This window comes from Phyllostomus discolor, chromosome 9, assembly GCF_004126475.2.
Source record: "Phyllostomus discolor isolate MPI-MPIP mPhyDis1 chromosome 9, mPhyDis1.pri.v3, whole genome shotgun sequence".
Lineage (NCBI taxonomy): Eukaryota > Metazoa > Chordata > Mammalia > Chiroptera > Phyllostomidae > Phyllostomus > Phyllostomus discolor.
In genome coordinates this window covers 34,197,192-34,269,280 of record NC_040911.2, presented here as the reverse complement: position 1 = coordinate 34,269,280, position 72,089 = coordinate 34,197,192, and the positions used below count along the sequence as shown (strand labels likewise).

Genomic DNA, 72,089 nt, shown 5'->3' with positions numbered 1-72,089 from the left:
AAGTGAGTCACGACAGGTAGTCGTTTCCTAGGCCAGTATGTTCCTTCAGAAAGGTCACTCATTGCCTGGACTGAGCCTGTCTATTGCTTTTTGAATCCATGATAACATACTTTTGGAATGTCACAGTAATCCCCCTTTTCCAGATCCCTCAGGGCACAATCTCTCACCAGAGCACAAGGTCACAGAACCCCCTCATTGCTACCTTGTTGCCCAAATACATCTCTCTGTGCTGTAAGTGTTGATTGTTAACTATCCTGTACCCACCGATGTATAAATGAAGTGTTTGCCTATCCGTTTTGCTTTCCATCCAATCTCAGAGACTTCCCCCTTTGCTTTCTCCTGCCTCCCATCTACCATGAAGGAATTTCATATAACCCTCCTTATGCCTCCTCCTTTGATCCTAATGTATAAAATAAGGTATAAAACTGCCATTCTCCTGAGTATTCTTCTCATTCCATTGAGATTTGGCTTCCCAGCAATTGTCGTCAGTTTGGCTCAAATAAACTCAGAAATATTCTTACAGTTTGGAACTTGCTACGTCAACACCATTGATTAATTGTTTTCTTTCCCATAAGTGGTTCTTCTAAGTTTATATCCCTGTGTCCTCAGATGATGTTATTTGCCTCCACTAATCGTGGGTCCAACACCATCCCAGGAGTGCGCACTTGACGAAGCTCGGGGGCAGGATCTTGGTGCCTTCGTAATTTGTGTAGCATTTTAATCCTGCTCCCTGCTTTAGTCTTTAGACTTTGTCTTTAGAGGCACATTTGTTGATATGCAATTGAATAATGACACTGAACAACTGCTATTGTAGAGAATATAGCCCATAACAGAATTTCTTAAATTCTCATTTTCAATGATTTGCTGTGGAGGCACACATATTCACTTTATTGGTCTATTAACTACCCCCTGCCATGCCTTCGGTACTCTAAAACCTGCTTAGCAAGAGAAATTACATCTGTACATTTAGACTCTCAGTGTACTGGGGAGTGTCCAAGTATAAAATGCATTTTTTTAAGTGTACCTTTTAAAGCAACTAAATTGTAGTGAAACAGTCTTCGAGATGCAATGACAGATGGACAGAAAACTTTACTAGCATGATGGATGGGTCCTGTATTTTTTCCTCTGTGAATGGCTGCTGATCATAATCACTTTTATAGCCTGACTGCAACAACAACAAAAAAGGATTATTTCTTTTGTCCTGGAACCTCAGGATGAGCATATTTGTGCAGAGAATGAAGGAGACCAAATTAGATTGAGCAACCGGGGCATAATAAATTCACAGCAATCACAAGCCAATGTTCTTTAATGTTTAAGACACTATCAGCTTTAAATATTCCGATCCTCTCATAGTTAGCTCCCTTATCCTTTTGTCCTTATTGAATTAACTGCCTTTTCTTTTTACATTGTCTCCTGAGGGAACCTCAATTTAAATCTTTTCAGTTTAATTTCATTAATTGGCATATTGTCTGGTCTTATGTTCTCCTCCTGGGTCTTGAACTTATGTTCCTTTCAGTTCTTAAACTGCTTAGCTGTATTTTGCAGCTTTGAATGACAGCTTGCTCCATCTGTAGACAAAGCATGTGCATTCTTATCTTTCACTTCCAGGCTACTGTTTAACAATGAATTCACAATCCTGGCAGTTTATCAGCCCATTAAGTAAACCCAAGAGCAGAGTTCCTGGATTTTAAAGCCATCACACTGAAATCCAGGGGTATTGGTTCAATAATTTGGGCATAATTTAAGAGGTAACAATTCTAAATGATAGAAAATGGATCAAAAGTAGATATAATTTTTCTTTTCAGGTCCCTCTCCTTAGAAATGAGGCAGATCTGGGGTCACAAAACATTGGATTTCTATCTTGTCTTCATCATTTTATTAGCTAGGTAACCTTGGGCAGATATTGCTCTAATCTTCAGTATTCTCGTCTATAAAATGGGAGTGAAAATAAGAATTCGTTTGAAAACATAGTGTAGTGATGAGGATTTAATGTGGTAATTCTTATAGAATGCACAAGGTACATAATCAATACTGTCGTTATCATTGTTACTATTAAAGTACCATTGTCCTTGTTTGTGGTGTATTTATATTTTACTGCAAAGTGCATCTAAAACCCACCTTATTTGAGACCTCATATTCCACCCAGAGAAAGTCATCTTGGGAGGTAGTCTTTGTACAACTTATTTGCCACTGTGTACGAAAAAGGGGCCACATGTTAAACCTAATGAGCTCAAGGGAGGCCTGCATGGAGGGCCTTACAGACTCAGAGATGGGAAGTAACCACGTCCTATGATCTGTACAACAATTTCTAACTAGAAGTGGGTCATGGTGGTAATCACATTATAGGCCTGTACTTTCCTCCACAAAGGTCAACCTTTACCTTAACTGAGCCTGTCTATTGTTTTTTAGCTGCTAAGATAACATACCCTTGGAATGTCAGCTGTAATCCTTTTTTTTGTTCAAACCCCTCAGGGTACAACCTCACCTCAGACCAGGAGATTTCAGAAACCCTCGTTGTTCTCATCCCTGAATCATCTCTGTGCTGCAAATGTTAATTGTTAACTACCCTACACTCACCAAAGTAAAAGAAATGTGAGTTCCTCCATTTTATTCTTAATTCAATAATCTCAGAGATTACCCGGCTTCGCTTTCTCCTGCCTCCTTAATCTACCACCAATGGATTTCACACAAGCCCTCATAGGTCTCCTCCTTTGATTCTAACATATAAAATAAATTGTAAAACTGTCATTCTCCAGAGTATTTTCTCAATCTGTTGAGATTTTGCTACCCAGCAATTGTTGGTTTGTCAAAAATAAACTCATACAAATTCTCTACAAGTTTAGATGTTTCTTACGTTACATCATTCATTCCATACCACCATTATACTCTACCCTGTCTTTTAATTAAACTGTGAATCCCTTACATTGAGAGGCTGATAGGGGCTTAAGACTTGGGAAAATTTAGCTTAAGGCAAATAGTCATAAATCTAGCAAGTAATGTGTATGTTATGTTAAGTTTTTGTTTCAGTAACTACAGATAAGGCCCATCCTGGCGCCTGAGAATAAGCAGTTGACCTCCTGGGGCACTGGCTGGAGATTACCTTGTCTGGAGACATCTGTACCTGGAAGAAGCAAGTGACTACCCTTGCCCCTTGGAGGCAACTCTTGAATTTCAAAGTCTTTCGCTGACACCTTGTTTGCCCTCCCCTAACCCCCTTATAAAAGATCTGGCTGGGAAAGAAAGAGTAAGATGGTTTGTTAGGGTAGGAACCCACCATCTTCTTGGATCGCTGGCCATCTGAATAAAGCACCTATAAAAGATTCATTTACTGTCATTGCTTATTGGATTTGGTAGTGACAGGCAGCCCGAACGCTGGTGTTTTCCGGTTACAAGACCACGTTGTATCTCTTTACAAACTCAGGCTCAGAACAATGTTTCCCTCCCCCAGAAAAGGTGATATAACCATTTATTATCACTAATAAGTATATGAGAAATCAGATTTTATATTCAACTTATTTTGAGGAAGAGGCCAAAATTAAAAGCAGATGGTAGGTTATTGCAAGGGTATGGAACTAATTAGAGGGGAGAAGCTTAGAGAAAGATGAAGAGAGATCAATCTATCTTTGGGCCAGTCTTGATCATCCGTACATGATAAAAATAAAAATCAAGTGATAAGCACAGATCATAATGCTCTTGCTCACAAAGTCCCACTTAATAATTAAATCATTTCATTGCATTCAATTTTCAAATATTTCAAAATGGATTTGGAACATGATGTTTCAGAAAACCACCCATGAAAGAGATTGACATCTGGCCTGTTGATACAAGTCAGGTGCTTCGCTGATAACTCATTAAAACAGGATGCCAAGCTGTGTCTCATCACTTGGACTGTAAAAATGACTGTGATGGATGGTGCCCTTAAAGGTTTTATGTCCTCGAGAGATCAAAATTCTCCAGAAGAACTCTAAGCTTACTCAGCTTCCTAGAGACGCCCTGGTGATGACAGGGAATAAAACTGGACTGCTAGAACTGTCCAAGAATCCGAGTGTTCTCCAAACGGAAAATTGAGGGGTTAACCTGAGATCAGTCTATCATGGGCTCAATCTTGTTTTACCTCCCTTTCTTCTCATTAACATATTTCTTTCCTTATACAAAAAATAACATCTGAAACTGAATTTAAAGATTTCATATCGTCTATAGGGAATAACATATTTTTGATGTTGCAAGTACAACTACTTAAATGTAACTGGATTCTGGCCAGTGACATCAGATTAGATAGTCAGTTTCTTACAACTTCAAATGGGAGGCAAAACAACTATCATATATATGGTGACTCTAGGAAAAATAAATGATAGTAATTATGCCTCAGGCCAGCCATTTTACAGACTCAAGTGACAGATTGAATGAAATGAGCAAGTAGGAGATAATCCTCAGGTAGGCAAGTCACCTTGATTTAATTCCAGGGCTGTGCTTAAATGCAGGGGGCTATTTATCCTATATGGATAATAAAGACAGACACTAACATTTACTGTTGTGATTTAGAAAGAAAAAAATAAAAACTTCACATAACAGGTATCTGAAATGCCAGATTAAAATTGTTACCTTTGAAGTGAAAGAAACAAACTAAGTAGAGGATTGGCAATAAAAAACAAATTCAATGAAGAAAATTATAAGAATTAAGATTCTATTTAACTCCATATAACAGAAAGCACAAATACCTTAACTAAATACAAGGGGGAGCCCCCCCGCAAAATGGAATTATCTTCTGGAGGATAGACCCCTTGTAGTACAGGTTTCTTCCTCTAGATGAGTCTTCCAGGAACCCATCTGCATCAGTGTACCAACTGGCGTTGTTGTGAGAGGATGTGCTCAGCTTCAGCAATTTTTTTGAAGATTCCTTCTATGTGTTTGCCCATTTCATGATGGGCGATTTACAAGCACACGTCCTCACACTGTGATGAATATTCATCAGGTTTTGACCAAAATAAAATAGCATGACCCCTGTGCCCAACCCTTCCTATTCACCCAATCTTTCCCCAAGAGACTTTCTTTTGTTCCTCTGGATGAAAAAAAGTCCTCGGAGGGAAATGTTTTGCTGATGTGCAAGAGGTGAAACAAAATAGCAAAAGTACTAAATGGCATCAAAATTGACCAGTTCAAAAACTGTTTTGAGCAGTGGAAAAAATGTCGCAATAAGTGTATTGCATCAAATGGAGAGTACTTTGAAGGTAACTGAAGTTTAAACATGTAAGAATAAAAACAGTTTTTAATAGATAATTTCTGGGTTTTTTCAGTTCCCTGCCCCCATAGATGTTTATTCTCATCACACATGACATAGCCAGAAGTAGGAGTCCATCCATGTTCCCTTTAATGTCATAGGAATCAAATTCCTTTCTTTCTGCTTCTCCACCACTAATGAACAGCTTCCATCTCCACGACTACAAGCTGTTTGCTCCATCTCCAGGCATCTGTCCCTCCAAATATGACAAAAGAGGAGAACAAAGACAAAGGAAAAAATGCAAAAAGATACGTGATGTTTGAATGTTCTTCCTTCCTTCTTGCATTTCCAGAACTTTTATTTTACTCTGGCTGGGCCTCTCTTCCCCTAGATATCTGTATAGTTTCTTCCCTCTTTACGCACACTTTTGTCCACTACCTCCATTTTCAAGGATGCTTTCCTTGATTACTTAACATTACTACTATTTGCCTTTATTGCATTTCCTTTACTCCTCTTTGGCACTATATCTTCTAAAGTTCTATGTGATGTTGTTACAAGACTGAAGGGGTCCATTTGCCTGCATGCATCAAAACCCAGTAAGACACACACAGGAGTTTGCAGCCAAGAAAGTAAGAATTGATTAAGGAATTGGTGCCATGCTTAGAGTCACAGGTGGCTCATGTCCAAAGAACTGGCTCTCCAATGGCTTCCAGGGGATGGACTATATAAGGAAAAAGTCATGAATCATGGTGACTAATACAGTTAGGGTCATGGTCTATACTGATTGGTTGGTGCTAAGGAAGGGATAATTGATCATTGCATTTGGTCCTGATGTCAGCCATGGACTTGATCTGTCCAATTTTTCAGATATTTGTTCAGTGGGATCATGCCGTGTTTCCAGGTATGAAGCTACAACACAACGGAGGCCAAGATGCTTTGTTTGGTTTGATTGAAAACTGTCAATAGTCAGTAGACACAGGTTCTTGTTTCTAAGATGCTGACCAGAACCTCATTGTCCTGAAGACCTGTGGTTAAGCAAGAGAGAGGGAGGTGAATGAGTTAGGGCAGTGGGTGAGGCCAGCTTGAGCCAAAGGAAAAAAGAAAATCATAATAAAAGGCCAGATTAAGGAAAATAAAGTTTTTGTGTTGTTACAGTTTTCATGCTGTTGTCTCCATATCTTCTCCCCCTTAGAAGTAAGCTGCACATAGATATAGTTTGTGTGTGTGTGTGTGTGCTTTGTTCACTGCAGTCTAAGTAGTACTGGGTGTGGAGTTAATGCTTAATAAATATTTTTGAATGGATAAAGAAATGAATGAATGGATTGCAGCAATTACTCATATGGTAATTACTTTAATTAGTAATGAGGTAATCTGAAACCTTGAGTACTCTTGGTTGGGAAACACAGCCTTAAATTTAAATGGTGGCTTTTTCCAGGGGATAGATGCTGTCAGTCATTGGATGCTAGGGGGTTGAATTCAGTTCAGTGATGTATTAAGTAAATACAAATCTTCATTTTTAAATGCTAGTTTAGAAATTATCTTGAAACACATTACTTTTTCGGATAATTTATATGTAGTAGCTGCCTCTGAGGAGGTTTGATAATTATAAAATCTCCAATAGCAACTGCATATTTGTTTAGAAAACTGATCTGAACATGACCTTGCAAAAAGGATATATTTTAGATCATTGAATAAGTAGCTCTGGTCAGTTGGCTCAGTTGGTTGGAGCATCATCCTGTCTCGGCCACCGACTGGCAGTGACCACGGAACGCTGAGGATGGTTTGTCGAAACATGAGAAAAACATACACAGAGACAACCAGGTCCTGTGGGGAAGTAGGAACAGAATGGCCACTCTCTCTAGTGGGGAGCACCATGGCCAGCCTCCCTAGGGGAGAGCGCCTCAAAGGGAGAGCACCCCTAAGGGAGAGTGCCTCGTTCTCCCGCCCTAGCAGGCTTTTTATTGGGTTCACTTGCATAAGAATTCAGGTAAAGCTTATTAATCATTGCCAGGAAGTAAGGATCAAACAACAGATAACAAGAAGTCTGAGGGCCTATTTTGAGTCAGGGTCAAAGAGCTGTAAAACTTTAAGGAACAAACTTACTTCTTTCTTGGACCCTTATCATTCAATTGAGAGTATTCTAAACAAAGCATGTTTCACAGAATTTTACATATTCTTTCTTAGGCCTGATCACCCAGGGAACACGCCCTTTCCAGCAGAGCTGCACCACCCTCTGTCATTGTTTCAGGCTTAGGTGGAGCAAGGGAAGTAGGGCAGCCTAGAGATTAGGAGATTTCCTCGCAGACAATAAGGACTCAGGCTATGTCAGAGCCGAGGGGCGAGGGTCCGTCACCCCCTTTTGCTGTAGCCCCCAAAATCCTTCCTTGGGGGCCTCCCACATGATCATGCCTGTCTTAGATCGTTCCCTCCTTGGGGAATCTTACCCATCATTGGCTAACCAACCAAGCATTGAAGGCCAGGCAGGGTGAAGTAAAAGGAGCAGAAGTGGTGCTCCTGCCAGGGAGATAAGCTTTTGTCTCCTTGGTGGCTTATGGTCCAAGCCTCCATTGCCTCAGCCTTAGTCTTGGCAGGGGTTACAGCTTCTGATACCAGGCAGGGCAGTTCCCAACATCATCCCATACATCAAAAAAAGTTTGCGGGTTCCATTCCCAGTCAGGGTATTACAGGGTGCAGCCAAGAGTGGGGGACCCCAAATGGGCATTTAAAATGGGGTCCAGAACTCAAGGTGTCTAGGAGATTTTAGGATGTCCTCACCGCCCTCCCCGCCCCCAGGGTGTGGGTTGGGGGAAGGGACAAATGGAGCAGGGCCTTTGGGAGCTGTTTCGCATAGCAACAGCTTTACAGCTAACCTCTGGTGTGGTCATTTAACATATCTATAGCCTTTGGCTGGTCGCTTAGATATGTTAAATAGCTGTGGCTACACTCTGAGCCAGGGGAATGGAAGTAACTACTCCACCAAGATGTAACTGGGGGGCAGGTCCCCCAAGTTACAGCGCCTGTGTGGGAGCTTGGAGAAGATTGGCTCCATGACATGGGGCCACACCTGCCCAGACTCATGATGGCAGTCCAGAAAGCTGGAAGGATATGAGTTCTGGCATGTGAAGCCGAGTGTAGGAGAAGTCGGAAATGGGGCTGCAGAGAAAGATTGGCATGGGGATTTAAACCCAGAGGCAGCAGCCATTGAGAGGGAGTACCATGCAGCTGTGGAAGTGCAGAGAGGATCACAGCCATTGGAGAGAGAACCACACAGCTTTAGCAGAGTGAAGACTCCTGCGGCCCTGAGAGGAGAACCACACGGTCTTGGCTGAATGGGGACTCCCGTGGCCCTGGGAGAGAGGACCACATGCCTTTGCCAGAGTGGGGACCCCTGCAGCTGTAGAAGGGGGAACCACCACCTGGTTTTAGCAGAGATCCCGGCGACTCAGCTGAGGCTGCCAGGAACCCAGGGAGGTCTCCCAGTCGAGATGGAGTACTAACTGGGAAGAACCAGAGGACTGCCTGGGCCGTGGACTTCTATTTCCTTTCCTGAGATACGGTACTCTGGACTGGGCAAAGAGGGAAGGAAGGAAGGACTATGTGGACTATGTCTGTTTGTGGGTGTTTTAAAGGGACTTTGGGATTTTGATAAAAGACATTAGGTCACTACTTTAAGTTTGTATAGCATTAAATAAACATTTCCTTTCCTTTTCACAAATCTCTGGCATTGAGAGACGTCTTTCCTCTGGCGGCGGACATGATGGACCTGGGGGCTTTTTTTTCAATAATAGTATATCGTCCCAGGCCCCCCTTGTTGTTCTGTAACAAGGGCACATACCTAGGTTGCAGGTATGATCCCCAGTTGGGGTGTGTGTGTGAGGCAACCAATAGATGTTTCTTACATCAGTGTTTTTTCTCTCTCTCTATCCCCTCTCTAAAATCAATAAACATCCTCATGTGAGGGTTAAAAAATAATACTAAAAAATAAATACATTTACTTGCATTTAAGCTTTTTCTCTACAAAAAAATCTTTAACAGGAAAAGTTTCTAAACATAAATCCATTGCCCCAGTGAGCTGGCTGCAGTTTTATGATCAACAGTAAAAGCCGTCATCTGGTCTGTCAATTATACACAAACTGGAAGGCCTTCAAGGAGGCCTTTTCACAGAGGACTCTAATGACTCACAAAAAGTCTACATTAGAATACGTGTCAAAGAACAGCTAATTAATAAGTGCCTGGTAAGGGAAGACTGACATTAATGTAAATCAATAACATTATGGAGTACAGTGACAATCTGCAATTGAAGATTTACATAATCAGTCATTATAGTTCCCCTGCTGCCTCTCAGGTCAATAATGTGCAGTTTTAAGACATGCTAATACATATTTACTCATTAAGCTGCAATGCTTTCATAAAGAAGTGTGGGTCTCTGGTTGAATTAATTTATATTTAAGTTGTAATAACATAACTGCTTCACAGATTGGAAGTAAAATACACAAATTCAAAGACATAGATTAAAAATAGATCATTTAGAAAAGTCTTTGTGTTTCTTATTTGTGTTGTAAAGACAGCTTATGATCTACTGAAACATCATAATTAAAGGCTCAATTGAGACACAGTCTTAGATCCATATTTGCCTTGGGTCACCTAAAGCATCTGTGAACAGGATCTTTGGCAAGCACGGAGGAGGCAGAGGGTGGGAAGGGATGGAGAAGAGATAAATTTGTTACCTTTTACTTGGTCATAAAAGCACAGAAGTCTCAAAGCAAAAGGCCAACAGTGATGAGAATAAATCATTCAAAGTTCTGGGTATTCCCTACGACCCTTAGAAGGAAAAAATCAGTAAGTGGTAATTACTTTTGACACTTTGCAATAATGAGTTTAATCTTTTAGTTTCAAAATTATCACAATCTATCACAAAAATGAATGCAAAATAAGGCTTGCCACTTTGATGGGGCCAATCATACTGACCTATTTGTTTATATAAATCCAATATTTACTAAAGAATATTCTGGCCAGAGGGACTTACCCTTACTTATTTTAAAAGCAGTTTTCCTGTGTGCTACAATATGTTTTCATAAACATTTAGAGGGTGTTCAGATGGCAGAGTCTTCACAGTCCAACCTGGGACATGAAAGATACGTGGTCAGCAGTGCCTTTGGTCATTGCCAAAGTCACCTATACATGGAAGCTATACACCGACTTATCTCACTGCTGGTGATAAAGACCAAACTCCTTCTTTTAAGATGCACAGAACATTGGGCATATCTTTTCATCAGAAACCAAACAAAATGTTTCAGATTCTCAAATGGCAGTATCTTGTTGGATGAATGATCTTCTCTGCTATAGTGTGCTCATATCGCCCACCATGGGGGAATTTATCACATCCTGATAAAAATGCTTTCTAAACAGGTTGCAAGGCAATGCTGTCATAGCATTGGGCTGCGGCAGCACTTCATTTAGAGATTCATAGAAATCCCTCATTTGCATGGGCACGGACTTGTCTCCTGAAACGACCTTAATAGGTATTATCAATCTACTGTTTCCTTGCTAGCACTACAGCTCTGCCAAGAGATAATGCTCTAGGAAAGAATCACGTGGGGACAGCCCATCCGTGTGTACAGTCGACATCACTCAACGACCCTGCCTGTCAGGATTTGATCCTTCATGAGGGGAACAAAGAAAACAGGAAAAAAAAAATTTAGCCAAATTAAGAAAAAGCTGATGCATTAAAGCATTATCTGACCTGACTATGATTGGGAGAGATGGTGTAATATTGTGTTTATATTGTTTGAGAACTTCAAAATCTAGTCAGAGAAGAATTTGGGGGAGGGGATAAAATGGGGTACAATATGTAATAATGAATAACTTCTAGAAAAAATGTGTGCACAGTCAATGGCATTAGATAGTTTTAATTAGTAAATATTGTAAATTTGAGGACTGTGGCGCAGATGAAATGGTCTCAGTCTATATAAACTAGCCACTTCAACTTGCAATGGAATGCATGTTTAGGACCATACTTAAGAGAGAACCAGAGAAGGAAGAGAACAATGTAGATTTTTGCCTAATCCCCACAGACAGTTTTTCCATGGGCACTGAAATACGTCACTGCAGATGAAACCTCACACGAAAGGCAGCTGGTTGTAGTTCTAGAGGGATCCTTCACAGAGACCAGCCTCTATGTTAGACAATCCTCTTTATCATTCGAGTTTGGGGCTATTTCACTTTTGTCACTCTTCCACAGGGTGTATCATGTCTTAAAGCCTCTTTTTTTTTTTTTTTTTATCAGACCAGTGCACACACTGGTGCACACTCTGGTCTGTTTATGACTAATTAAACAAGCTATACAAAATATAAAAGTCATCTTTTAAAAAGTGTCCAAGAAGAATTTCTCAAGCAAGGGGGAAGAGAGGATTTAAGATTCCATACAGAGCTGCAATCAGTAGGTAGTCTTGCCCAGGAGGCACCTGACATTTTTGAGTGTGGGACAGAAACTGAGTGTCTAAGGTCTGTCTGGGTAGGGAGCTATTGCTGGGGACACAGAAACTATGAGGGCTTTTCATGGGTTCATGGGGCTAGGGTGACGAAGTGGAGAGTTACTGGTCTCCAGCTGCTAGAAGGTTTTCTCCTAAAGTCACTTGCTGAATTCTGGAGGCATGCAGAGTGGGAAGGATAAGAGCTAAGCCACTGACCTGTTAGAAGCAGAGTAGAATTTTTTACTCTTGTGATATTGAGAAGACAAAGACTGGAGCTCAAAGCCTGTCAGGAAGAAAGATCTTGATAAAAAAAAAAAGGCACTAACTCCTATCTGAAAGTCCTGGAAGGCTATGACCTCGGAAAAGATGAACAAGAGGAAAATGGACCATCACCAAAGCTACAAACTGGTTGCACAAGGCAGGTCAGTGTTACCTGATTGGACTAAGGTGATTAGCTTCCTAACCCCGCTTGCTGAAAAAGGGAAACAGTTATTTCTTCTTGAAAAAGAAGCAATATGATTTATAGCCTCTGTACTTATTTTATATACAATGCCTATCATTCCATATTAAAAAATTACTAGAAGTGCCAAGAGAAAGGACTATATTACCAAGAGAAAGAAAGAATACTCATAAATATCTAGATATAAAAGTTAGTAGGCAATTTTTTTTTGTATAATAAGTATATTCAGGGAAATAGAGAAAATTATGGAAAAGAGATGAAAAAATAATTTTGTCAAATATTTGGAATCTAAAAATAATCAAGTAGAAATTTCAGGCCTAAAAATACAATATCTAAAATTAATTACATGAATTAACACAGCAAAAAATAAGATCAGTAAACTAGAAAATGATGTCAAAACTTCTACTTAACATTGTACTGCAGATCCTAATTAGTGCAATAAGGCAAGAAATTAGAATAAAAGGCATAACCATTGAAAAAGGAGACCAGGGTATTAACTGAAAGTGACGTAATAGTGTACATAGAAAATGCACAAAGAATCCACAGGCAACTACTAGAATAAGTGGATTTAGCATTATATTTTTATATATCAGCACCAAAACCAATAGAAAATGAAATTTTAACATTTGTACACAGCACCAGAAACAGCAAACATTTAGAAATAAATCAAATAAAAACAATATAACAACAGAAGTTATGGGGAAATTTTAAAGAACCAAGTAAATGGAGGGCTATATCATGTTCACGGATCAGATTAATTATTATTAAGACATATTCCAGGTTGGTTTATGGATTCAAAAAATCCTAATCAAACTCCCAGCAGTCTTGTGGTATGTGTGTGTGTGTACAAATTGACAAGCTGATTCTATAATACATGTGGAAATACAAAGGCATAAGAATGTGCAGCCAATATTGAAGAACACTATCAGATAGCAGATTGTCTATACAACTATAGCACTTAAAATAGTGTGGTACTGGTGCAAGGACAGACAAACAGATCGATAGAAACACATAGAGCAGAAAGCCCATATGTATACAGTTGCTTGATTTATTACAATTGCATTGCAGTGGGAAAAATACAGTCATTTTTGTTCTAAATGGTGCTGAGTCAGTCCAATATCCATATTTAAAAAAATTAATCTCTACTCTCAGCACAGTAAAAAATCAATTTCAGATTGATTGAAAGTCTAAATGTACAAATAATAAGGCTTTTTGAAAATAACATAAAAATTCCTCTGACCTTAGGCTCTGCGGTAATCTGGAAAGATTGATATTCTTAGCAGAGTCTGGGTAGGGCTCCAGAAAGGATAGGAAGTCACTGGAGAACAGCCTGCCTGGACTGTCGGGCACACGTAGACTAAGTGCTGGTGGGTCTGACAGGCAGGGAGAGCATCCAGATCCCAGATGTAAGGTAGGGGCTGGTGATATGAGGAATAAGGAATTTACCATAAAGCCCAGGAGCAGATGCATCTAGGCCCACATGGAGATTCAACATCCAAGATGCAAACCTGCACCTGCCCTCCCCACCCCAATGCCGCCAAGTCTCAGTCAGCTTGGTGCCATCACACACATATACACACACCTCACCACAGCTAGCATTTATTAAAGGACTCTCCATGGGTATTTCATGTTTTAATTCACTTGATCCTTACAAAAGCCTGTAATGGAGTCATTGCTATTACACCCACTTTACAGATGAGTATCTCAAGGCACAAACAATTAACATAACCTACTCAAAGTCTTAGAGTAATTACCGGTGGAATCAGGGTTGAAACCCAGGCAGTCTGACTCCCAGAAGAACATAGTTTTCATTGCTTCGGAAACATGCCTGGTGGATGGACTGAGGCTGCAATTTTACCACCTTGAGAGAACAGGAACTCAATAGACTTCAGTTCAATGTTGAGTATTTGAAAGATTAAAAAATCTACATTATGGTTCTACATACCTGGGTTTGTGCACTAAAGTCTGTACTCTCCATTCTATAAACAAAAGCAGAAAAAACACTCTGAAAATGCATACACTATATTCTAGACATTTTTGCATATGCATCTTAAAAGGGATGCAATTTCATTTTAATTTCATGAATGAAGAAGCTAGAGATTCATAGAGGTTTATATACACAGCAATATATGTTTATATACATATATCGCAGAGGTTTATATATGTATACATTTTATACATATATAAAATGGCAGAAGTGAGATTAATGACCAGTCACCACTCATTCTGAACACAAGCTCAATGAAAATATAATGCCATTAATTAGTAGATAACGAACATTTGACCTTTAAATCTGTATTGGTGCCTAGTTATAGATGATTAAGAGAAAAGCATCAGTGAATAATTACCTATTTTTTTTCTATTTTAGAGCTATAGGCAACTTACCCAAGGAAACACAATCATATACGATTTACTATGGTTTCTAACCCACCTTCTGGGTAGAATGATGGCACCTAGAGATTTTCTCTCACCCCAAATCCCAGTCCTTTGCAAGCTCCCTAAAGCTATCATCATTTTAATTCATGCTTTTCTAGAGGTGAATGAGGTTTCCACAGCAATAACCACCTGATGTTATTAAGAAAAAGAAGGAAAAAGAGAGGGGTGGATTCCACCACAGAAAAGAAAATGACTTCTGTGGCCTTAATCTGGTCCATTCCTGAGTCTCACATTCTTTGCCCCTCAATAGCACTTCAGGTCAATGTTGAGTATGTGAAAACAGACACATTTTCCCAGCCAGATCAGTGTTCTCCCTCCCAACACTTTAGTGTAGGTTTGGGCTTCACATTAAATCCAGAGCCTTCACGGATCATCTGGGATTATCTTTATGGGTAACCTTTATCTCATTCAATCTCTACAATAAACCACCAGGAAGGCTTCCTTCCTTCCCTAAATTGGGAAGGAGTCAGACGGTAGAGCGAAAGCTGGTTGAGATTGGATTTTCTGCCCCAAGGTCACAGCGTTAGTAAATGGTAGGGCTGACATCAGAACCTGAGTGTTCACTAGCTTCACCAGCCATGTTCCGGGCTCCTTTTGGAAAATCTCTTCTCTATTTTTACACGGTAACAAATAGGTATTTAATGTATTGATCTATTGGAAATTATTTAAAAGACTTAAAGAAATGTAAGCCTCAATTAACAATTTGAAACTGTTAACTTGATGAATGTTATTTAATGATAGAACATGAATTGTACGGCACCTGTTCACAATTTTCTGAATAATTGGACAGCTCATTCATTATCTTGGTCCTTCAGCACCTGTTAGGTATTCCAAAGGCACACTTTCTGGGACCAGCCATGCTCACAGGAACAGAATCCCAAGTCACCTAACAGGGCTCCAGAGTCTGAGAATGTGTTTCACTTCAAAATGACTAGAAATCGTATGTCTTAAGCTAACTGTACTAAATCTTAGTCAATATTTTCTAGTTCATAGGAAACACCTTACTCCCTCTTCTTATCTAAGTGCATTAATTGCTGTACCTACTCAGGTTAATTCTGAAACAAATTGTCACAGACTTATTTGCTTAAAGCAACACAAACGTATTTAATGCTACAGCTCTGAAACACAAATGGACTTCACTGGGCTGCAAAGTGTGGGCAGGGCCACGCTGCCTCAGGGGGCTTTAGGGTGTTAAAAAACAAAATTCAATGGAATAAATTTTAAAGACCTTATTGGCTTTATTTAAAGATTATTGAATAAGGCAGCATCTGACTTAGCAGATAGAAAGGAGCCTTGAGGGGCTGTACAAAATAAAGGATTTTTACACACAGAAGAGAGCAGAAACAAGAATAACAGGCAGCCCCCGCCCCCCCCCCAAAAAAAAAAGAAAAAGAAAGAAAGCACGTTGGTAATTACAGAGTTAATTTCCCAAGGTGATGGCGAAAGCCTATCAGGTCACTTACCTAACAACCCTGATCAAGCGGTTCCTGAGTGACTGGTTTAAGATTCCATTTCTGGGAGAAATGAAATCATAATTAAGCTAAGTCTTAGTTTGGTGACGTGGGGCTTGGCATAAGTGACTCCATTTGAGGCCTGTTGTCTTGTTTCTAGTGGGAGAAAACCACTTTTTCAGTTCATAGAGCTGCATTCCTTAACTCACCGGCTTTCTCTGTTTTTAAAGTCAGCAGCGTAGCATCTTCAAATGTCTGTTTTCATCATCCTGTCCCGTTTTATCCTTTTGATCTCATCTCCTGCCTCCCGATTATAAGGACCTCCGTGATCACTCAGGGTCTGCCTAGATAATCCAGGGTAATTTTCTCAAGGTCCTTCAATTAATCACACCCTCAAGGTCCCTTTTGCCAAATAAAGTGATATCGGCTGGCTCTGGGAGATTAGAACCAGCGACATCTCTAGCATGGGGGATGTGGGCCATTATTCAATCTACCACCACCAGGAAGCAGTTTTCTATTGAACATTTTAAGATAGTGGAAAAGAGATTTTAGGACATATTATCAATGTTGAATGGTTTGTAAACATTTTAGTAGTGGCTTATTTTTCAACCAAGTTAATTATAAAGTCATTGTTAGATAATAAGTACTTTCTTCAGAAAAGCTAATAATAAACTAAAGCAACAATAATAAATTAAGCTTCACTTCCTTGAGAATTGCACTGTAATTGTTCTCCAAAGATGTATTGCTATTCACCTCACTGATGAAGTAAATAGGAATCTTGCCCTCAAATGATAAAGAATAATAAAAATAGAAATAAAAACATTTAATATCAGCCACTTGTAATTCGAAGGGTTTGGGTTTACAGTTTTAAAAGCTTTTCACAAAACCAGGAAGTTGCAATAATATTTGAATCAATGTTATTCAGATGCCTTTGCAGGGCAAACAAAGCTCTACCATTTGAACAACCAAACCACTGTTCAAATTAATCAGTGGGAACTTGATAAATTCCACTGATGTAGAAAATTAGCACTTTGCATGTTTTCCAGATTTTGATTTCATTTGGGCGTCTGGTCATGAATTATAACCACTTTTCTTGGACTCGAGCTATTTTGCTTGAAATCCATTATTTCTAGCAGAATTATGAGTCTTGTTAGGGAAACGCCAGCTATTTTCATTTTGAGCATCTGCACTGCAGTTCTATTATTAACATAGAGCTCATTTAAAAAGGGGGAAGCATTAGATTTGTGTCTTTGGGGCAGTGGAGGAGGGGTGGGTGGTGGCGACTGGAGCTTTAGTGAAACAAACAAGCTCACAGAGCTGCTTCCAGTTGACACAGCTGTCATGTAAATATCTGTCTCTGCTGTAGAGCTAAGAGATCCTGGGCTTAAAGACCTTGTAGCCATATGTAAACAATGCAGGGCTGATGACAGGTTTACAGCACTGGAGACAACATGTGCAGCTGTTTTATCCTCCTTCCTATAGTGAGATACAAATGTTCAGGAGGCTGATGGCAGATGCTTACCACCAAGTTCTAGAAGCTTACGGGGCTAGTCTTGCATTTGTGATGTGCTCTGCACCATTGCCTGACCAGTCATACCTTATGTACTGCCCGTGGTGTGAACGCTTCCAGAGCAGGCTCCCTACTGCTTCTCTCCCTCCCTCTCTTTTCCTCTCTGGCTGTTGCCCATTGTTTCCCCTGGGAGGCAGTTAATAAAGTATCTCAATGCCTGACCCACGCCTCTGCATGCTGCATTGATTAGAGGGCTCCCCAGATCAAATAATCTAAAGAGTCTAATGCCCAGATAAGTCATTTCCTCTGTTCACTGCTTATTGCCCTCTTCTCTTCAGGCATTCTTTCCAGTATGCAGCCCAGACTCATTACAAACCAATCAAACAGAAAACAAAGTATTATTTCAGCCAAGGTTCACTTAGTAGAAGTGAAAGCTCCTGTGGATGTGACCTGGGAAACAATGACTATACATATGCCAGTTTGGAGAAACATTTTTTGCTTTCTCTTTCAGCTCTTCGAATCAGAACTGAGGCAACTATGCACATTTTCAGGCCAACAAACCCCTCGTTTTGACTTTTAGATACTTATTTGGATTCTTCTAGGAAGCATAGTATTTCACAATCTGAATTACCCACAGTCCAAACTTATTTTGTTTTCTCATCACATTACGTGTTGATGAGCACAATCCCAATAACAAGTTCGATTTTTAAACTTTTTTCCCCCTTATTGGAGCTACTTCCTTAAGAAGCAGGATTTAACACATTCAGATTTCTGAGCTCCACTATTAGACTAAATCGTTTTAAATCCAGGCATAACCACTTATTAAACCTGTGATTTCAGGTAAGCCACTTAAGCTACCTCAGCTTAACATTCCTTATTGTAAAATGGGGATAATAAAAGTACTGATCTCCTTAGGATGTTTTGAAGATTACTGGACAATCCATGCCAAGTCTTCAGTTTAATTTCTGACATATAAGAACACCCATTAAATATGAGCCATGATTATGCCCTCACTGGTGTGGCTCAGTGGATTGAGTGCCTATCTGTGGACCAAAGTGTTTCTGGTTCGATTCTGGGTCAGGGCATATGCCTGGGTTGTGGGCCAGGTCCCTAGTGGGGCCCTGGAATGGGGGCATATGGGAGTCAACCAATCGATGTTTCTCTCCCTTTCTTTCTCCCTCCTTTCTTCTGTCTCTAAAAATAAATAAGTAAAATCTTTAAAAAATGAACCATGATTATAATTCTCAGATATTAAGAATACTGGTGTAAGTTAGCACCTCTTGCCAAAAGAAAAACAAAAGCTTACCAAATCGACGCATACACAGCTTCCCAACTTCCAATCATGTAAAAGCCAGAGATTCACCCACCAAACGAAGTCTCCCCTGAAAACCACCAACTGTTCTGGATCTAAGATACTACATATTACCCAGAGAACTTCCTTTTCTGTCCCATAAATTTGGAATCTCTACCCTATTTTTTCCTGAAAAATATTTGGTCAAGAATCTGATTTAAAGCAGCTCAGAGCTTGAAGAGTTCCTTCTTTGGTGAGAATGGAGTAGAAAGCTCTAACTGGTGGACAAACCATTGTAGGTTGTTTGGTGGTGTGAGTACACACCCTCAACTATATGCTGGTTTGACAAAACTGTTGTAGGTGGGAATTGGAATTTAAACACTCTGAGGATTTCTTTTTTTTTTTTGGAAAAGTTCATTGTGGGTTCCAATAACTGACACACAAGCTGACCTTTTTGGGTATACTAATGTAAATCCAATTGATTGATTGAACTAATAATTAGGTTTATACAAATATTTAATGACTAACATTTCCTGAGCTATAATTACGTGTCACTACTATCCTAACCCCGTATATATGTGTTCTAAGAACTTTAAGAAGTAAATAATATTCTTCTAAATGAATTACTAAATGAAGAAATAAATGCATGAGGAAATGACAAACAGACATTTATAAACAATTCAGCCACTATTTGAGATTTAATAATTATAGACTTTTGGAAAGTTCACCAAACAATCTAAATGCACAGCAGAATTTTCCTGAGATAAATTGCTAGTAAAAGCTTCACAAATAAATGTCTGTTCAATGGTGATAAAAATACAAACCAATCTAACAGCCGAGGAAATGAAATGTAGTCTTCAATGCAATAACTAATATAAGGTTATTCAAGAAAGGAGAAATAATTAATAACTCAAGTTATATGATTAGGAACTTTCAAACTCATCTAATTTTGTCAATTTTGTGTTCCCTGAGAGAACTGATAAAATTAAAAAATTACATCTTTCATCTCTGAAAGAAGCATTTACCTTTAGCTGAATAAATCCACTAATAATGTCAAAATCAATTCACAATATTAGAGGTATCCTACTCCAAGAGCTGGAGCTTTCATATATTTCTAATTGTAATGCTGTTCTAATGAAAATGTTATAAGGGATGTGTCTACCTGAGAGGAAATTGTCAAGAGAGATTATATTAAACTTCATAGTGTATACAGTTCTGGTTTCACATTTGATAGATTTATAGCTTCACATTCACTGTGAAAGGGTGGTTATTTACTCTGTATTATCTTGTGACTTTAATTTGAAGGTTTCCATATCCTCGCTGATGCTGGTAATTTTCAGTATGTGCTAGAAATAATGACTGTATTTATGACATGTTGAATATTTTTACAATGTGCTCCCCCTCTAATGGGGTCACAAAGTATTTAAGCACAAAAATTTGCAGTCACTCTGCTACCTACAAACAAAACGAACACATAGAATTTTAGTGTGAAATCCTAACAATAAGTATTTCTTGTGTCTAATGCCAGATATAGGTAGTGAAACAATTTGATAGAATAAATTGAGTCTTTCTTGATAGAATGACTTCTCCTAGAACAAGGCTTTATATATTATGGATATAAAAAATAAAAAACAAATGCTTCGAATTGCTAATTTATTATGCATGCATTGCCTTATGTTCTATAGTTCAATAGCAGCAGACTATAGGCCTGCCAACCTCTGCAGAATATCACCATACTGCTCCCCCATGGAATGAAGTATAGAACAAAACCTCCGATCCTGCTGTGTCTCTGCTAATGAGATATACTTGGTGAAATGCTTGTTCATTAAAAACCTAAGAACAGAAATAATGGGATACATGGGAATTGAAGTTTCAGGATGTCTGAACACTAACATAGTACAAATCATAGTCAAGTCATATTTAATAAACAGCCACATATACTCAGACCACTTAACCATCAAGTAGCCAGGGGTCTTACAATAAATAAATTATGCTCGCCTCACTGCTAGGACATAAAATCCAGGCAATAAATCTAGGACATAAAATCCAGGCTTTCATTAGGTAGTGACTGGGGCACTAAAAGTGATAGTAATGAATTCAGAGCAGAGACAAGAATTAAATTTTTCTTCAATATTGTTGCTATACACAAATTATTGCCAAACCCAAATTAAAGAAATATTTATTTTCTTTTGACTGTTTTTTACATATGGAAACATTTATTTTCAAGAAACAAAAATAATATTTTATGAATATCATACAAAATCACCAAGAAAAATTTCTGTGTGTTTCCAGGGAAATTTGAACACCCCTCCCATGTCCTATAATTTTATTGTATTAAAAATTAATTCTTATTACATTCTCCAGGAGAATAGGTTATGCCAAAAGATAAAATAATGCTTTCTTTGTTTTATCATTCAGTAAATACCTGGAAAAGAAAAAGGAAAAGAGGAAAGATAAAGAAGTTTTTCTAATGTCTTCTAGGTGTTAGATATTTTCATATTTATTATGAAATTAACTAGTTGCTAAGCATTATTATTTTGATCACCCCCACTTAAAAGTAAAATGTGAAATTCTGAGGGTCAAAGAAGTTAATAAATTTGCTTATAGTCATGGGCCCAAATTCATTTGTTTAAATAAATATTCAACAAGTACTACTATGTGCCAGGCATTCTTCACTGTGGTAAAGAAGTAGTAGTGGTGACTCAGAAAGTTCTGTCTTTAAAATAATAAAATCCTCATGAAAATACAGATGATTACAGGCTGTGATGAAAACTATATATCAAATCAAGTGGGTGTTGTTGCAACAGAGAATAACTGACGGAGGATGTTCTTCATTAGTTGGGTGGACAGATGAGGCTATTTTGAGGAGGTGGTATTTGAACAAAGATAAGGAAGTGCAGGAGTCAATGCTGTGTAAAGCTCTGGTGACAGGATTGCAAGATAAACAATAAATCAAAGTCCGAGAGGCAGAAAGTTGTTTGGTGCGTATGAGGAGCAGAGAGGCTGACCCTGTGGGAGTCAGTGAGTTAAAGAAAGATTCATTAAGTCTGAAGAAATAGACCACGACCAGGTCTCTTGTGGTACATTAGAGCATATTTGGATGTTATTATAAAGGTATTGAGAATCCATTGATGATTATTTGTTTTTATGTTTTTAATACGGCTTAAGTTGATTTTACAAATGGAGTATAGAGTTTCTGTTTTTGGAATGTATTGCAGAAAAATCCTGGAGGGCTCAAGAAAAAATGGACAAGATATAAAAATCATCTGTTAGAATGGATGAGAGAACTAACAATGCATGAAAAATTACAGGTCTTCAGCCCTTTAGAAGAAGGAAAACTAGGTAAGTGAGCCAGATGTGTGGGATAGCTTTTTTTTGCAAGGAGTTTCTGCTAATGCCAGAAGGAACATCTGTGATACTGGGGAGCTGGGCAGAAATTTTAAAACTTTCTTGGGTGGAAAATAAATAGTACACATCAGTGTCTTCCCAGGACGGGGAACTTGGGTCAATGTACAGGACTTTGGATTGAGACTCTGAAGACAGCACCTTATTGCTAAGTATGAGTGAGAAGCACGTCAATGTTAAATTCGTAATGCCCAATTTCAAATAATATTAATTCCTATAGGTGGGTTAAAATGATCTGTGATGGCTAGTGGCCCAAAAAGTCTGCAAGGAGCAAATATAAATCTTCTTAGATAAAGATAACATTATCCTAAACTTCACATTATTTTATAGCTTTTCACATAGATGTTCATATCAAACAGTAAAGGAGACAAGACAATGTAATAAAAACTATGATAAATAACAGATAATAGAAATATTGCAAATCCTAAAAATGGGGTTTATCAAACATAGACTCTTAAAGAAACCTTAGACAATAGTGAGAACTTGGCAGAGAACTAAAAATTATAAAAATAATCTGATGGCAATTTTAGGATTAAAAAATACAATAACTAAAATCTCAATGGATTAAGGGATTGATTTAACAACACATTAGACACAGAAAAAGAGAGAATAGGTAAGAGATGGTTGAAAGACAATAGTAAAAATGAAGGAGAAACAAAATAATAGAAAATACAATAGTTCCCCCTTACTGACAGGAAATATGGGTAAAAAATATGAACTGAGATTGGAGCTGCAACCGTAACCACAGGAGAGCTTTTTGCACCTTGAAAGATTCTGCACATCTGTTATCTGCCCCAGCCTGCAGCAAGTCTGTGCAATGCCCTTGATAAAGAGGGTGGGGAGGCTCAAAGCTTCTGCCCCTCCACAGCCTTCAGCAGGCCTTGGCCCCGCATGGCTGAGTGTAGACCCCACCCGTCTCCCGGGCTCAGGAGGGTCTCTCTCAGCATTCCAACTCTACTCAGTCCAAGGCAGAGTAAGCTTTCATGTGCCCCAGAGGGCTCAGCGCAGTCCCATGAAAAGAAATGAGGAGGTGGGTGCTCAGGGCTTCTCACTATTCTAATCTCTCTTTCCTGCCTATACATTGTTAGTAAAACTTCGTAAATTTGGGGTGATTTCACCTTATCTCTCTTTCCTCCATTGCTCTGAGGGATAAAAGCAGCTATGGAATTCCTCTCTTCAAAATTCTTCATTCCATCATTTACCTTTCTTTTAGCTTTGTAATGAGTTAAAAAATAAACTATGGCTTTTTAAAAAGCTATTCCACATTGCTCTTAATGTTAGTTTGAGTGTGATAAGTTTAATAATTTTATATTTTATAAAATAACAATTTTGGAGTTTATATTATTTTCCTTACAGAGCAAGTATTACATGCATCTTCCCTCTGTTATAATGAAAATGAAAAAAAGTTGTATCTAGTAAATTTAGATGATTTTCATGCATATTATAAATAGTTTTTTAACATAAGCAATTTTTGAGGAAAGAGAAATAAAAACACATTACAGCTGCAAAATTACTTTCCTTCAAAGTGCTTTAATTTGTTTGGTAGGAATAAACTTACTATGCGACGTGTATTTTCAGGCTCTTAATAATTTTTAATCATTTGTGTAGGGAATGCATCATTATAAAGCTTCCCAAGGACACCAAAGGTATCATTAAACTGAGATAGTGAGGCAAAGAGAAGGAAAATTACTCTTCCCTACAAAATAAGAGAAATTATGTTAATACTGCTCCAGAAAGACATGGTCCAGAGCTCTGGTGCCAGAGCCCTGGTTTGGCTTGCATATTTTGATGAAATGGTGAGAAACCCTAACCTGAAATTTTGGGAAAATCCTTAGCATGCATAATCTAGAAAAGATTGTTGTAGCCAATGGTTATAATATTACTAAACCAACAAGAATAGGGACCATGGTTTTCAATTTTAATGTAAGATAGAGTAGAAGGCAAATTATATGTGTGCAAGGTCATACCTGCTTTGGTGACTATTGTACATCTCATGCTTATTATAATCCTTAGGACATAGTGGAATCACAAGTGATTGAAATATAATAAGAACATAAATATATCAATTTCCCACTTTGAGGTTAATCATCTTTTCTTTTTTTAAAGATTTTATTCAGTTATTTTTAGAGAGGGAAGGGAGGGAGAAAGAGAGAGAGAGAAAAATCAATGTGCATTTGCTGGGGGCCATGGCCTGCAACCCAGGCCTGTGCCCCGACTGCGAATTGAACCTGCGATGCTTTGGTTTGCAGCCCGCGCTCAATCCATTAAGCTATGCCAGCCAGGAGCTCTTCTTTATAAAACATCTGTGCTATTGACAGTAACCTAATACCCTACTCTTTGACTATGTAGAGCAGAAGAATTAAAGTTGAAATACAACAAGAAGTGGAACATACTTGGAGCTATCTAGGACCTTACTTAGTACTCTAATTATGTGTTTGGAATAGCTAGATGTAGGAGACCATTCTGTGTGGCGTGGGCCCAGCTCCCACTAGGAGATGCACAGGACCCACACCCACGGATAGGTTCTCTCATGGGGAATCAGGCCTGCAATGTGCCTAGGCCACTTTGAGTCTTGCTTTTTGCTAAAATCTCCCTCACCCTGTATTGAGGACATTCATTGCAAAGTAACTTCCTAAAATCCATGCTAAATCTTCCAAGGATGAGTGTAACCCGGTTCAACCACTTTTGCCTTTTCATTTGCAAATATCCCTCTTCTGCGATGTGAGTACCAGCATCCTCTCCTTTGTTTCCTGTAAAACGTAACCACCTAAAGTGAACCTGTGCATAGTAAATGAGGACCATCATGTAAGGTGCCCAGGGATAGAAATAAAGGCCTATCATATTGGAGGCCGTGGCCTTTGCTCCCCTTGAGAGAAAAGCCATGCTGTCCCTTTTCTTCCACTGAACTTGGTAGTCTGTGTGAGTGTCTCATTTCATCCATAATGACTTGGACACGGGTCGGTGTCCATAACGATGTGGGCCGGTGCCTGCATCAGCTAGATCCGGGCAGAGCTGAGGTGAGAGCCTGCTTAGACACACGATTCTGTGTTCTTTACACTGTGCTAAATAAGAAGGTCAGTTTTGGGATTGGGTGTGAACTCAGTTCCTGGCTTTGCAACTTACTAGCTATATGACTTTCAACAAGTTGTTGGTAGTCCCTAAACCTCAGTTTCTTTATTTGTCAAATGGGGGTAACAATAGTATCAACCTCATTGGATTATTGTGAGGATTAAATAAGAAAATGTATGAAGTTCTCTGTATTGTGCTTTCATATAGCATTTAATAAATTACCATAGTAGTAGTCATTGATGTTGTTATTATTATGTACTCACTCTCTTCACCTAGACACAGGCAATGAGCTTACTTTTTTCTGTAAAGAATAAAATATAGATGATTAATTTCACACAAAGTAATGAATCAGCAATCTTGAAGTAAGGTTATCATAATGAAATTTTCTCCTGGTTTAATGATTAAGGAAAGCTTTGTGGTAGGTATCAAAAGAAAAAGAATGTTTCTTTTTTTTTTCTTAAGAGATCCAAAATTCTGTTCTTTTCAGTCTTAACTAATGTGGGTAGTGTTCAAGAGAGGTACTTTCCCAGGTCTTGGATCAGCTCGGACACCAGTTGTACAGCTAGCCCACACACTTTAAGTGCATCTAAGGGATTCCTACAAAGAGGTAAGACAGTTGTTTGAAAAAGATTTTGTGAATGCTTGGTTGCACACTTAAAGCTCTTGAATAAAAATAAGAACCAGATTAAATTTATGGATAACATTGCTCCATTCTAAAATGTATTATATTTGCTTTTGTCAGTAAACCATAGATACACTCATCAATCCTCTAATAGGCATTTAAAGAACTCCTGTATTAACAATAATCTCTTATGTGTACTTAGAGGTTAATTTAAAAGAAAGTGAGGTCAGATTTGGAGTGGACAATACAGGAATGATTAAAACAAAAGTGATAATTGGAGTCAAAGGAAAGAATAAAATTACCCCACGGGAGCAAAGAGCCCAAGCCAGATCTGCTTGATATGGGCTGGTGTTTGATTACCAGCTGGTGTATGGTTAACTGCCTTTCTTGAACCACTACTTATACTAGTTAGAATGGAAAAGAGCGGAACTTTGAATCTCTTAAGGAAAAATAAAAACATTCTTTTGAAATCTCCCACAAGCTAAATGTGGAGATCAACAGAAGCAAAACAAAACGAAACAAAACAAACCAACAAAAACCATAGAAGGAGAGAGAGCAGGAAGAGTCTTTGAAGCAAGGACAATTTTCTAGAAGTGGATAACCAGTCCCATCAAATAATCCCAGCACTAATTCCTTCAGAAATTTTATGCACGAAGTATGTAAGCATAGAAAGGACAGCTAGTGGGCATGTCAGACTCGAAACTGCATTTGTGAGGGAAGTATACCATTTTTATTTGGATTGCACCGTGTGGGTACAAGTTGAATGTGAGGGTGGGATAGTAGCAAAAATCATGGAGGGGGAATTTGATAAAGGCCGCCAAGGCATATTTGGTGTCATAGGCAGGCAAAGGAAAAGCTGAATTGTATGTAAAATTTTTAAAAAAGATAATCATATATTCCAGCAAAGTGGGCTGTGGTGACCTTCTCAATGAGGAGGGAGTCTAAGAACTATGTATGTGATGAAACAGGAAGTTTGTTAGAAAAGTTGTCGGGAAAGAAGAAAGATAGAAGGGTAGCTTTATCGGGGGAGAAAGAGTGGGGGAGAGACAGAGCAAGAGTGAGTGGGAGTGACAACATGTGGAGTCAGAGAGCTGTGCAAGTGGTGGAAACCCACACTAGCTGCTACTGATTTTATCACTGAAGTAGGAGGCCGAGTCACCTGAGCATGATGCTCTGAGCTGCAGTTATGGATTGGAAATGAATGAAGACTGTTCAGATTACCTGCTGTACAGAATAAGCTACAGAGTTAAGTAGGGGTGAATAAGAGGAATGAAGAACACGCAGAAGGTCTGGCTGAGGTTGAGTAATAACTACAAATGGCTTTGCACCAAATTAAGTGGTATGACTTTAATAAATGACCCAATAAGATAGAGTCTATTATTATGTTGAGCAATAAGACCTCACGATGGATCATTGAGTTGGAAGTTAATCTTCGCAAGTATATCTGCGGTTCCTTTCATAACTTTAAATGCTGCCTCCAGACAGCATTTAAACAGAAATGGCTTAGAGATAGATGAAAATATTTTTAACATTTAATCAAAAACTACACTTTGTTTTCACAGGAAAAAAAAGAACTTTTAAAATTCAGTGGATTTATCATGTATATAGAAATGTCATTAATATATAAATAGACAATTTAATAGCTTTATCAATGAACTATTGTTCAATATTCACAAACCAGAAATGGTTTAACTTCTCTTAAATGGATAGCTGGTAATAATTATTATGAAAATAATTATTCATTTCCAATTCATTTGCATTTGCTGAGTGCCCATTCTGCCAGGTCTGAGATAAGGCTCCTGGGATATCAGGATAAATAAGGTGGAATTCTTGCTTTCAAGGATCTCACTGTATAGATAAGAAGATAGACTAAATAGAAATAAAACTTGTGGGGCATAATGATTACAGTGGGCCCTAGAAATCAGAAACACACCACCACGAGGGCCTCTCAACCACAGGTGAATATTTTTAACACATTTACACGGTTCTAGGGAGATTTGGGAGCCCTGACAGGGAGGAGAGAAGTGTTTTTACCAAGCATAGAGTGCCTTCTTTGTGATGGGCACTGTGCTGAACAAAGAGGGTAAAGTGATGAACGAGAGACAGGTGGTCTCAGCCCCCAAGGGGCTTTCAGTCTGTTCTGGGGTACAAACGCATGAACACATTTTTAATGTGCTGTGCTCAGTATCATGATGATGATGGTGCTGGAGCTGTGGGAACACAGAGAGGAGGCACTCTCAACCTATTTGGTGCCACCAGCATACATACAGGTATACGTATGGATCCTGCAGGAGGAGCTCGTTGAGCCCTGAGAGTTTGGGACTGAGCCAGGTGACATGGTGGAGAGAGGGGAAGAGAATGTCGAAAGGCACAGATGTGAAAAGGAACACAGTTTGTATGGAGAACTCTCAGAGCAGCTTAGTGTTTGGGGCACCTAGATTTTCAAGCAGGGAAGGGCAGCTGTGCCTAGCAGGGCCAATCCTCATTGCACAGACAAGAAAGTTGAGGCCTGCATGAATAAGAACAAGTCAGCATCGTCACACAGGTAGCAGATTCTGGGACAAAACTTTCACCCACGTCTGTCAGATTCACAACATTTGCTTTTTCCATATCTTCAGAATTACTTTTTACAGACATATTTTGATAAAGGTTACAACATAATAGGAAAAATATTTTATTTTTTATTTTATTTTATCTGTTTCTGTTCAAAAGAAAAAACATAATTCTTAGGAGTCAGAACTATGAATATATTAATGAGAAAAAACCCCAGAGTAACAGACAAGAGGGAAATAACAATAGACAGAATATTTATGTGTATATAAGAGAAATGATGCAAATTTATCACATTAAAATAGCTTAAATTACTTGTTAACTTGTCAGAAATAAAATATCAAAATTATAACTATGTAGTAACAGATTAGCATAGGGATAAGGCTTAAGACAATATTCTCTGGGTTGAAAATGTCACAGACACGTAAAAACAGCTCCCTGAAGACTTTCTGGTTGTCATTCTCCACCTATAATGAAAACTTCCTCAAATGATAAAATCATTCTACCACTGTAAAATATTAAAGTTATTGATTTTTTTCACCATTTTTTCCAACTCCCAAACTCATAATTAAGCATCTTGTCATCAGCTGGTCTTCATTAGCAATTTGCCATGACCCGTTCGATTCTGATGCTCAGGACAGGATTGAAAGACCAGGGCATGCTTTTTTTCCCATCCCATTAAAGTAGCTAACAAATTGGGCATGAAGAGAAATTATGGCAATGTGATGAAAATAGGAACAAGGTAATTAAAATGAGATAATTTAATAGTGTATACCTTAGGTGAGAGGAGAATGAACTTGGAAAATGTAACTCATTAAACCACAGCAGAAGCAAAAGAAGCAATAAAATCCTGCAAATGCTACATAACCCTGGAGATCTCTCAGCACAGCCAAGTAGCAGACCTCTTGATGAAAAGTGATTTTTATAGACCTCATGAACAGGACACATAAGCAGAAAAGCAATTATATTACTGACTCATCAAGGGGGGTGGTGGAGGGAGTTGGAAGAGGGAATAGGAGGGTAAAATGGTGGTGGAGGGAGACTTGACTTGGGGCAGTAAACACACAATATGATACGCAGATGACGTATTATAGAATTGCACACCTGAAACCTCTATAATTTTATTAACTAATGTCACTCCAATAAAGTTAATAAAAAGGAAAAAATAAAAGTGACAGAAAATCTCAAAGTAAATAATAATAATAATAACTACAATAACAATAATACTGACCCATTGTACTGGAAGAAACATCGATAGTTGAAAATAAATGACATGACTAATGGAATATGTGAAAATGTGTACTGAGGTATTTTTCATGAAGCAAAAGAAAGAGGAGCATCTAAGTAACCTATGAGCAAGAGCAAGAAGATGGGTATGTTAACTATTGACTATAGTCTACGTATAAGGCCTACCTTTAAGGAACAGAATTTCAGGTTAGGGACAGTTTCTTGGTTAGCACAGACATTAAAGCGCTAACTACACAGTTTGTTTAATTTCTCATTTTGTTTTTTGTTTTTTTTTGTTTCTTCTATAGGGCATTATGGCTATAAAAACAAAAATCAAAAGACCTCAGGCGTAAGACCCTCAACTCTAGACTTATGGGCATTCTGTACATGAAAGACACTATGCCTTCAGTGTGTGGGGATTTCACTGGTCAACTTATTGCACGTTTCAGAGGATTTTTAGATTTATTTTGTACCCATGTTGCATGAAGCAAAAAATTTCAGAAGAGATTAAATTTCACTAGCAACACAGTTGCAAAGTGGACTGGCCTAAATGAATTGAATATCACATTTATAGATATTTATAAATTGAGTTTCATTTTCTGACCCTGAGTTACATGCATACAATTAATGGCTAATGAATACTGGAAAAATAGAGGTACTTCTATTTTTAATTTAGTATAGACAAGAGGATTATTTATGAATGAGTCAATTATATAAAATATGATATAACCAAAATACTTAAATAGATTACAATTGTATAATTAAACCTATAATTTGAATTTGTGTGCACTTAATATATACAATAAGTGTTAATGGTGGTTGAGGCCAAGTCTTCATTCATACACATTTTGATTTTGTAAGATTGTAATTAATGAGGTTTTATTATACAGGACACAGGTATTAGAACTTTCTGATATTACAAGAAGAGACCTAGCTACAACATAAGATTATGTATCCTAAAAATTCCTGGAGGTGGGAATTAGGAGAAAGAACAGAAGAGAGCATTAAATAATACCTAAGTCAAAGGTTTGGGGAAGAAAATTCCTCTAAGTGCTAGATACTAAGCTATTTACTCTGCGTGTTATGCATTCAACTGTACATTCAGTGAATAAAAATGAATGAAGGAAGGAGTGAGTAGACACCCAAAGACTAAATAAACTCTGGGTTACAGTAGCAAACAAAACTCTCCAAACATAGTAACACGGTGGATTTCCATTCCAAAGGCACATCGCATGACAACTCCGAAGAGTGAGTTACTGCATTTGGTCACATGACTGGGTTGTGCGGGGGTGACTAAAATCTCTGTGGGTACACATGTCATTTGACAAAGTCCTCTTTGCTGATTTTTAGACAATAGTGGGCTCTGGATTTAGATGTACCGCTCTCAGCTGAAGTAACTCTGAAATGCCACTACATTATGTCTTTTTTATGTCAAAATTAAAGAACATGACACCTTAATTTGGCTCTAAGTGATATCACATAGTCCATGCTCTTTATATTCTTCTCACCACTCTCAACACATCTGAAGCCCTTTCCAGCCGAATCCCTTGTCCAAAGAGCCCAACTGTGGAATCGCGCTTCACTTTACTTTTCCCAGTTGGCCTATTATTCGTACCTCCTCTCCCTTCATCCACATTCCTACTGTTGTTCCCTGTCTAATCTGGTCTTTCTCTTAGCTCTTCAAAATTTAACAAACTGAAAACTTAATTTCCCCTAGTATGGGTGTGCAAAAGTACTCATGATTAATTAAATTTACCTCCCACACCTACTAAACAATTTTTCATGCTTCAATCTGAATATTCAGATTCAAATACAATTAAATGAGCACAAATAATGTGGGACAATCTATGGTATTGAGGCATTATCTTCCTATTTTGGATGAAATAACTTGCTCCAGAGCATATGCTTCAGAGAGTGGATTTGAAACCATGATTTGTGACTACAAGGTAATGTAGTATTATTGTTTAACTCAATCTACCAGAATTCGAAAGAAGCAGGCATGGACAGATAGTTCATGCTTGTTCCTGGAGCCCTTGCACTACCCCGTACGGCAGCCACCAGGCACAAGTGGGAACTGAGCTTTTGAAACCTGGCCAGTGCGGATTAGATGAGCTGTAAAGTGCACATTGGATTTCCAAGGCATAATAGTTTTTAAAACAATGCAAAATATTTCATTAACATTTTGTATGCTTTTTATATGTTGAAATGATGTTTTGGATATACAGGGTCAAGTGAAATATAACATTAAAATTATTCTCGTTTGTTCCTTTTTACTTTTTGACATAGGAACTTACACGCATGGCTCACACTATGTTGCCATAGGACATCTCTCCCCTAGAACCCGCTGTTCAGACGGGGTCTAGGTGGAATATGTCACAGTTCTCTAAGCACCGACAATATGCCTTCATTTGAGGGCTTACTTAATGCTTACAAAATACTGATTTCAGTAAATAATCAGATATTTCTTTTCTATTACTATACCTGCTTTTTCCATATTGAAATGATAATGGCTACAAAAACTGCCTGTGTGGCCATACTATTAAGAGTTTAAAAATATAAATGCCTCAGACACCGAAGACAACAGGAGACAATGGTCAGGTGAACAACAGGACATAGGAATTCCATGTATATAATATTTCTCTTCTTGGAATAGAAAAATCTGAGATTAAAGCAATGGTATGAGAAAGCCCAGCAATGCCATGAGGGTCTAATTGCTAGCCATCTCTCCTTTGGGAGCAGAGTGAAGGAAGGTTATTGTTCAATGGTGCAGGCAGACCGTTGCCTTTGTCTGTTTTGCAGTTTGCAATTTGAGTGAGAAGGGAAACCAAGCAATATTGTTTTCTGGATTTTTTTTTCTTGTTCTTATTACCAGTAGTTCTCATTCTGGTTCACAACCAGCCAGTACTTATGGAGGAATTCAGATTGAGTTTGTTGGTTCTCAAAGCAAAGTATCATGCTAATGAATTGCTGTAAAAAGAAAGCTGGTCTAATTATAGCCAAATGGTGCAAAATAATCTTACTTATGATTGCCTCTGATTAGGTGTAGGCTGCTGTGTTCGCTGCAGGGGACTGCAGATTATCATTGCAATGGGAGGTGCCCTCCAACTGCCAGGAGGGGAAGGACTTGCAGAAAACAAAAAAATTGCAGTGACTTTGTATCCTTTTGCTCTTAAAGTTATGTCTTAAATTTTCCCATATTCATTAGCTTGACATTGGCATTGTTCAGCTAATACTTACGAATGACTTGATCTCAGGTTTAATGAATAAATATTAATCAACTGATAAATATTTACCCATGGACTACCATAGTATTACAGCTAGGCTCATGGGCATAAAGGAATACCAATTTGTTTAATTTTCTGCAAACAAAAGATTATTTACTTTAAATCTAAGTGGAATCCCACAGAATTGTAAGGTCAGGAATCACCAAGTACAGGCCTCAGTTTGCTGGGACTGGCTCTAGAGAACTTACTAGACTTCCAAAACCTTCCTTCCAGTGTCCAGCCATTGCTTCTCAGGTACTCCAAATGGGACTGCTTCCAGCTCCTCACTCCACTGCCTTCCTCTGGGGATTTCTAGTTTCCTCCCTCTCCACGCCCTGTTCTTCCACTAGAGCTTATACTACTTGGTCAAGTTCTCCCCAGCCAGAGTCTTATTTGATGATCTTTCTGATAACAGGTTTCATTGCTTCCTGGCAATTCTTTCTGTTTTCTGGCTCAGATTTGAGAGGAAAATTCATTAACTGAAGTTATGTTTTTAAGTCAGTCTACCTTTGTAATCAGGTGGCTATGCCCTGCAACTGTTGGTGGAAGCATTTCCCTAATAAATGGTGAGGGAGCCACACATCATAACTGACACTTCCTAGTATATATTCTCATAGTAATGAAAACTTTATTGAGAATGTACTATGTGTAGGTACTATTCTAGGGACTGGAAATACGCAATTGAGAAAGACAGACATAGTCCCCAAAATGGTCAGCAGCCACTGTAATGATATGATCCCATAATCTTAACTTACAGAGTTGGGTTTAATAATTATGATATTTTATTTACTTTATTTCAACTTATATGTAAATATATCTTTTTTGCAAATATAAATTTATATGCTAATAAAATTAAGAGAAGGCACTCAAATTGCTTAATCATTAAGAAAATGTACATTAAAACAGATGCCACTACACATACACTAGAATTTTTTTTAAATATCAAGTTTTGGCAGTGTAAATTGGTATAACCTCTTTAAAAAACTGATTGGCAGTACCTACTTATATTGAACACACACATATACTATACTGCATGCTTTAGCAATTCCAGTCCCAGGTATACGAGGTCTGTTTGGAAAAAGTCCAACCATTGTTAACACAGTGAGAATGGTTCGCATGACATCAGTGTAACCTGGCAGCCAAGGACAGTGGACTGGAATGGGCATGTGTGAACAATGATGACTTTACTGTACTAGCAGCAAGGGCAGTAGGTGCTTTTGAGTGAGCATGTGTACTGTGTGACCAGTGCATTCAAAACGACTGAGCGAGTAGAGCAATGAATCTGCATCATATTTTGTGTTAAGCTTGCACATTTCTTGGAGAAAACTATCTGGATGATTCAGAAGGCCACAGCTATGGGCAACTGGTAACTGGCAGCTTTATCATGACAATGGGCCAGCTCATGCATCACATCTCTTGCAGGTTTTTGGAGAAACATCAAATCACCCAGGAGACTCAGACCACCTATAACCCAGATTTGGCATTGTGAGACTTTTGGCTTTTCCCAAAACTCAAATCACCTTTGATAGGGGAGAGATTTCAGACTGTTGATGAGATTCAGGAAAACATGATGGAGCAGCTGATGGCAATTGGGAGAATTGTGTAAGGTCCCAAGGTACCTACTTTGAAGGGGACTGAGGTGTTAGTGTCCTATGTATAATGTTTCTTTTATCTTGCAACTTATTCAATAAATGTCTCTATATTTCATAGTACATAGCTGACACTTTCTGAACAGACCTTGTATATCTAATAAAATAGTATATATGTACATATATGCACTAAAAGACATGCACTAGAATGATTCAGTAGCCCAAACTGGAAAACGTCCAAATTCTCTTCAACATTAGAATAAATAAATATATTATAGTATACTTACATTTCAATATGACAGCAGAAGTCAGCAGACTACAGCCTGCTTGCCAAGTCAAGTTCAATGCCTATTTAGTTACTGGCCTTTGAGCTAAGAATAGATTTTATATTTTTAAAGGGTTGTAAAATCAACAGCAAAGAATATGTATCAGAGACCAAATGTGACCTACAAAGCCTAAACTATTTAGTGTGTGGTCTGTTTTAGAAAGTTTGCTGACCTCGACCACAGCAAAGAGAATGAATAAACCACAATAAAGACCAGTAATATGGATGAACTCACAAGCAACATGCTGAGCAAAAGGAGTTACAACCACAGAGTACCTGCCATATAAAAAAAGGCAAAACCAACTTGTGATCTGAGAAGTCAGGTTAGTGGTTACACTTGACCAGAGTAGAAACTGGAAGCGAGGATTAAGTGTTGCTTTTGAAGAGCTGCTTGTTTCACAGGTGTGTTCAGGTTGTAGAAATTTGAAAGCTGTATGTACCATTATGAAATGTGCAAACATAATTACCTGAACAAGTTTTATCCGACAGGGTATAGAAAAATGCACTTAAACTATTTCTTCCTCTCAGGCCATGTAAAAATCTTGGGAGTGTGGTGTGGAGCTTCTGTGGTACCCAGAAAATTGAAGGAAGGCTTTCCATCTTTGGGTTATTATGATTACCAGTGATGTCTTCATTTTCTGAATCACGTGTTCCTTTCAGGCACAGCTCCCTGCACACAAAACTAACTTTCTTTCTTTCTTTCTCTCTCTCCCCTTCCTTTCTTCCTTCCTCCCTTCCTTCCTTCCTTCCTTCCTTCCTTCCTTCCTTCCTTCCTTCCTTCCTTCCTTTCTCTCTTTCTCTTTCTTTCTTCTTTCTTATTTTTACCTGATACTCAGGCCTCTGTAACTTAGGTATTTGATTCTTTATGCTTGATTGTGGTTTTGTTCTCTTATCTCATATCCAAGCCACTAGGGAATTCTGTAGGCTCTACCTTCAACCCAGATCTGCATTCTTTAGAGAGAGGGGAAGGGAGGGAGAGAGAAAGGGAGAGAAACATGCATGTGAAAGAGAAACATCAATTGGGTGCCTCTTGTGTGCCCCAAACAGGGACCTGGCCTGCAACCTATGCATGTGCCCTGACTGGGAATCGAACTTGGGAACTTTTGGTTTTCAGGAACATGCCCGACCCACTGAGCCACACTAGTCAGGGCAACATTAAATATTTCTTAAGTCCACATTATGCTGTCATATAAAATATATCAATTTTCTGAACTTGTCTTCTAAGGTTATATTTAAACAATCATTCACTTATATAAATATAGCATAAATGCACCCAACAGTGTGAATGCAATGCAAGACTTACTGTGGAGAAGTGAATATCCACATGAAACTTAGGTTCAATATTTAAAATGTTTGTTTTTTACTAAGGTTAAGAATAAGACTGTGTTACTACAAGGAGATGATTTCTAAATTATACTTTAAAATATATTTGGTTCTATGATTATTACCACAAACAGAAATCTTATTTGTTAATGGAAATGATACAAACATATTTTGATTTTAGTTGGCTTGGTGAGAAAGTTTATCCTTCCATGGAGAGAAGAACAAATGGATGGTAAGTCAAAAGTTTTAGAAATGCAAAGCAAACTAATTAAAATGTCAAAATCACTTGGAAGAAACAATATTAGTGGTTACTTAAAAATTATAACATTCTGGAATACTCTTTCTCTCTCTTGAGCATGGCTACACCTTTGCCCACCCCCTTCTTTCCCCAGGGCCTGCTCTTCTTTCTGGAGCAGGTCTATGCCTTATCCCTCTCTGCTTCCCCCAGGCGCATTTTCTTTGCCTTTCTTTTTCCTAAACTCCAAGAGCCCTCATTTTGCGTGTAGAACATTTTTCCTGAGCTCAGGGGCAGCCCAGCTGGCTCACTTCTTCTAGGGGTTCACTTCTCCCTCTGTGGCTTTCTAAATAAACTTTTGCTTGATATATATCTATATATCTATGTATATAGATAGATACACACACACACATATATGTATGTATATGTATATATACACACATATATACACACACCTATATCTATTTATATCTATATACCTATCTATAGATATAGATATACCTATAGATACACCTATCTATATCTGTATCTCTCTCTGTATATAACATACTTTATCAAGGGTTGTTTTATTGAAAATTTTAATGACAAAATATTTTCTTCAGCAAATACATCTGGGAAAACAACTGACAATACACAAAATAAATTATTTTTAGTAAAGTTTGACAACTTTTTTACTTAAATAATGACCACATAATGTTATTGACATGTAAGTGAGTAGTTAGTCTTTTACTCCAAAATGTTTGATAAGAGGCTCAGATTCTACTTACAATTATTTTTTTTGTAACTGAGTACCCAGAAAACATTCCTACATATAACAGCTGAAAAACTAATGGGGGGTGGGGGAGATGGGAGTCTTGATCTGCTTTTAAACAAATCATGCTTCAAATATAGGCTTAGTAATCACATTGACCATGGACAAATTACTTAACTTACCCAACACTTAGTTTTCTCACCTGTAAAATGAGGACAATGATAGTGTTCACTGCATAGGATCATTGTGAGGATTAAGAGAAATAATATGAACATATAGTGGAGTGTCTGACACATAGTACAAATTCAGTAAATGCTAATTATTGTTTTTATTGCTGTTATTATTATAGATTTTTCTAAACGAGCTTTGTGAATATAGCTTCACAAATTATAGTATTGATCTCTTTTTGCATTCAGTTATAAAACTTCAACTTTATTTTTATTATAGTCTTCATATTAAATGCAGTCCATCTTTCCATATTATTAATATCACCTTAAATCTCAAATTATCTAATTTTTCTTCTATCCTTCCTAGCCTTGTATTATTTACAGTTCTAATTGTCACATCATCTAAACCTTTACCTAACTTATGTTTGAAATGAGAGTAATATAAGCAAGCAAAATAGCGTAATATTCAGATACCTAAATTTCAATCTTTGAGTTTGATTGATAGTAAGCCAAAAATTAGCACTCTTTGGGTAATCATTCCATCTGGTAGAAATCTTTAAACATTCTTTCATAGTGTCAAAATTGCATTTATCATGTTATATTTTGAATAATAGTGATTTTTATAAATTTTTTGATTGCTCTACTAGACTGTAGCCTCCCTGTTATTAGGGACCATGACTTAATCTATTTTCATCATGTATTTATTTAACTCACAGCATGTAGTGAAGTACCTTATATATGTACTTGCTCAGTAGATGTTTTACTCACAGTTAAAAGGATGAACACATGATTTAAGGCTTAGATGAACATATCTTTAACTTAAAAATATCATGACTCAGTTGCAAAAAAAAGTTTACTTTCTTTAATCCAATAGCCAGTTTCTAGAAGGGAACTGACCAGCCTTTGAGATCAACAAGGTGACAGTGATCATAAAAAGATCGTCTTTGCCTCTATTTCATTTTCCAAGTATTACATGTCTCTTCTTTATAATCCTTCTTGCCTTCTTCCATCTTAGATTCCCCTGCTGTGAAGCTTAATTAAACCATGTTTGCAAAGCATATTGAATCGTTCAGGATAAAGATGCTACAGACTTATGGTGTATATACGGTGATATGCTGTTTCTGCTCCCTCCTTGGCCTTGTCTATAAATCCCATGTTACTCCAAAGTGGTAGCAGCAAAGCAATATCTAATCTGAAGTGATATAAAAATATAACACATTTCCACTGAGTGTTCCTAGAAGGCTTTTAGAATGTGTTTTCTTTTCAAACATACCCCTTGTAGTTTTTCTTCTGAAAGAGCAAAGCAGGAGTTGGAAACCAATTCCCATCCTGCAAAAAATTAACTTTGTTTCACTGAACTGCAGTGGACAAATTGAATGACCTTGGATCATCACTTTACAGTTTAAACCCCAGTTCCCTCACTTGAAAAATATGGAGTCAGAATAGGTGATCTCTCACCTTTGAAATATGCCAAAAAGTCAAGCAAAGAAGGCAGGTGATTTCTTATGCACAGATTTATATATACCACTGTATATGACATTACGATTATAATTCTAGTCCTCAGTTATTAGGATGACAAATGAATTCATTATTTAAACATATATGGTTTGGAGAAGGATTGCAAAATTTAACTGATTGTCTTAGATGTTAACTGCCTGAACGTCCTCCCCCTTACTCTTCCAATCAGACACATCCTGGCTACCCCCGAAAGTCCAGCACTTGGACCATTCTATATTGTTTTAATTTTAGCCTCTACATGTTTTCATCCTCAATCTAAATTGTGAGTTCTTTAAAAAAGCATTCATGTCTTATACTTCTTGTTAACTTTGAAAGGACCCACCAACCTAGGCATCAGAGACCTTGAGAATGCAATGATCAAGGAGCTTTTATAAATATCTAATCACTATGTCAGCTTCATTGCCATTGCAGTTAAATATGAGCAACTTTCCACGTCCGTGTAATACATCATAATGAGTCTCAATATGGATCCAAAGCCCAACTCTGCCACTTACTTAAAGTCTTTACCTCTAAGTTTTCAAATATGTAAAATGGGGAATTGTCACCTGTCTTTCAGAAGTGTTACAAGGATTAAATGAAATAATGCAAGCAAAGCAGACGCATAATAGATATTTGATAAATGGTAGCTATCAGTGTCATGATTAGAGTGAACACGGTAGTCATACCTTTCCTTTTGTACATTTACAAAACTAATCAGCAGTCTTTAACGTCTCTGTGCAAACAGATCTCCTGAGGAGCTCCTTAAACATTCAGCCTCTTAGGACAGCCCTAGAGAGCCTGACTCTGGCGATCCCTGAAACTTACTTTGAGAAATGCTGGCTCACAGTTGAATTGTTCATAAATCATTCATATTCTTAAAATACTTCAGACACGCATTCCTCAGAGTCCCAAAGTTGTCAGGCATTTGACTCTTTACTAAGTATAAAAATATTAAAATACTTTTATGCCTGCTATCTTGAAAGTTAGGTGGCTCGTTGAAGCAACCTGAAAGCTATTAGCTTGAAAAACAGGGATGAAAAATTACCTGGTGTAATTTTTCTGACTGAGGAAAATAATTGCTTTCTCACATCCTGAAAATTACACAAACTTTTTTTACCCCTCATATTATAACTGTCATTTCCAATTTTCAAGTATGGTTAAGGCCTCAGGTTACCCACATATACTTTGAAGTTCATCATTTCAGACAATTATTTTGGGGGTAAGGTCTATACCTGATCTCATTTTGCTCTTCTGCTGATTGGCAGCATCACTATACAATTGATATTAAAACTGGTAGCAGTAAATTGCTTCAACCAATACTTTTTGATATATTGTTCCTTAGCTCAACACTCAAGCACTGCAGAATTTTGAGAGCAAACCACAATGGTTATGGGCACCAGGGCAAACACATGTTAGGACTATAGAGACAAACAGATTATAACCAACACAGATTTCCAAATTATTTAAACCTTATATATAAAATTATTTTAAACCTTAGTCTGTAAACATTTTTAGTATTTAAATTTTTGTCTTTTCTCCCAAAAATGTAAGCCATTATGATGAATGCTAATTGGGGGCAACAAATTTGACTTTGTCAGATGGTTTAAAAAAGATGAAGTACATTCTTTTCACATAAAAGTCTGAGTCAGTCATCCATTGCTGGTAGGAGGCTTTACAACCAATAGAAACCCAAACACCTTCCATCTTGTTGCTCTGTCATCCTCACACAGAACTTAGATTTCACTGTCCAAAAGGGATGGATATTCTGGCTCCTGCCAATGCAGCCTCATTACGGCCCACGGGAAGGGGTCATTCAAGGGGTAGGCATGGTTCTTCCATTGAAGTGTTCAAACCAGAAACAACACCTAAAAATCCAGTCACATTCCAATGGGCAGAACTTAGTTGCATGACCACATTCTCACAAGAGGTTGTGAAAAATGTACTGATGCATCTTTGGATGCATTAAGATAGGCCCAGCTATAAATTCTATAATTAAGTGAAGAGTGGATATTGGAAGTCATCTAGCTTCCTCTTGATGGTTAAGTGGACTTAGTGCACAGTGAATGAGATTGAGTCAGTGCACTAAATGGGGACCTCAGGGTACTCCATTGTCTGGTGACGTTGTATGGAAAGCAGAAATTGTGCGAAGAAAGGCAAAGTTGAAGACTAGAGACAAAATATGCTTATGTTACATCTTATGTTTGCCACGGGTCAGCCTGATCACTTAATGGTCTAAAAATGTTCAGATATCTTTCTAAGCATCTAACTTGCTAGTGAGTTAAGGGAATCTAGCATTTTTTAAAAAACATACCACAATATATTAGGTGAAGAAACTTGGGCCATGTTTAGGAAACCAGTATCAAGCTGACATCAAGTGTTTAATTTTGTCACCAAATCTGTACAAACTCCTGGAAACGCTAAAATTTGAAAATATATATTTACTATGTAATAAATCCTGTGATCATTCCTTAGAAGTATAAAAACTACCATTTATTCCCTGTATAGCTGCTTAGTATTTCATTGTGTGAATGTACAACTGTTATTCAACTAGTTCCCTATCGGTGATAATTTAGTTGTTTATAATCTGCTATTACCAATAGTGCTACAAAAATGGCTTTGTGTGGTTATTAATTTTTTATGATATTGGCAACATATCTTTGGGATAGAGTCTTGGAAGTGGCATTCTATACCTTTAGAATGGAGTGAAGAGGTAGTGTGGGGTCATTGCCATAATAAAATTCACCATATTTTGGGTACCTGAAGTCAGGAGAAAGAAAGAATCATTTGATATAGGTGAAACACTTTAAAAAATATCTAAGCATAATTTTCATTTTAGAAAAAGTGGCATAACTAATGGAAGACCTTTAAGCTAGAGGGAAATTCTATCCTAGCCAATGGATAAGGAAAATCTCCCTATGTATGGTTTTATACTCTTGCATATGAAAAAAGAGAGAGAGAGAGAGAGAGAGAGAAACATTGATGTGAGAGACAAACACTGATTGGTTGCCCCCACACAGGCACCCTAGGTATGTGCCTTGATCTGGAATCAAACCCACAATATTTTGGTGTATGGGGTAATTCTCCAACCAACTGAGCCACCCTGACAGTAGATACTTTTGTTTTTAAAATTATTCCCCAATTTTTTATCTTCTGTTTTAAGTTTCCACAGGAAACTTATTGATGTCAAATGTTGATCTATAATGATTAATAGAATTTTATCTTTAATGTAAGAGATGCATTTTTCATCTTGATATCTATAGTGCGTAGCTTATTCCATGGCATAAAGTAGCGGAACATAAATAATTGTGAAATGAATGAATGAATAATGAATGAACGAAGGTCTGATAGGTAAGCAGACTATCTGGAAAATCTAGCACTAAGCAACCAGAGAATGTTTATGCAGGTCTATGTCATTAAGAAGCAAACAGAAATCTCAGGAAGCAGGTAATTGCATAAATCAAAAAAATAGCAAGAAGATGCTGAGACAGAATATCAGGAACAAGATTCAGTCTCCAAAGAAGACAGTAGCTCATAACTAAATGCCAGCCTTCAGAGTGTCCAGGAGGTGATGCAGCCTGTCATAGTGTTCATTTAATCTTTTTGATAGCTGTATAATACAGGTACTATTTGCTTCACTTAGTGGATAAGAAAAATAAGTCCTAGGAGAGTAAGGAAAATGACCAAGTTTGTGCAGTAAATAGTAATCAGAGAACTGGAAGGCAGGTCACCCAGTGATCTAGCTATAACTAATAGAAATATAAACTCTTAGAAGAGTTAGTCCAGAGTAACTCAAGAAACCAGACAGACACAGCAAGCTAAGGAACAGGGTTTATTAGCAGGGAATAAGAGGGAAAGTAGAGCCAAGCTAGGGAGGTTGGGGAGCCAACCAAAGAAGGTTAAGACTAGCTCGGTTCTTCTTAGGGCAGGGTTTTTAAGCACAAAAACCCACGAAGGGTTAACTGGTTGGGGTGTCAGAGTCTGATTGACTAGAGCTGGTTGCTGGGTGCCATTTCTGCTGACCATTGTTCGTGATACATCTTGTCAAGCTCAAGTTAAAGCTCCATCCTATTATGCCAGATAGGCTGACCTCAGACCCCAGTCTTAGCCGGGCATGTTTGTCCTGGGTAGGGTCAGCAGGCAGTTTCCCGGGCTACAGTTTCCCACAGTACAGTTTTCCCACCTGGTGATTTTCCATTCCTCCTAGGCCTACCTAGGTCTGTCAAGACCAACTCAAAGGGTTCCCATTTTGAACATTCAGGCACCAGAGTTGCCCTCAGGCACCTGGTACCTCCAGTGTCACTAGAGAAAGCCAGTCCTCATGTGAAGGACTCCTGTCAAGGCAGACACAGGTAAGTAGACTAGCTTTCCCTGGAGCACAGAAGTAAGAATTTGGGGCCACAGTGTCTGTTTCAGTATTCAAAGTCTTATAGTTTCTTTGAAACAAGGGGAGGAATGCCCCAACAGTATGACAAATGATTGATTTCTAACCAATAATATTTCTCAAAACAATAAATAAATAAAGAACATGCACTATTTTTTTCTTTTCCTCTCCTAAACTTTTGTTTTGTATTACTGAACATAATTTGCTAAATTACAATGTAAGTGAACTCTCTCTTTGTAAATCAGCATGCTCCCTCTTTAGGATTCAAAATCACAGTGCTGCTTTGAGGCATCCAGTGCTGTTCTGCTTCCATGGTAGCAATTTCTCTAAATCTTTGCCTTGTGGCCTCAGCGAATGCATTTGGCAGGAGGAGCAGGCCGACAGGAAAAGGCAGCGCTTCTGTGAACACAAGTGCCTTGGGAAATCAGCAGTCATGTGAAAAGAAATACATAAAAGCTGCCCAGCACAGTATCTGTGTTTAATGGGACTTCATTAAAAGTATATATTTCTTAAAGTTTGCCTCAGCCTGGCAGTGGGTTTCTGCAAGATGAAGTCTGAGAGCACTTAGAAGTTTTCCTTGCCTTACTTCTGTTCTTTTCAATTCACTCGCAACAAGCTTCGCTGTAGAGAAGGAGAATTACTGCTTGTTCAGATGACCTTTGTGCCAGAATTTATACCATTTTCATTTTTTGTTTATAAAATACTCAGCTTTTTATTTATAAAAACAAATGGGTACAGTCATTTAGCCATCATCCCAGATTCAACAATTTGCTATGAGCTCTTGGCCAAGCCTGTTTCATTATTCCCTGATCATTTTTGTCTCTTCCTGAATCATTTTAAAGCACATCCATGGGTATTTAATTATGTAACTTTAAAATCAAGAACAAAGGGGAAGCCTGATGTTTGAAATGAGAAGTTCACTCAGAAGGAGAGAGGGCTGAGCAGGAGGTGCCTTTGGGGGCTCTGCACCCAAAGAGGTGTGTGTGCCAGAGTGTTCCATCACACAGCCTTCACTAGTGCCTGGGCTCAGGGGAGGGTCCTGATTTCAAGCAAAGTCTGGCACAGAGCTGGCTATTAATGAATAATATCTCATGAATGAGTATCACGCCGGTGGGAGCAAAATTTCAGAACTCAGGAAATAGTACCAGAGTTCCAAGGATGGGAATCAAAAGCAAGAAACAGAAGAGTTTTTAAACATGGCAAACATTGACCTCAATAAGACAAGAATTTTGTAGGATAGAGGAAAAATATTTCACAGGTAGGATGAAGTCAGTATGAGGAGGACTTACAATGCTAGAAAGATGAGCTTTCACTTTAAGCAACAGGCAATGGAGAGCTAGTGAAGGCTGTCAGTGCAGTGATATCAAAGTTGTTCTTTAAGGTTACCCAGCAGAATGATTTTGATGGGAGGACTGTATAGGGGTAGCAACAGGTCAGGAGTCTAGCTTAGCAGAACAATGTAGTAGTTAAGAACATGTGCCTCTAAGACAGATGGGGAATGTTATTCTCAATGTGAGATTTATTATTTGGGAGATCCCGGGTGAGTAACTTTTTTCCTAAAGCATCATTTTTTTCTCATTGGCATAGGTATAATTTATGAGCTCATTCAATATTTTTGAGTCTGCCCTTTTGTCAGTCTCTGTTCTAGAAGCTGAGGCTACAAGTATACAATAGGAAGGCTCACTAGCGTGAAACTCCCTGAAGAGTGACATTGAAGTCAAGTACTAAAAAGGGGGTGTTACAAACAGTAAGAAGATAAGCATTCTATGAAGAGAAAATAATTAGTACAAACACCTTGAGGCGAGAATGCGTTGGGCATATTCAAGGAACTGAAAGAAGGTCAGAATGCCCTTGTGATGAGGGGGAGAGTGATATGGAGGGAGGGAGACAAATTGTCAGGCAAGGGCCAAATCATGGAGAGATTATAACATGTCTTAAAAATGTCTGTCACGTTTAATGTGTGATACTGTTGTTATGGTTATTATTAATGAATCAGCCTACATTAACAAAATGTCTGATGTATGCCAGTAATGGGAATAAGTGTTATTTTTTTTTTTATTTTTTATCTATCTATCTATCTATCTATCTATCTATCTATCTATCTATCTATCTAATTTTACCCAGAACCCTAGATTATTAATTCTGGACAGAACCTCCAAAGTCACTTCATGGAAGGCCTCTGAATGCTGGACAAAGGTTAGACAGATGCACAAACACCGGCGGAGCTTATTAAATACATAAATTCCAGGCCTCCACACTTGGTCATTCGGATTCTTCATGCCTGCAGTGGCCTCTGGGAACCTATATTTTCATAAACTTTCTAACAGATTGTAATACACAGCACGTTTGGGAACCATGGCTCAGCATCTTTTTTACAGGTAGGGAAACTGAAGGCTAAGATTGCAAAGCAGGTAAGTGACAGGTCAGGACCATTACCTGCATGTTCTCCTCCCAAGCTCAGGACCCGGATCCTGACAGATGCTGACACGCCGCTGCGCGGGGAGCAGGATGAAGGTTTACATGCCTTTTTGTGTGTGTTCTCCCTGGGTGGCTATACCGAGAACAGCCATGGCAGAGAGAAGTTGGTCTAGGCAACACACTGACCATGGCCGCAAAGTAGATAGCCAGTAATCAGATGAGCTCTGTAATAATTGTGTCCGAAAGATGGTTTGTAAAATAGAGAGTACAAATAACAATGAGCTGAGCTGATGGCTGCTACAATAATCCAGACCTGTAAGTATGGTGTTACCACCATACTTACGTGAAGGTAACGTGAAGGCAGAAATTTGGGGAAAAAGTTTGGAGGGAAAAATAGCAGGGACATTTTGACTCAGTATCAGCATGAGTACCAGATTGACAAGGTCTGTGCATGAAAACAGGGTCAGGTAATGGGCATCGTACTAATCTTTTCTGTCTTAGTGAGGTGATTCCAAACCCTGTCTGTGCATCAGAATCCATACCCTAGATTTCTACTTTTTAAAAGCTCTTGAAATGCCTAGGTTTGAGCAGACAAGAGCTCACTCAAGATTCTACACTCCCACTATAGGTAGATACAACCCCCTACACACATACACACAGCTGTGTAGCAGGATAAGGAGGACAAAAATGGACTCTAGTGGGTTGCCATTAAAGATAATAGTAGCTATTTCACCAACTGCAGTCAGCATGACTAGTGATTTCAAAGAAAACAGTGGGAAAGCAGTCACCATGCTACTGGACCTTAATGTCAGAAAGTGGATGCTACATTAAATATATCATCCTTCTCCAAAGGGGGAGGCACTTGGGTAAACTACTTATAACAGGGTAGGCCATGGTATTGCACATAAAGACACTCTTCTCCTCCACTCTTACTGAATACACAGTAGCAGGAAGGTATGTAACAGCAGCAGGATACCACTGACTGGCAAGCACGCCTAACGATGACAGCTCGATACCTACCCAGGCTCACTGTATACATTCTTTTCCTGCTCTGCTACACAAATGAAATTATTGTAACTGGGAGAAACAGGTATAGAGAAGAATTATGACCCTCTAGACACGCTTAGTTTTTAATTTAGAAGTAGAGAAAGTTTAGGCAAAGACAGTGCTGTCTAAGGCACCTCTAGGACATCATACAATTGAGATGGAACACTTTGACCTTCTCCTAGACAAATGATGGGCTCCTCCAAATGTTGCTCACAATCCAAGGCTTGATTCCAGTATAAAATATCAGGAAGATGCTTCTAGAAACAATGTGTAACGTGAATCTTCCCTAAAAGCAGATTTTAAGACTGGAAAGTGGGAAGTCTTAAGTGGCTAAAACTTTTACATGTACCCAGTTATCTCTAATAATGACAATGCCCAAAGGCTGAGAAAGTGAGACACCATTGTCCTAATCAGCATCACAGCTGCCACCCACACAGAGGCTTCCATTTGAGTTCCAGCTTTGTGAAGTCTTCCCAAACAGCTGCTGTTAGGTGGGTCCTCACAGACCACGGGGGGACGAGTAGTTTTGGAAGGGTGGGGTGAGATACACAGAGTATTTGCTTTGGCCTCACTCTTGGAGTTTCTGTTTTGCTTAAATCAAAATGTTCAAGGTAATGAAAAACTCACAAACTGATACAGAATCAGAGAAGGAATATTGCTGGCATTTCTAGCAGGTTGAATAGACATATATAACTATACCAAATGTCAGAATGAGGAAACTTTTTGTTGCACTATTTAACATAAAGGTATATGAAAAGGATATATTAAGAAAAGAATCAATGTTCTATATTTCAGGTGGATTTTACAAATCTTACTTCTTGCATGAACATTTTAAATACAGAATTCTAGAAGGTAAATCACAAAATAATTTTCCACCTAATTCCTACTTATAATTTAAAATTTTAGTAATTTTTTTAAATTAAGGTAATTTGTCATATTTTAAAAAATGACTACTGGTATTGGGTTTCATGTCTTTACAAAGAATTCTTGGGCTGTGTATTTAATTTAATCTAGTTTCTATAAAGGATACACTTAAATTAAAATGAGCAAAGAATAAATAATTGGCACTTATGAAATGCCAAGATTATTTAAATAGACTTTATTTTTTTATTCTAAATTTCTTTACCTTTTATCTCCTTAAGGCAAAATTAATGCAATTATCTTTCAAAATCATTTAAATTTCATATGTTTCATGAATTTTACAGATAGCCTCAAACCATTATCTCTCCAAGCGTAACCTGGGAAAATCTACATTACCTTTGCCTGGGGACTTGGTGAAACTTGCAAATGTCCAGACCAAGTTTGTAAATCAGAATCCCGGAGAGTGGAGCCCAGGAATTTGCATATTAGACATTCCATCGAGTGCTTAAAAAAGACCTGATACTCAGGACTGAGAGCCGTTAGGCTTTCTAAAAGTAAACCACTCCACAGTTGACTTGCAGAATTACAAACAACGCTCAGATCCAGGAGTACCAAGTAATACAGAGCTAAGTGATCGTGAAAAATTTACAGCTTCAAAGGATTTTTCTCAATTTTATTCAGCTTGCACCATATTTCTTCAGTATTGTGCTAGTCAGTAAATTAAAAAAAAATAGATTCAAAGTGCTTGAATTCATGGTAAAGGAAATCAAAAGATCTATTTCAGATGTTTGGGATCTAAGAGCTCACTAAACTTCTTCCTTTTTTTATTTTTTTAAAGATTTTATTTACTTATTTTTAGAGCAAGGGGATTATAATATTAATATTACATATGTTAATATGTTACTCTCAAAACAACGACATGCATTATATGATGTTATTGTTATTATTGATTTCTATTTTATAGCCAAGGAAACAGAGACACAGAAAGGTTAAACACTCAAAGTCTCATAGCTACTACGTAGTGTAACTCAATTTGTGGCTTTGTAGACTACAGTCTAAATAGACTATATTTATATTGACAATACATAATGTATATATTCTTATTGTGTCCCTCACTATAAACAATGCTATGATAAACAGAACTGGAAATAAATATTTAACCACATCTCTCACTATGTCCTTTAGAATAGACTCATAAAGAAGGAGTAGAGGATCAAGGTCTAAGATAAAAAAATATGATTTCTTAAAGAAGGTTTGAGACATAATGTTCCATTTCTTTTTTGAAACAGTCCTATTGATACATGGCAGTATTTCATCCTAACCAAGATAACTTTTTAATTTTGTTAATTTTTGAAATATTAAAAATAAGAACAATTTTTATGTTTAATATGTTCCTATGTTTATTACATTTGTGTCTGTGTTTCCTTCTTATTTTTCATGATTTTTCACAATATTTAGTGTGCTAAGATTTGAATGAAATTTTTATGTGTCAAATGAAAAGTGTGTTCTGAATATTCTCTTTGCTCTAATTTTCTTTGCTGATTTATCTTTACTTTTTCTGTGGACATTGATTTTAAGGTCAAATCAATTTTTTTATTTGCATTTTATTTCTCACACATCTAGTCAGAAGTTCCTTGCTCAGTCAGTATAGATCAGATGTATTTATTTTACTTAAGTATTTTATAGTTTTGATGTTACCAACATAAAATTAAATTAATCTTATTGCGTGCTGACTTGAGAAGCTAATTGGGCTTTTTACTAAACAGTAAAGCAACTACCCTTGTATCATAAACTTTATACTCTTTTTCCTAGTGAATCAGATGAACACCTCATCTTAAATTATTTTATACACTATTTGCTCTGCTCTACTCGTCTATTATTATTTAAGTGAAACAATGCAGTGTGAGATAATGTGGGTTCAGATCAGGTATTGCCACTGTCAAGTGACCTTGACTAAGTCATTGACATCTTTGAACCTCACTTCCTCATCTGCATATGGTTGTTCTAAACATTAAATTAAAAAAAAGCATATAAAGCACTTTGTTTAACACATGGTACATAATAAGCCCTTAGAAATAACTAGTTTTTATTGTTTGTTTCACTGTGCCAGGTCCACAGTTTAAATTATTAAAGTTTCCTAATTTCATTTCCCCACTTTCCTTTCTGCAGTAGACCTACCTAAAAACCATGTGGCCCAGGCAACTGAGTTTTGGTAAATATATAGCATTTCCAAAATGGCTTCTCATAGGAAAGGAAGACTGTACTATTTCCCCCTTTCACCTACCCTCTTTATTTCATAATGAAATCTGGAAAATGCGGCTGGGCATGCAGTAGCCCTCTGGAACCATGAGGTGAGAATAGATGTTAAGAGCTAGGACAGTGGAACAATAAACTAAGTTCTTATGATCCTGCAGCTGCCCAAACTGTTTCTCTTCGCTTCTTTAACTCACTACACTAGTGTTTCTATTACTCGTTGAATATGTCATTTTTTAATTTTTAAATACATGTTATTGATTATGCTATTACAGTTGTCCAATTCCCCCCCCCATTCCCCTCTGCCCTGCAACCCCCTCCCACCTGCATTCCCCCCACCTTAGTTCATGTATATTTAAGTTCTTTGGCTTCTCCATTTCCTATAATATTCTTAACCTCCCCCTGTCTATTTTGTACCTACCATTTATGCTTCTTTTAATAACTTTTCCCGCATTCTCTCCTCTCCCCATTGATGTTGACAGCCCTCCATGTGATCTCCATTTCTGTGTTTCTGTTCCTCTTCTAGTTGTTTGCTTATTTTGCTTTTGTTTTTGTTTTAGGGTCTGTTGTTGATAGTTGTGACTTCATTGTCACTTTACTGTTCATAGTTTTGATTATCTTCTTTTTCTTAGACAAGTCCCTTTAGCATTTCATACAATAAGGGCTTGGTGATGATGAACTCCTTTATCTTGACCTTCTCTGGGAAGCAGTTGATTTTCCCTTCCATTCTAAATGACAGCTTTGCTGGGTAGAGCAATGGTAGATGTAGGTTCTTGCCTTTCATAACTCTGAATAGTTCTTTCCAGCCTCTTCTTGCCTGTAAGGTTCTCTCTGAGAAATCAACTGACAGTCTTATGGGAACTCTTTTGTAGGTAACTGTCTTCCTTTCTCTTGCTGCTTTAAAGATTCTCTCCTTCTCTTTAATCTTGGGTAATGTAATTACAATGGGCCTTGGTGTGTGCTTTCTTGAGTTCAACTTCTTTGGGACTCTCTGAGCCTCCTGGACTTTCTGGAAATCTATTTCCTTTGCCAGACTGGGTAGTTCTCCTGCATTATGTTTTCAAATAAGTTTTCAATATCTTGCTCTTCCTATTTTCCTTCTGGCACCTCTGTGATTTGGATGTTGGAATGTTTAAAGTTGTCCTGGAGGTCCCTAAGCCTCTCCTCATTTTTTTGAATTCTTTTTTCTTCATTCTGTTGTGGTTGAATGTTTATTTCTTCCTTCTGCTCCAAATCATTGATTTGAGTCCCCATTCCCCACACATTTCTCCTCATTTCACTTTTCATAGCCTTCACTTTTTCCTCCATTTTGTGACTATACTCAACCAATTCTGTGAGCATCCTAATTGCCAGTGTTTTGAACTCTGCATCTAATAGGTTGGCTCTATCTTTATCATTTAGTTATATTTTTAGAGCTTTGATTTGTTCTTTCATTTGGGCCATATTTTTTTGTGTAGGCTCAGCTGTTACATTGTAAGAGGTGGAGCCTTAAGTATCTGCCAGGGCAGAGCAACCCACCTTGCTGCATGGTGGTGTTCCATATGGGTGAGGAGTCTGAGAGAGAACAATGCCACTTGCTCGACTCTTGGCTGGCTTTCAGTCACTTCCCCTGCTACCCACAAGCAAACTGGCCTTTTTTGGTGCTGATTTCTTGGTGGGTGGTTTTGTGTACATTCTAGGACCCTGTGGGTCTCTCCAATGAACTCTCCTGTGAGGCTGGGAGTTTCTCCCACTGCTGCCGCAACCCCCACATGTGTTTCCAGTCAGAGGTTATGAGGCTTTATTTCCCCACACTGGAACCCTGGCTTGTGTGGTCTGTTTTGCTTCCCAGTTTATTCACGTGAAAATGTGGGACTGCCTGGACTGCCAGCCATCACCTTGCCTGTTCTGGTCCTCTCCTCTCTAGCTGCCTGTCTCCTCCCCTCCTACCCACCTGGATTAAATTTGTTGTTGTCCTTCTTTTGGCTGTGTGAGGAGGCAAAGTGTATCTACCCATGCCTCCATCATGGCTGGAAGTGAATATGTCTTTTTTCAATGTTATGTTTGATTGTCCTAGTGAAGATAGCATGCTCATTTGTATACTTATGTGGTTTTTTTTGCATTAAGAGTCAAAAATGATCTCCCTATTCTCTATCATTTCTAATCAAGAAAACCAATATTTGAACCTTTTAAATTGTAATCAATTAATACATTACTAATTGGTGCCATTTTAAAAAAAAGATGAATAAAATCTTAACCATCAGACAGATAAAAAACTGTCTTTTTGAAACTTCCCTAATTGTACTTCATATGAACTAAAGAATTAAAAGTAAATATGTTTTGCAACATTGCTTCAAGGCTAAACCACACAAAATAGATTAACTGTCAATGAAGAGAGCAAAAGCAGGCAATTCAGTTTCCCAAAAGAGATTTGCAAATGAATTGTCTGTTTGGCATTTTGCATCGATCACTTAGCCACAATAATTAACAATCCTCTTATTTATATTATATTGAAAAATTGAAGTTCAGAATTACACGATCATTTATTTTTCATAATATTAATTACCGCTCATTTTAAATTGCCTTTATTTTGTGTTCTAATAAAATCAGAAGTTTCAATTTCACCAAGTTATTCTATTACTTTACCTTCAAGACATGGATTATAAAGTTCCAAAAAGGCAAGGAACTAATCAGATTGTTCCTTTACTTTAAAACTGAGTGGCATATTTTAGTCCTGCTATGTCTATTACACTTGAGCTCATGCTCAAGGATAAACACCGAGAGGGGGTGTGGGGATATGGTTAGAGATGAAGCACCTGAGGCAGTGTCCCTCCAAAGAACCCATTTGAGGAGCCCTGCTCTATTATGCTTCTAATATTCTGTGTCAAGAAGGATATCCACCATTTCTATCTTACCCTCTGGCCCTAGAGTATGTCCTGCTAGATAACAATGGGTAAAATAATTTGTTTAATTTCAGAGGGTATACCATCCTGCTTTAGCAGGCTCTAGACTGGCTCAATGAAAATGTCCTTTTTTCAAAAAATATATATTTTATTGATTAAGGTATTACAGTTGTCCCATTTTTTTTCTTGCCTTTATTCCCCTCCACCCTGCAACCCCCATCCCACCAGCATTTCCCTCCTTGTTTCATGTCCATGGGTCATACATATAAGTTCTGTAGCTTCTCCATTTCCTATACTATTATTAACCTCCCCCTGTCTATTTTGTTCCTACCATTTATGCTTCTTATTCCCTGTAATTTTTCCCCATTCTTCTTCCCCCCTCCCCATCCCCACCGATAACCATCCATATGATTTCCATTTCTGTGATTCTATTCCTGTTCTAGTTGTTTGCTTAGTTTGTTTTTGTTTGTGTTTGTTAGGATCAGTTGTTAATAGTTATGAGTTTATTGTCATTTTACTGTTCACAGTTTTGATCATCTTTTTCCTAGATAAGTCCCTTTAACATGTCATGTAATAAGGGCTTAGTGACGATGAACTTCTTTAACTTTATCTTATTTGGGAAGCACTTTATCTGCCTTTCCATTTTAAATGGATAGAGTAATCGTGGATGTATGGCCTTGCCTTTCACAACTTTAAATAGTTCTTTCCAAATCATAGGGGTGCCAGAAGGAGAAGAGGAAGAACAAGAAATTGAAAGCTTATTTGAAAAAATAATGAAGGAGAACTTCCTCTATCTGGCAAAGGAAATAGCCTTCCAGGAAGTCCAGGAAGCTCAGAGAGTCCCAAAGAAGTTGGACCCAAGGAAGCACACACCAAGGCACATCATAATTACAGTACCCAAGATTAAAGAGAAGGAGAGAATCTTAAAAGCAGCAAGAGAAAGGAAGACAGTTACCTACAAAATAGTTCCCGTAAGACTATCAGTTGATGTCTCAAAAGAAACCTTTCAGGCAAGAAAAAGTCCTCTTTAATAATTTACATCAAGTTGATTCCATAACGAAGCACATTCTGTGGGCCTTTTCCAATCAGAAATATCTGGATCTTACTAGAAATTTAAAAGTCTCTACATTTATCTTTTTTATACCTCACAAAATTTAAGAGTATTGACAATTTGGGGTTCTAAGATTTGTAGTTGAGTGATAGACTGTCAAAACTATTGTGAAAAATCTCAAAGCAAACATAATTGCTCTAGGAGTTTATTCATTTGCTTATTAGGTGGATACTATGTACTAGGTAGTGCGAATAAAACACAATCTACATTCTGTTCTCAAACAATCTAGTCTGACAGGGAAGACCAGTATGAGAATAATCATCACAATCCCTGAAACACATGGGAAGCCAAGACTAACTTTGCTTAAGTATCAGGGAAAGCTTCACAAGAAAGTAATATGTGAGAAAGAGTCTAAGTGAAGGGAAAAAACCAAGAGATCTCTTGGTTCTTCAAGTAATTTCTAAACTCATAAAACTCTAGTATATTCCAAAGAATGTCCAGTTGGCTTCTGAGAAGAAAAGGAAAGAAATGAACACATTTATAAGTTTAATGCCAAGATAGGAGTTACTTGCTAAGAACTGTGTATGCATTAACATATGTAATCTGAGTAAAAAACATGACACACGCAAGTGACCATATACAAATTAAAAATTGTTAAATTATTTTTCTGAGGAAAATGTGACTTAATAGTCTTGATAAAAAAACAAACATATTTTTTGTTACCTGTAATAGGAATTCTCAGAACTCTCCTATAGTAGTAAAGTGTAGGGTCATGAAAAATACTCACCATGTATAGAAAAATGAATATATGTTTATATATATATATATATATTGCCCTTGCAATTTTACAAACCAGTATTACCTCATGTTATATTGATTCTTTGGACATCTTTTCTCAGAATAAACCTAACATCTAAATATGAGTATAATTAAGCTAGTGGTTTGCTTTATTTAGGTACCTAATTGTTTTGATATTGGATAAGTTATAAACACTAAAGATGTAAGGAAAAACCTAAACAGCACAGGTGCCTAGTTCTCTTCAGAACAGAGTCTTACAGGTGTGTGTGTTATAATAGGTACTGCCTTTCTTTCTGTTTCAACCATTTGAAGTGTTTAGCAAGCATAGCTAGAAGGAAGCTTACATCATCCCATTCAGCCTCTCATTTTAGAGTTGAGAAAGCTGACAGCCAGAGAGGTTATTTGCTAATGAAGTTAATTAATAACTCCCCTAGAAAAAGAAATTCCTTCTTCTACAATATCCAGCTCATTAGGAATCATTCCTAACTCTGTAAACTCTCGAATAATTTGACTAGAACTCCTAGTGACAAAGGAAACTAAAAAGTCTACAGATTTGAACTCATGTATCTTATGCATGAGAAAGATCTTGTTTTATTTTTTGCTTTAAATGATGTTTTAACATTGGCATTTGCTTTACAAATTGAGCATCCTACCACTGGTGTAACAAACTGTCAGAAGCACCTATTGTGTGCCAGCTTTATAATATAAATATTTGTGTAATTTAACAACTGTGTATCATGGAGTATTTGCAGCAAGCTTTTAATCTCTTTTACCTGTTCCACTTTTTTGTAAGCTTCCAGCTATGGTCTCTCATAAGAAATCTGTGTACCACCAAATTTCCCACCTAAGCACTTAACGAGTAGGCTCAGCATCTTTATAATTGTTGTTCATTATTTATGAAAATTACTTGTTTGATGTTTAATATTTATCTCACTGGTAGACTGTAAGCTCAATCAGGAAAATCAAAGATTACTTTATTATATCTTGCACACAATCCTGGCACATAATTACATATCAAGAAATATTTTTGGACAAGTGAATGGAATGCAGACTAGTTTTAATATTAGCTTTAGAGAAAAGATATAGAAATAGAAAAGCTGTACTATGTCACTGGTCAAATGCCTACAGTGTTTTCCAAAGGCACATGTGCCATATCTTAAAATAACACATTTAAAAAAGTTATCTATCACTAAACTTTCTTGAAGACAGGGGAATAATGAAAACTTCATTGAACTTAATTCTTTAATAGTATTTGTCTGAGTTTGAGTCCATGTTTCTCAAGATAGTACTTTTTTTTTTTTTTACCAGGTTTACTAGATCAAATTTAAGAGTAAAATTGGAGAGCAACCAAATAAGGGGGGGAAACTTGAAATTTTGTTACTGTAACACAAGATGATGGAAATAACAATAAAATATTAGTTTTGCTTTTATTCTGGGAAAAAAAAAACACTGTCACTTTATGGTCCAAAATAACACTTATCTACCTACCAAAACTTTCTCATTTCAAGTATTCTCTATATAATTTGTTAGTAACCCTATATTTCCAGTTCTTTAGGCTAGAAGCTTCAGAACCATTCTGAATCCATTCATTATCTCACACCAAACATATACTCTATTAAGAAATACAATTGCCTATACTTTGAAAAATATATCCAGAGGTTATCTTGGTGGACAAAAAAAAAGTCACATATTAATCAACTTTTTTTCCTTCCAAAACAATACCAAATAACTTCAAAAGTACAATAATTCTATGCAAAACACCCCTGAAACAAAACTCTTCATGTGACTTGAAAACGGAGAGCACTGAAATTTCAAAATAACTGTGAGTAGACAGAGAAAAGTTAATGGAGGCCAGAACTCTAACTCTCTCACATTCCTGCCCACTCTTGCTCAGACATAAAACTTTTCAGTGAGCAAAGGCAGAAAGAGAGGACTGTCAAGAGAACAAAGGAGGGTTGCTAGTGAAGTATGAGAGCTGGGATGGCCATTAAAAAAATTAAATCCACACAAGATCTGAATTATAAAATAAAGGTAACTAAGTAGATTATGGTACTCATGACCAGGAAGGCATTTTAAAGAACACATGATTTAAAGACTCATGGGATCAACAAAGGTCCAGGTATGCCATTAAAGTACACTTAAAGATTGTGTATCATTTTAAAAGTACAGGTATGATACAGATAAAAAATAGTCTTTCCAAAGCATGGTTTCTAGGAGATAAAAAGACAAAAAGGAAAAAGTACCTTCTGGAAATCTGATGATAAATGGGGAGTGGGATATGGAAATAATTTTGAAGTTCTGCAAGATAAAATAAAAACACAAAATTGAAAAGTTCACTATTTCTCCCACCAACAAAACAAAATTAACAAACAAAGCCTATGAATCTACAAATATGTAATAGAATCAATACATGTAGGGGAGAAGTGACCACTCTTCCTTATAATAGCATTCTCATTAATAATTGTAGAAAAGATATAAAAAATCATAATTAGACAATTATATACTAGTAATTGTTGCAGACAAAATCCACTGATAGATATTAAAATTAGTGGAGAGATGTTTGAGAAGAAACAGATTTGCATAGTATAAAAATATTGCTTTTACAGTGTAGAAATCTAGAAGACACCATAACCAAGTGATTAAAGTCAACATAACCAGTAATAAGACATATCAACATCATGAGCCCCTTGCACTAAGTATGTCATTTTTATGGTATTATGTAAATAAATGTATTAACTCATTTCAACATGAGAAAACATCAAATTAAAATTAAAATGCATTTGACCAAACAACGGATTGGTACTCTTTATTCATTCACTAATATTAGAAGCAGAAATTTGAAGAGTACGATTTTTCATTAACTCTACCAGATACATCCTTATAAAGTAGATATTTAGCACAAATGTAGTTTGTAGTTTAGCACAAGAGTAGCACAAATGTAGTTCTTTTTTTTTTAAAAAGTAAATATCTCCAGTTAGATTTTTTTATGCAACAACTATTGAGGGCTCCTGGAGAACACATTTTTCCTCACCTTAGGACTTTATTTTATTATTTTTAGAGAAAGAGAGAAAGAGAGAAACATCGACATGAGAAAGAAATATCAATTGTTTGCCTTCTTACATATGCCCTGACCAGGGATTGAACCTGAGACCTAGGCATGTGCTCCAACTAGGAATCGAACCACAACCTTTCGGACTATGGGATGATGGGATGACACTCCAACCCACTGAGCCACACCTGCCAGGGCCTGGGGAATAGTGTGATAACCCCTTTAGTAAGCTGGGATCTGTGTCATGTTACCAAATTGAGTCTCTTACAGCTAAGCAGCCATGATCAATGTCAAGGCATAAATCTGACAACCTAATACAATATTAGAATATGAGAGTACAGTTCATCTTTAGATATATATCACTAAATTTTATTGGACCTTTGTTTACATCAAGGACCAATAAGGTAATAAAAAATTACTCTTGATGTCTTTACATCAAGAGTAATTTTTGATGTTTAGGCTTTTTATTTTCTGAACTTTGTTATTTTCCCCAGTGGATCCATGAAGATCATCATCCTTTCCATAATCCCTTGTAGACTTTTAATTGATTCTATTATGCTTCTCAAGGGAGTTAGAAACAATAGACATTATGTACCTTTAACGGACACAAGTCTTTTGTTTTTGCGATATCATCAACAGTAACTGCTGAATGTTTTAAATCAGTGGACTCATTTTTATGAGACTGCTTTTCTGCCCCCTTTCTGTACTTTCATTTTTTCTTGTCTTTTTTTTTTTTTAATAATGAAAAGGAGGCAATGGGTGTCGGTATTGTTGCTGGTTGACAAGTCCTTTCTAGCACACAAGCAAGCTTCTTAGCAGCCTTGTGTTTTGTTTTCTAATTTGTGGTTTGTTGCCCCCTTTAACCTTATCAAAGCAGTTAAATTTCTTCAAACTGTCAACCAGAGCCCTGTCGGCAACTCAGGGACGGCCACTGCTGACATGACTTGGCAAGGCTCAATTGATCTTTCGTCCCTGGGGACATTCCACACAGCCAGCCCCTTCACCACCACCGGGAGCTTGATTTAAAGTTCAGCCCTTTCTACCTCCTGTGAGGAAGGCAAGCTGTGCTTCTGCAGAGCAGAATTTAAAAATACTTCTGTTTCTGTGTACAACGCGTCAGCTTTTCTGTGGGCCTTGTCGGTGCCTAGGGGAGTGAAGTTCCAGGAAAGTAACTGAGAGAGATGGAAGTAAATCCAATGTATTGTGTGTTTAGTAGATTAAATGACAATGAGACCAAGCCCACCATTGCCAATTCAAATGGCACCTTTCTCTCTCCATCTCTGAGTTTTTCTTGAAACTTGTTATTCTCTGGCCCATATTCTATCATGCTTACAGGCCTATAAGGATAGGTTTCTAGAATAAATTCTTCAAAACGGAACTAGTTGCCTCATACAGCTTCTCTACTGTCATAACCAGAAAATTTTACTAGCCTCTAGGATGTCTGGATTTGAGAATAATTTTCCATTTTAGTAAGCAACCACACTGAACAGTAATTACAAGCCTTCTCCATAATGTACTATATCCCTGAGTAACTTTTGTATCTTACTATTATGGAATTCTTTACAGAAGAAATCTTGTGCTAGAAAATTTTACATAGAGTAAAGTTGTTATTGGTTTGATAATAGTTCTGCATAAAAATCTGCTTTTGAACTTAACTGCACTAAATAATCTGTAGGGTAAAATAGGCTCTTGGGCTACCACGAGCTCTTTGAATAAAAATCTGAACTTCCTTGAGTTCAATCATCATTTATTGAACATCTTCTGTGAGCTAGGCATTGGGCTTACCGTTTGAATCATAAAGATAAATAAGGTGGTTCTTGCTTTCAAAGAGCTCACGGTGCAGTCCAGGGAGCTAGGTAATCACTAACAAAATGCCGTGTGCTAATTGCTCTGTGTATGCAATGGGGATGATGCATTTTCCATGGGTAAGGAGCCATAAATCCTCACACTCCGAGAAGGAAGCAACTTGAAACTTTATTACTGCTGTGATGTAGCTATTACATGAAACTCTAAATTGGTGGAATAAATGACACAAGATTCAAGTAATTTATCTAAAACCTAGAGGTTCTTGGCTGACCAAGTTGTGCATGATATTCCCACACAGAGAATGTGATATCCAGGAGCTTAGATGGGAGACTAGAGAGTGCCAGTGGTAACACAGTGACCGAGAGGCTGCTTCCGACTCAGTCCTACCCCAACTCCTGCTCTCTTATCAGCATACCACAAATGCACACTTCCACTCAAAAAGCACCTCCTCACAGTTCTGACTTCTCCCTTCCTTCAGTAACAAAATTTTATTTCCTCTTTCATCCCCTCTTCTTCTCTCCCTATCTCTGTCTTGACATACACACACAGACAGACAGACACACAAACACATTGTATTAATATACATTATATATACATACTCTTGTAAGATTTTACTCTCCAATTATCTAATAGGTTTACATATAGAGCACCCTACAGTTACTGACAACTTTCAGCTTTCTGTCTCTCAATCTTATTTAATTTCATAGATCCATCAAAATTAATGACCTTCAAAATTGTGATGCTCAACCATTGGTTTAATGTTCACAGGTCAAGAACATACAGGCATATCTCGTAAGATAGTGATTAAAATGATCTTCAATACCTTATTTGTTCATAATATCATCATTGAAGACAACTGGATTTCAAAAATCACAGGAAAAATTCAAGATACTTCACTTTATAAAGAGACCATACATTTTTAAAAAATCTAGGATATTAGGTACTACAGGAGTCTATGAAATTGCCAATTGGTAGAATTTTAAGTACTGTCTTCATTGCCAGTTATATATCCCTTTGGGAATATCCCTTCATTTTCACTTCACAATCAAACTGTAATTACTATGCTTTCTCTGTAACCATTTAAAATACATTTCTAGCTATATCATTTGGTGCTTTTTTTCATTTTAGAATTTGCCAGAATGTTCCATGTGACTTTTATTTTCTCAGTAGAATTTTTAAAGCTATTTTCAGAAACTATAAATTTTGTTATGTGACATTTATAGGAATTTTTCATGATAGCATGGTCAATTTTAAACCAAGAGCTAGTCACTCAGTAACTCTCATTTACACATTTCACAGCATTCAACATCACTTCCTTGAAGGTTTTGCAACAATTTCAGAATTACCATTTATTTTCTTGATGTGCCCTCTGAAAGGGATCATGAGGGACCTTAGGGTTTTCATGTAAAATTTGAACTGAAGGGGTGATGGAGTCCAGCAGTTACCTCCCATAGTGATAGCTCTGGTTCACTGGGACCAACCAAAAGGGCAGAGATCAACAGGCTCCCCATATTTGGGATTTGGGAATTCAGTGAGGAAGAATACATTTCATTATACTTAGTGCCTTAGATGTCAATGACATGGCTGAAGGAATGGGAAGGACCAAGGGTATAGGCAGACAGACCAGTGAGGAGTCTATGGAAGTCGTCTGTTTACAAATGATGAGGGCCTTGGCAACAAAAATAAAGAGAGATGATTTTTTGCCAAGTATTGAGAAGAATGACAATTCAGGACATTTCAATATGTCTTCACAAGGGCACCTCCTACTGACTCTGTTGTGATCATCACCTCAGAGAGAACACATTTCCTCTAAAGTGGCCCTTTTACAACAGCCTCCTACCTGGCCATTCTGCCTTTAGTCTTCCCACACTGTCACATGCTGGAATAATCCATAAATTGAAAATAAAGTGCTTTTGTAGTAGCTCTGTTCATAACACTAATTAGAGTGGGAATAAGAGCTGTGTGTCTCTTCATCATCTTCAGCCAATGAACTTGGAATGTTTAGGATTAGACAACTAAAAACTAAACAGGAGGAAAGGTTATGTTAAATTGGTAGGTGAGTAATCATTATACATCATACAGTTCTCAAAGTATTTTCACATTTGATTTTTACAACACTTGGTAAAGAAATTCATTTTCAATGATGGATATGAGACTCTCATATGACAGATTTAATTATCTTGCTAAAAATCATAGAACTATTAAATGTTAGTAACTTTCAGCAGAGTACAATAAAGTTCCAATTATTAAATAGTTTCTTCTTTTATCCAAACTCTTATTTCCCAAATTAGAGACAATAAATTATGAGATCTAAATACACTGGAATTTATGAGAATAATACATAGAGATTATAGGAATTTCTAAGTTTTTACACTATGAACTCGATGTATAGTTGTCAACTTTTGTCTTTTGCATGCCATAAAAGTTCATAGAGCACAATCTAAAAGAAGTTTTTAATATTCATTGTTATCAAGAATCAGGACAAAACAGTGGAGTTTCCATCCTTTAAGTTTACGTGACATCAGACTAGCTGGTGTGATGTCATAAACAGCCCGGTAGCCTTCTTCTCATCGCTGCCGACAAATCTCAGTTTTGTTCCTCGGAAATAGGCCTAGCTCTCAAAGGCAGGAGATCAAACTACTAGAGAAAAGACTGACAATATCAATTCCTCTCTCTCAAGCCATGTCCAAATAGTAACAATCCTGTCTTCATTACTCAGACCTTGAACTTGAGCTTCTCTTCCCTGCCTTGCTTCCCTGCAGATGCACACACAAATGCACACACATCCAGAATCTAGGGCCTCTGGCTCAATTTTAGACCCTTCTACTCAAAAAACAGCTGCACCACAGTAGGAATTTCACTGGACTTGACATTGGAAGACCCACAATTAACTCCTAGTCCTTCCTCAGACAATAAGCACAATCTTTAGCTAATATTTGTTGAGACTTACTTAATTACACACATTATTCTTAGTACTCTACATGAACTAACTCATTTATTTCTCATAGCATCAATATCAGCTAAGTATTATTATTATTATCAACCCCATTTTACCTCTACAGGGCTCAAGACACTGGAGGACTGGGATACTTGCATAAGCTGGTTAGTAGCAGAGTTAGGACCATTGGCAACTTACTAATTCTATCTGAACTCACTTCTTCATCAATGAAATGAGAATAACAACAAACCCCTCACAGAGCTGTGCCTGGACTATAGAAGAAAATGTATGTTAAAATACTTATTAAGCTGCAAAAACCTCTATAAGTCCAAATAGTGTTGTTACTGACTGATGTCTTGATACCACACTTAATCAGATTCTAAATAATGTCTGGCCCCAATCCATGTCTTTCTCAGACTTTCTAGCTCCTTTCATTCTGAGCATCCACTTCCATTTGTAGCCTGAAGTTACATATTCATTGACATTACCAATAAGAACCTCCAAGCACTAAATCAAATAAACAATTTTCCCCAACTGTATCTAGTCAGCCAATGTGGGTGTGCTGAGTTTATACATTCCTTAAATGAGAACTGTCTACATGGCTCCAGACTATAAATTCATGATATAGACAATCATAAAAGCAATTATGTAACAGCTAATATCCCCACAAGTATGAGAATTTATATTAAAAATGTGTTCCACAGGGGATAGAACCATCCCATAACTAATTAAAGAAAAAGCAGGAAACAGTAATCAAAGGCAGGTGAAGTGTGGCCAGCACAGTGTCATTTGACCATGTGGTTTGTGTCTCTTATGTGCTTGTAATGACATGCTGTTCTCACATTGAAAAAAAAAAACACTGGATCCATAAATCGATCTATGGGACCAGGGGAACATTGTTTGTCTCAGTGTCTCTATTCTATGTTAGCCAGAGTGTCCTTCTGATCCAGCCTTCCTTTACATTTTTAGTAAATACTTGTTTGCAAACTGTGTTTTAAAACCTTTTGCTCTACTCTGGACGAATTAAATAACAAATTGAGGGTGAGTGGAATCTTTCCTTTCCTGTATAAAAGAAAAGGAACTCTATTATCTTTTTTCTTTTACTTTTTTATTGCTCTTCCATTACAGTTGTCCCCATCTCTCTCCCCACTCCCTACCTGCCCCCACCTCCCACATTCAATCCTCCCCCTTATTTTCTTTGTCCATGGGTCCTTTATACATGGTCCTTGACTTGACCCTTCCCCTTCTTTCCCCTGTTGCAGCAAGGCTGCTACAGTGCCATAGCCCTCCTTTATAAGCTGCCCATAAGATTATATTGGAGTACCTGGAGTAGCCATATTAGCAACAGGCAGAATGGGCCTGCTGGCTCTGCTTTTGGGCCACAGTCTCCCTTCATGAGGTGAGACCCAAAGGAGAAAGACAACAAGGCTTATAAAGCATCTTACAGGCTTCTTTTCAAGTCTGCCTGCCTATATTCTTTCACTGTTAAATTATACACTAGCCTATACATGAAGAAGTAGGCCCCAAAGGATTGATTTCTCCAAGGAGCATAGTTGAAAACAGAACCCAAATTTCCTGACTTTGATCCATAGTTCCTCAGAGTGAACCAACACTAATGAAACTTAATCAGCAAATATTTACTGATCTTTTTTTGTGTGCTAGTGAGTGTAAGACTTGCTCTTTGATCAAAAGGACCTCATACTCTATTTTTGAAACTAGATTTATATGTGTAAAAATTTTACACACATATATACGCAAGTTACTGAAAAACTAAAGTATAAAGTTATCATAGTGCATATGAAATGAATTTGCAATTTGCAAGTTTTAGGTATATATGATAAGCTTAATATATTTGGATGAGGGTATGACTTCTGAGTAGGAACAACATCGAAAGTTTGATCAATTGTGCAGGTTATACATTTTTATATTTATACATGGGTCAAATAGGTATAAGCAGAGAAGAAGAAGGAAGGAAGGAAGACATGAGGGAAGGAAAGAAGGAAGGAAAAACAGTGGGAGGAACTGAGGGAAGAAAAAGCCATAATAATGGAGCAAAGTGAATAAATATATAACTGTGAAAAAGCTTAAGTATAATCACTCTTAGAATTTATTAAATACCATTACCTGATCACTGTTCACCCTTTAGCACACTAGAGTCAGTTGTGTGACACACCCATTCACACTTTCACTAACATATAGTCATACTGAGTGGACTACTGAAAATGGTTTCCTTTGACAAAGCTTATGAGCCTTCATATTTTTATCAGATTTCACATTTTTGTCAGGCCCATAAATTTTTCTTCATCATGCAAATGGCAATCACTCCAATGGCAGGCTTATCCCACCAGCTCTCTAGATAACCACAGGCATGTCTGAACCCACAGCGTATAAACAATAGAGCCTTCCTTCTCTAATTATTTTTCCAAGTGTGTGTCTGTGTATATTTGTGTGTATAACATACACCAACATAGCACATGGAAATTCACCACAAATGTTCTGTGAGTAAATAAACCCAAAGCTCAATTGTCATATTTGCAAAAGCCATTAATGTCTCAAGCCAACCGGTGAATTGATTATAATTCTATGGAAAATATAAGATGTATTGTTAAATTTTTACATTGACAATTATTTTTTTTCTCAGCAACATTTGCTAACTGGTATTCTTTTGTAATGTACATGGGCAAGTGTTAGAGTGAGTATATACTCTATCATCCAAATCACAGCAGTTTTGGGGTTAAGAAGAATGAGATAAAATAATTACATTGGGACAACAAGCATAAGCCAGGTCTGTCACAAGTAAACAGGACACTATATGTGGTCACTCAAGCTAGTGACCATAATGTTAGAAAGTTTATGTTGCCAGTGTGAACATTAGTATAATATAAAGTGATGAGGAAATAAGGGGGAATGCATATGTGGCAGATATTAATGGAAATGCTTCATTTTTTATTTCTTATTTGCTGCCTTTGGGGGTTTTATGAAATAATCATTATTCTGTATAAAAAACGAACACCAGGATCTCTCACTGTTTTTTTTTTTTTTCTGGTTTTTCCCTCTGCATCTATTCACACATCCCATCACATACGGAATGAATTGCATGAATCTGATACAGCATTAGTAGCTAACTTTCTAAACTCTGAAGAAAATGTGCAGCTATGTTCAGCATTTATCAAACTGGTCAAGGGAAGCAATTACTAAAATAGTTCCATTCAAGACTACCAAGTACAATCTATTAAAAGCTGTTGTAAATGCTTCAATGCCCAGTAATAGATAACTATTCCATGCTTAATTAAAATTTTAATTGTTTTAACTTTATAGTTTATAATCCAGATTATGGAATATATGGTAGACTCAGAGTTGTGAAGCTATGAAAGCATCTTGTTACTCTTTATAAGTATTTAATAGAGAGAAGCCAGACTTTGCTGGTCATAGGCTTTGTAAATTGTCATGGTAACAATTAGCATGCTTACTCTATTGACGAGTATAAATGAGAATTTGGGGACTTCTGCATTGATCTAGTATACAATTTAAAGGTTCAGGGAAATGCTGGAGAAGAAGAAAGCTAGAGAAAAGGCCATGATAAAGCAAATATCGAGTACTAGAGTATTATGAAGCAGCAAGAAGGGAGTAAAAGCAGAGTAGCTTGGCAGAGAAAGAGTTCAAAATATGGAGTAAAACCAGGTCATGAAAGGTGTTTAGGTCATGGAAGTGTTAGGTGGGCTAAGGCAATCAAAATAATGGCTCCCTAGGTGTTCATATCTAAATCCCTAAGGCATGTAATTTTGTTACCTTAAATGGGAAAAAAAGGACTTTGTAGACATGATTAAACAAAAGGTCTTAAAATAAGGAGATTATCATGGATTATCTGGATGTGTTTACTTCAGTTACCTTGGAACCTAGCTGGTGTGGCTCAGTGGATTGAGAGTCTGCCTACAAACCAAAAAGTTGCTGGTTCAATTCTTGGCACATGCCTGCATTGGGGGGAGGGGGGGTGTGAAATGCAACCAGTCAATGTCTCTCTCTCACATTGATCTTTCTCTCCATCTCCTCTGTCCCTTCTCTCTAAAAAATAAATAAATAGATAAAAATCTTTTTTAAGGTCTTAAAATCAAATAATTTATTCATGTATGGTCAGTTGAAGAGATATGGGTCAAAATGATGCCACGTAGCTGGCTTTGAAGATGGAAGATAAGGGTCATGAGTCAAGGGATGTGGGTGGCTTTGAGAAGCTGGAAAAGACAAGATGGATTGTCTCGTAGGGGCTCCAGAGAGTAATGCAGCCCTACTAGCACCTAGATCATAGCCCAGTGGACTTGTGTTAGATTTCTGCCTTAAAGAAATATAAGGTAATGAATTTGTGTTGTTTTAAGGCACTATGGTCATGATAATTTTTATAGTAGCAATATAAAACCAATATAAAGATTCTGAGTGGAATGATGATATGATGATATCTGTGATCCATGTCTCAAGTGATTTCTCTGGCAACCATGTGGGGAATATATCAGAGGGGCAGCAGGAAGACTAGTTAAGATGGTAGGTGAAAACCAACCATAGTTGCTTGGGCTAGGGTAACCAAATGATAAGAAATGGTAATATTTGTATAAAATTTGAGTGTAAAATAAGCATAAAGGTAGTTTCTAAAGCCATAGTACTAGATTAAACTATCCTGCAGCAACAGTCTAATATAGTAGCCACTAGTTACACATGGCTATAAATTAAAATAAAGTAAAATTCAGTAGAATTACACTTTCAACTTTTCAGTTATACTAGTCACATTTCAAGTTTGCAATTGACACATGTGGCTAGTAGCTACATTACTGAACAGCACAGACAAAGAATGTTTTCATCATCACAGGAAATTCTTTGGGACATGACTGATGGTAGTGAGACAAGATGGAGAAGAAATAAACAAGAAGGATCAAGAGCAGATCCCTGGGTTAGTCTAACTCTCAGAGTCAGGGATAGACTAAAAAGAAAGTCATCAAAAGAGACTAAGAGTGGTTAGTATTTACCTTTTCCAAGATTCAAAGATATCAAAACACAAATTAGAGACTACACATAATAAAAAACTTAATTCTATGTGTGATTAACATAATTGTTGTTTCTACAAAGATTTAGCAGTTGAGTCAACTAGTAAGCTGGAGATATTAAATTCTCTGAGATTCCAGTTGTCATTAAGTCCCTTCTAAAATGGACCTTTGCTCCGATGGACAGTCAGAAAAGGAGGGGGGCCATGGAGAAGGGCATGGCATGTACATGAGTAAAGTATGGCTGCCTTTGCAGATTTGTGTCGGACCATCTTTGAAAAAGGGAGAGGAAATGGGAGGAGGGGCTGATAAAAAAGGAAAACAAAGTTAACTTGAGCAATAAAACCAACACATTATTTTTTTTGACCATTCCCAAAGTCACAAGAAGCTTAACATTGTCTCTTTATTTTTCTTTTTGTTTGATAACTAATGATTTATGTTGTTAATAAATGATAGTGGCTGTGGATTTTTCAAATATCTCTTGTTCTCAGCTGCAGTAGTGTGTTTGGTGTCTCAGAAGCAGTTGACCTCTGATGCCGTATTATTTGATGGTTTTGATGTGTTCTTTAAAGGCCAGAAAAAATCAAGAATCTTACACCGACTCAGACCTTAGGTGAGAGACAAACGGGACTCTGAGACTGGGAAAGTACTTTAAGAGCTGGAGATTCTGAGAGGGGAAGCAAGTAGCACAGGTAAGGGGAAGGGCTCCATTATTTTAATTGTTATAATACAGTATATATAACAGTTATCTAGCAAGTATTTCCCAACTTGAGTCAGCTCTTTGATTTTTTTTTGTTTTTGTTTTTTGTTAGGAAGTAATGAGCAAAAATTGACTTGAGTTCAGCTTTCCTTAATTACTGCCTGGGGAACACCAAATGAAGGAAATTGAGAAAAAGAATTGAATAAAATTAACTAAGAAATATAATATTGCTGAAAGAAGAGAGAAAAGAAAAAGCCAGATATGAGTTTCATTCATTCGACACATTTATTGAGCATTTACTGTTTGTCAATCTCTATCCTTGGTTTAAAGAGTGAAATGAATGCAAGACATAGAGTTTTTGCCCATGGAACTTACATTTTACTCTACACAGGCAATTTTTTTAAACTTCTTAGTTTTCTTTGTGTTTTTTAAAATAATTTTTTAATTTTTCAATTACAGTTGATATATAATATTAGTTTCAAGCATATGACATACTGATTAGACATTTATATAACTTGTGAAGTGATCACCCAATAATAAGTCTGGTACATATCTGACACCATACATAGTTATTACAATATTATTGACTATGTTCCCCATCCTTAAAGAGTGTACCTTATATTCTTCTGCCAGTTTTTATTACTGATAATATGGACATCTTAATCTCCTTCCCTTTTTTACCTTTGGCCCCAACTTCCCTCCCATGTGGCATAAAAGACTTAATGGTACAAATTCTGGGTTTTTAATTCATCTAGAGGATTTCTCTCAATTGCAATTTTAAAACAACCGATATCTAAGACCAAAGATTCAATACTTGTCATGATCTCCAGATTTGTACATGATAATTTTTATAAACTTTTGTTAATATATTCTTGGGTTAAATCCCAGGAATACAGATAACTCTTTGTATCTTTAACTAGTTTAGCCTCCACCTCTATGGTAGTATATATGGAAAGTTCTATCAAGGGCAGAGCAGAGAAACCAATATCAAAGAGCTTTTTCTCTATTTTTTTTCTTCTAGGAGCTTTATGATTTCAGTTCGCATGTTTAAGACTTTTATCCATTTATAGTTCATTTTTATGAGTGATGTAAAATAAAGGTCTAATTTCATTCTTCTAAGTGCGGTTATCCAATTTTCCCAACACTATTTTTGAAGAGACTATTTTTTCCACACTGATTATTCTTGGCTCTTTTGTCAAATACTAGTTAACTGTATATGTGTGAGCTTATTTCTAGGCTCTTGATTCTGTTTCATTTATCTGTGTGTCTATTTTTATGCCAGCACCATCCTGGTTGGATAACTATAGGTTTATAGTATACTTTAAAAGCACAAAGTGTGATGTTTCCTTTATTCTTTTTTCTATTTCTGTGAAGTATGCCATGGTAAATTTGATAATGATTGTGTTTAATTTCTAGATAGCTTTGGATAGTATGGACCTTTTAACAATATTAATTCTTCTAATTCATGAACACATATATCTTTCCATTTATTTGTATCTTATTCAATTTCTGTCATGTTTTGGAGTGTAGAGCTCTTTACCTGCCTTGGCTAAATTTATTCCCAAGTATTATATTGTTTGTGATGGTACTATAAGTGTGATTATTTTCCTTTTTTCTTTATTTTTCAGATAGTCCATTGTTAGTATATGGAAGTGCAACTGTTTTTATATGTCAATTTTAGGTACTGCAAATTTACTGAATTTGTTTATTGTATTCAATACTTTTTTTATTGGAGTCTTTAGGGTTTGCTACATATATAAGACCATGTCATCTACAAACAGAGACAATTTTGCTTCTTTATGACCAATAATGTCATACCTTTTACTTCTTTTTTGTACCTAATTGTACTAAGACTTCCAGCCCACAGTCTGGGTTTTACGACTAGGTAGGCCATTCACTATGTTCTACTGATGGGTGAGGTTACTGGCTAGGCTCTCTGGGCGGGGTCCCCAGGTGTACCCTGCAGTTGGATGGAGTCATTGTCTAGGCTCCATGATTGGGTGGGGACTCAGGCTTTGTTTAGCAGCTGGGCAGGGCTGTAGGGTGGGCTTTGCTGCTAGGCAGGTTGAAGACTAGGTTCTGTGCTTGGGTGGTACTGTAGGCTGGGCTGAGGTGCTGTCCAGTGTCTCTCTTTAGGCTCCCTTGCATAAGGTGGCCAGAGGCTGTGCTCAACAGTTGGGCAAAGCTGCTGGTTTGGCTCTTAGCCTGAGCAAACTTGTAGGACAGGTCCATGTTCTTTGGCTAAGTTTCTTGGTGGGATGAGACTGGAGATTATGCTCAGCAGTTGAGCAGAACTGTGATCTTTCTCATCTGCCCAAATAGGCTGTAGAGTGTGTTTGTTGGTTGCCAAGTATCTGTGGCCATGCTGCTATTGGGGCAGGTCTAGTGGTTATGTTCAACAGTTGGGTGAGGGTTTGAGCTTGCTTCCTGGACTAGATAGGCCATAGAATGAGCTCCATGGCTGGTATGGCCTATTAGTCAGGGTCCTGTACTGGGTAGAACTGCCCACCAAGCTCACTGGCTAGATGAGGCCATCAGCTCGGCTCTAAAAATGGGCAGAGCCACTGGCTGAGACATCTACTCAGGCACAGCTACAAGCGGCAGTGCAGGCTGCCCAGATCTGACCTCTGGTTGCCGTAAGCACTGCCCCCTTTTTCATTTTTATCTGATCCCGAGTTGTTAAGCTCTACAGATATAGCATTGATCCCCATGATACAAGACCCAAGCAGGCCTTCTGAAAAGTGTCCTGTAACACAAGGAAAGCTGGATATCCACCTTGGCTCCCTTTGCCCCCAGGAGAAGCCACATGCCCTGAGGCACCCCCTTGTTGATGTGTTGTAGTGGCCTGGGGGAGGGCAATGGGGTTGATGTAAAACTACTCTTCTTACCTTTCTAATGTAGTTCTTCTTGGTCTGTTTATCAGGTATGTGTTTCAGTCTTACCCCTGGGTTCTGGGATTCTCACAATTTTGTATCGTCTGTGAATAATTGCCCATTGTTTTTGTAAGGGGGACCGAAGAATGGAATCAACCTATGTTGCTATCTTGATGACTTTAGTCTGTTCTGAGTACTAACATGAATGTTTCACTAAAGCCTTTAGTTGAGTAACCAGCATATAATATCCATTATTATTCTTATATGTGAGTTCTTTTTCTGGTTTCACTGTGGAACCAAAGCTTCTGAAATAGCTTCTGCTCCACTCTATTTTTTCCACTCATTCTGATGAAGATACAACATCCTATTAGAATTTTGACATACTTTGTGATTTTGTTTTTCCACGCTATTAATCAAGAAGTTAAAACATTATAAATGTTGTAGTTATGAAGTTATAATTATAAAGTTTAAATAGTCCTAAAAATCTATACTAAAGCATATCTATATTCTCCTTTGGCAAGCAAATAAAGCAGAAAGGTATTTTTTTTTACTGGCTTTTCTCTTGGGTGTTCTGGAAGGTCTCTTGTCTGGAAAGACAAGAGTCTTTCCCAACTCTTGTTTTATTTCTCTACTTCACTATGATTCTCTCCCTCCTGCCAACCTCTGCACCTGATAAACAGACACACAAGTACTTGCACAGTGAAGAAATGCTCATGCACACACTGAGTAGAATGTGAGCAGAGAAAAGAAACAAGTTCATAGCAAGGGGATGAAACTGAGAACCTAAGCAAACCTGTGCTCCAGTCAAACTTGTTGAATGCAAGCAACAGAAACTTACTCAAATTAGCTCCAATGGAAAGTGGCAAGGGAAACTTCTTGTAGTTTCAGAAAGTAAGGAAGAGTTAAAACAAGCAAACAAAAAAAAATCCACAAATGTCAAAGGAACACAAGAAAAGCTCCCCACTGGCCAGAGGTGAAAAAAAATTGATCAATAAGTAACGTAGCATTGATTATAAACTAAAATATAAAATAAATATGCATTACTTTCTATATATCCATTATATGGCTGTAAATAAATGATTGAATACATAAATATTTGGGAGAGGAGAGACAAGTCTGCTCTGCAGAAAAACTCTAATAATA

The 72,089-nt window shown here is 37.4% G+C and overlaps 1 long non-coding RNA gene across 1 annotated transcript; it reads left to right on the top strand.

Annotated features, from left to right (window-relative positions):
- Positions 1-21,814: 21,814 nt before the first annotated feature.
- Positions 21,815-68,067, top strand: LOC118496692. Its single transcript, XR_004899249.1, has 6 exons — positions 21,815-22,181; positions 32,753-32,867; positions 35,079-35,212; positions 44,892-45,082; positions 47,504-47,560; positions 67,946-68,067. It is a non-coding gene; the product is annotated as an uncharacterized LOC118496692 (long non-coding RNA).
- Positions 68,068-72,089: the final 4,022 nt, after the last annotated feature.